The following is a 72,089-nucleotide window of genomic DNA, read 5'->3' as shown; positions in this document are numbered from 1 at the left end:
TCCATTAATCGATAATCGGTCTATTCGACTGACAGTTTAAAAAGTCGACAATTCGTTGAAATCCCTAGTGCTTTGAAATATTTACGATTGGTATATAGTACTTCCTCCTTGAGTTAATAGGTAAACTCTCAAGGATCTTATCATTATCTTATCAAAAGTCCACGTTTGATTCATCGACACCAGACGACAGGCTCGTATCTGTGATCATGAATATTGCAAATGATAGGGTTTTGAACCTAAGACCTTTTGTTGAAGAAAAAATGCCGCTAAAAAAATCCGTTATTTCCCTTAAAATTCATTATGCCAATAAAATAACTGGCGCAGTTAAAATAAGTAACAAGTTGTTGTCCTTAAGAAAAAGGACTCCAATACGTGGATCATATGCATGTGTTTCTAACAGAAATTCACCGTTCACGGTAGCTCAGTCGGTAGAGCGCTCGCTCCGTGATCGGGAGGTCGTGAGTTCGTATCTCGGCCGCGACTGACCTAGTCGTTAAAATTAGTAGCAACTGTTCCTTCGCCATGCGCTCGGCACTTTGAAGTGAAAGTTGCGGGTCCTTCGAGGCCCCGTGTCAGCGGCAGGCGTTGGCACGATAAAGATCTTTCACTGCTCAATGGCCCTGAGTGCCGAGTAAAGGTCAACATTTGAAGCCCTTCACCGGCATACGGTGACGTCTCCATATGAGTGAAAAATTTTCGAGAGGGACGTTAAAACAATATACAATACAATCTGAAATTCACTTTTAGAAAATTTTTATGTGTAATAAATATTCATGTAGGTTTGTTCTCATTTTCTACAATGATCTGCCTACTTATGACTGGTTGTAGTCTCATAGCAAAATTGTTCAAGAGCCTGGTTCACATTACGCATAAAATGGTCCTGTAAATATACCAATTTCTTGATTAACACTTGATTTTCCATTTGAAGCATTAAAATAAAACAGAGACTTTGTGCTTTAATTTTCTAAAACATAAAGGGTACTTAAGTCTAAGACTACGCTTAAGTAGGATTTAAATACATTCTTAAGCTTAAGACCGTAACTGTAAGCGTGCTAAGATTTCACAATTTAAGCAAGACTTAGGCGACTGGTAGAGGTGACTTAAGTATGTCTTATGTACCAAATACGAAAAAAAATGAATTAGATATTGTTAAATTTCGGCAATTAAAACATTAATGAGATTGTTTTTCATAAAACAAGATGAATTTGTACATGTTACAATACAGCTAGGTATATAAATTTGTTTATTAGATTAATTTTGATAAACATTATAAATCGTACAAAATAAGACTGGTACACACATAACTTTATTTGGTTGGGATTGATGCTTAATTTGTTATAAACACTACTCACATTAAGTAAAATATGGTAAAAGAATGGCGGCCTTATACGGGTATTTAAAAGATGCTCACGGTATGTCTAGAATGTCATTGTCACGGCTAATATCACAGGTATCAGCAAGTATTTCAAATCATGTAGACGAATATATATAAGATTTCCAAACTTCAAATGCAGAGAAAATAACGAGTTATCAAGGTTTCCTAATATTTTGGGTTGCATTGATGGAACTCTGATCAGAAAACCTTTAGAGGATGAACAGTTCAATGTCAACAGAAAGAACTTTCATTCCATAAATGTACAAAGTGTGTGTAACTCCGAACTCAGATTTACAAATTAAGTGGCCAAGTTAAATAACATTTGTGCTACAATTACTTTGAAAAAATTAAAAGAAAATAAGACCGAACTTGAAAAGCCAACTTCCTGTGCGTTTGTGAGTGTGGGTGTTTGTGTATGGTGGTTGTGGTGGTGGGGGGGGGGGGAGAAACATATTCCTTTATTCATATAACGTAAAATTTACTAATGATTATTGTTCTTTATCAGAGGATTACTAATTATTATTACTACGGATACCCCTTTTTCTATATAAACTTTATCAATATGAAAATCTAGAGGGCACTCCTCTTTCCACTGCATCCGTTGCTGCACAGTCTGGTCAATCATTTCCTGATTTAAAAAAGTTCTGTCTTTTTAACCTCCTTATCATAAGTGTTTCCAATTTCAAGAAAAATTTCAAGGAAATAATTTAGTATTAAATATACTGACACGCAAAAGAAACGCAACACCCTACTTTAGGGTGAAATAATTATGTAAAGTAAAAAAAAAAATAAATCTTAAAATTATGGATATCTTCAAATTGGTAAATATCGGTAATCTAACGGTTGAACGATTTTCATACCATAACCGGAAGTTAGATTGGAGTCTGCATAACAGAAATCGAAAATTGCATGTTTCACAAAACAGCTGGCAATATTATGGAGTTTTAAGGGTTCGTACTGGTCATCTTAAGTAATGGAGCAATATTTCAAAAAATAAAATTTCCTTTCTTTTCCCGTAACGACGTTAAAGCTTCTTGAAAATGGCTTAAGTGCACATTTCCATTGCTCTAGCTGGAAAATCACAAAGTAAAGGCGATGGAGAATTGATGATGCAAAAATACACTACATTACGTCTCGACAGGGTCTTACGTATTTTATTCATAAATGATAGTCTTTTGACCGGAAGGCCAAAGGTACTGCAATGCGCTAAGTTAGAGAAAAGTCGACCTATTCATCTGAAAAACAGGCATTTCAAAATGATAAAGAATAATTCCTTCGCTCAGATCTCGACATTGATTAACCTATTGTGTCCTAGAAATTAAGCTGCTAATGTTGTTTAGGACAGTCTTGCACGTTGTAATTGAGTAGCTGGGAGGGGGTGTTTTAAAAGTCATTATGTTACTTATTAAAGTTAAAAGATAAATATTTCACATTTTTATCAAATCTCTAATGTTTTGAAAAGTTAGTTTAGCCTTACTATTGAAAAACAATAGATAAAAAATTCAAACATTTGTAGATTACGTAATTAAAATGATGTCAGAATATCATTAATATTATGGATTCAGTTGAATATTACGCCAGACAAAGGGTCAAATATGAAAAAGAAGACATCGACATTTGGTCAGAATAGATTACATGTATCACAGATCTATCATGTTAAATTCGCGTATTCAAAGATTGGGACAATATGAAAACCATTCATCCTACTGTATTTAATAATCCAGAATAAAGAAAAGATATAGATTTCATGATCAGTACGTACTTTTTTCCTACTGAGAAAGCAGGTAACAACAATGTAATACACATTATATAAAATTTATTTCATTGGATTAATTCAGGTAACAACAATGTAATGTGCATAATATAAATTATATTTCATTGGATTAATTCTACATGGGTAATCCAGCTTATACGCATAAGTTCCTTTCTGGGGAAAAAATTCTTCATAATTATAGGTCAATTTTGAATATTTTCAATATTCCAAAGAACCAAAATGAATTTGAACTATCAGATAAATTAGATTCCGAAAAGTCATAAAAATCCCAACTTTATGTTCTACTAAGCTTTTTTCTTAACTCTCCACTAAGGTATTGACAGTAGTAAAGGGAAAAAAATTCGAGCAATGTGCAGCAATAGTGGTGTGATTCAAATGTTGATACTGAAAATTTCCAAAGAATTTTTAGACAGCTTGAAATCACAAGATTTTACCATAATCAACAAGCTCAAAAACGACTTTTAAACTTTATACACAACCATTCCCCAGGTTGTATTAAAGTCGTGGCTCTTTGATATTATTGACAGCTGCTTTTTCAATTAAAATTATTTTGTTAGAATACATTCTGATAGCACACTCAAGTACCAAGAAGTTGGCATCAAAAAGAAACTTGAGTTTTTGATTGACAATATCTATGTGATTTTTGGTGACCAGGTCTTCAAACAATTTATAGGAAGTCCCATGGGTACCAATTGTGTCATTTAGGAGACCAATTTTTGTATTCATATGAAGAATAATTTAAGAGGACTTAAAGATATATCTCTAAGGTGATAAGGTACATTAACACCGTTACATAGAGCATAAGAGTTGACACACAGCCTATTTTACATGAAAATTTAAACATTGTTTCTACTTTACAAGTTTTGAAATAAACAAAACGATTTGGAGATATGTTGTTTTGTATTATTTGGGCAGTATTCTTAAATATAAATGATAACTTTTATCGTGATCAAACTAACTTATGCTGTGTCAGTCTTCCCCTTAACAATCTCTTTTTGAATCATGGAAATTGCTAAGCACTCAATACTAGAGCATAGTTTTCTTATCTTCCTATTTGCTGAAAAGAGTGATATCTAAATCTACTCCTTGTATGAAACTGCTTCCGTTTGTACAGAATCGCAATGTTCTGCATAAATTAGCCTTACTGAGGTAGGGTCTTAAGGTAGGACTGAATAGTAAATATGGTATCCCAATTAAATACAAATCATACAACTGATTGAACAATGCCACTTGTAGAGATCCAGTGACTTTCACTCTAAATATGTTGTTTTCTGGAATAAAAAATTTGGGCATTCTCCAGTACCTACACAGTATATCAATGGTTTAAAGCATTTCTAGAAATAATGCAATAAGCTATCTGGTTTTCAAACCGAGGAATAAGAAATCTGAATTACTCAAAAGACAATTGTTTTCATGAATTATGAACAAAAAACCGGGTTTAATGTTTTGAGAATTAATAATCTCCTTTAAAATCAATTTTAAGAGAATGTAGCACATAAACTGACAGTGATTCCTTGAATACACAAGTTTTTGTTCTCTTTTTGAGAACGACATTCTCCATTCTTCATCTTCAGGCGAGCGGCCAAAAGGGACAACATGAAATCCTCCGCTTAATATTTCTGAAAGAGCACTATTAGACGGCCAACCTTGTAGACGACATCTCTGTATCCATGGTAATGCTGTTGTCGGCCAGCAATAGGACCAAAGGCAAAACACAATATCAAATGCACAATAATGATAATGATCTTGCAAATTGTCTTTGATATTGGATGAACATGGTCCGTGTGGAATGGTTGAAACAAAGAAGGCATTGCTGGTTTTTATGAATTTGAAATGGTATTGCAAAATAATGCACTAGAAATATAAATTATGAACTACACAAGAGAACCTGACAAATGAATCATTTGAAGGACTTATCAAACTAAGTCTAGTAAACCCAGGCAGTAGATCATCACACTCCATCTGTGTCACTGTGTGTTGAGACGTACAGAAGAGTCCGATCTGAGAGAGATCACAGATAGCCTTGTGGTCTAGAGGCCAAAACATCCAATCATTATCTGACTTTGAAAATCTGAATCCCTCACGTTAACTCCTACTAAACATCCTGTCAAGTTCTTTCATGATGTCAAAAGGCTTTCTCACCACCTCCTTAGTATCCATCAGTTCCCTCCTGATCCTCACTCCTGTAGGACTCCCTACTTCACAACAAAATTCCACATAAACCGCTTCGGATAATGCAGGTATGAGATACATTTTTTTTATTACATCAATCTAGAAAAAAAAATTGTAAACACTTGTTTGATAATATCGAGAGGAACGTTTAACAACAATGAAACATCAAATGGACATAGATTTTTAAAAAAAATGATATAATCGCATACAATCCATAAGTGTATACGCTGAAAGTGACTTTAGAAGAATTACTAATGTGATGGTTAATCTCAAAATATACTTCCGGCGTGGAAAAACTTTAATTTACAAAATAAATGAGATTTCTTCTTGGAAAACCTTTGTTTTGTAGTAAACTGCTTTTCTGATAAGCATTGCAACATAAATTTTACTTAGGTTTGTGGTAATGAAGGTTAAAGCGCACATGAAATAAAAAATGAGACGATTCTGATTTAATTGTTTACAGACAAAAAAGAAGAAGGAACATTGTATCATTTGTTTCATATTTTGATATTTTGCAAAAGAAAGACAAAAAGTGCAATCTATCAACAACACTGTCTGATAAACGTGATGACAAACGCTTGCATATGAAGTTTATATCTTTCAATTAAGTAGGGACCCAAGAGCAAGTTTTACGTTTGACAAATTTCTAAAGCAATGTAAGTCATTGACAAACAAGTCGATGAATCAATGTTAGAAGAAGTCTCGATTAAAGTCATTACTTCTATGATCTTAACAAACATCTTGTCAGGAAAAAAATGTTATCAAGGTAACTGCTTATTGATATTTTTCCAAACTATATTTTAGACCATTATTTACACACTAAATTGTTGACGGATTTTCTGATCATGATAAGGTACACCCGGTCATTTGGGTTGAAATTCTGTTTGTCATCTCTATATATTTCATTCTTGCATAGTGTAACGAAAGTTATAAACGCGCAAAACGAGGACCTCGAGTTAAAACAGGAGGATGATTATACAATTTACTTTACAATAAATGCTGGAAAAGTGCAATGTCTAAGAAATAAATTTTTCAAATCAATAATTCAATATTTTCATTATTTTCTAATTTTACATTTTTAGTATATTTTTTTTAGTTATTTCTGCTGAAATGTCATTTTTATGTTTTCCTCCTGTTAATTATTTTAGGATTTATATTTTCCTCACACGGACTTCACGTGGTATAAATTTAATTTAGGACCTTTATGTTTAAGCATGATTTCATCTACATGTATTTATATTCATTTATCTATAGATTATTAGTTACATAGTCTTTTAGTGACAGGGTATGGGATGATACCTGGTTAGTAAATTTCATACCTGGCGAGGCGGAGCCGAGTCAGGTATGAAATTTACTAACCAGGTATCATCCCATACCCTGTCACTAAAAGACTGTGTAACGAATTTACCCCGCCGATGTAACATTTACGTTTTATCTGTAGTTTATAAATGGTTTTCTCTGCTAAATCCTTCATCACGTTTATACTGTGCCTATTATGACGTCACGTTTGTGTTTGTGACGTAATACATCGACCGGGTATAGATTACAACTGACCGGGTATGGATTTACAGCTGACCGGGTATAAGAAATCCACCGCCTTCACGTGACATACTTCAACCAATCGTAAGCCAGGATTTCACGAAAAAATCATCAGAGGTGGGGTAAATTGTTTTCTACAGTCAATATTTATTCTCAATCTTGTTTTAAGATACCAATTATTTGTATGGTTAGATAGTAAATGACGTGTGACACGTTTTGAGTGTATTACTCAATCAGTACTCAAGGCAGTTACTCACATCAGCTGGGGACTCGAAACTGAAAGAATTTATATCTATCGAGACTTTCATGATTCATATCTATCCCCATATAGTGTTTATTCAAAAAAAACCCATATATAATGCAATCAAAATACAGACCGTCAAATGTTTTAAGGACATTTTGGGGAACTTTTTATTTTCTAATGGACTGTTTTTAAATATAAAAATATGAAAATATTTGCTAATCTTAATTTCAGATCATGTTTCAACACTTTCCTATACTATTTGACTGATATGCAAAGTATTTTTTCCAGGCACCAGACAAGCAGAATAGATGTATACAGTATTTCCGGGTGAAAGGTATCCAATCCATGTTTAATAAGAATACATAAGGTTTCCATTCACAAAGACTGTTGAATATTTAAATAATTTTGTTTATTCATAAATATGTACAACCTCAGTAATCTATCTTTTATTTAAGCTTTAAAGAGTGGCAGATATGTCATTTGATTTAAATTCATGCATTTTTCAATGACATAATAACTTCTTCGAAGTTTGGAAACAAACATTCTATACTTTCTTTATTTACACTCATAAAACACTTTGACATGTTTTATGCACCTGTAGATTATAAACTGTTTGATCTTTTCTTTTAAGTGTGAGTTGGTCTAGTTTAAATTTGTTACCAATAAAACCACCTTTACTTCTCTTTAGAAGGTTTATACTTTATCGGAGTTGATTATAGATTGATTGATTTTATACTGTTTAACGTCCCTCTCCAGAATATTTCACTGATATGGAGACGTCACCATTGCTGGTGAACGGCTGCAAATTTAGGCCTATGCTCGGCACTTACGGCCTTTGAGCAGGGAGGGATCTTTATCGTGCCACACCTGCTGTGACACGGGGCCTCGGTTTATACGGTCTCATCCGAAGGACCGCCGCATTTAGTCGCCTTTTACGACAAGCAAGGGGGTACTGAGGACCTATTCTAACCCGGATCCCCACGGGGCGAGTTGATTATAAAAACGTCTTTATAAAGTTAAATATTGAAGATCATAAGGTACCTACCTCTTTAAAAAGCAGCCATCTTAGTCTTCAGTTGAGTAAGCTACCACCTTGTATTATTTAGGCTGGTCAAATGTATCAATATTTCAGTAAATTGCAAGACAATGGCAAAAATATTGTATTGCAACATTTTTTTTGTAATATCAATATATCGGCAAAAAATGCTTTGAATAAGGAAAACTATCATTAAATATAAAAATAAACGTATGAAAGGCTTCTTTTTAAGACCTAAGCTGTTTCGTAGATGTGTTTAAGACTAAGATTGTTTTCCCCTTTTTGGTACTTTTCATAGTTATATGCACATCGTGTATGTAAATTTAATTTAATATAATAAGAAAATGCCTTCGTAATTTACATTGAAAATATTGCACCTCTTATCGCAATGAAAAAAAAAAATATATCGCAATACGAAATTTCTGGCCAATTCCCAGCTCTGGTATTATTCATTGCTACTAGGGCTGTTCAATAGAAATGTCCTTGGTACTCGTAAAGAAAGGAAATCGCATTTTAATCTAAAAGAAACATTCACTGATATATGTGGAATTTACAGCAACCAATGTCTGTTTTATTGACACCTAAGCAGATGAATTTCAATGTGAAGAAAAGTAAAATTGGCATCAAAAATATGTATCCTCCTTCACGACAAGGACTTGCAACAGACAATGTACTGTTTGCCAAAAATCAACAAATTATCATTAATGATGTTTAATTGACATTCAAACGCATAGCAAATTACATAGGCATTATTTTGGGGGTAGTTTTCATTGTTTAAAAGAAACATTTTACAGTTAAAAATCTTGGTACTTAATGGTCACCCTATGTTTCGAAAATTGAGTGAAAACGACACGTGTAGGAATGTCGAGACCATTATTTTTTTAAAAAATAAGCAGTTTTAGTTTTCAAATGAACAATAAGATGCACTTCACAAAAACTTTAAAGGTCTGAGAAGAGCAAAGAATTGCTAGAACACAAAGACAATTTTATATGCCATTCTAAATGCTAGTAGTCTTGTTGTTCAATTTCTAGAGGAGTCTAGAAAGCAAACTTTTTGGCAAAAAATCGAAACGTATATGAGAGGATGGACCTAGAATGAGGAACCCACTACATATATATATCTTTATGTCAGCGTCCAAACCAACACACCCTGATTAGTAAAGGGGGTAAACAGAACGTCGTTACTGTTTTGTCAGATCAACAATATTCTCAAGATCTTTTTTCCTTTGACTTGTTTAATTTTACAAACCTGAAAATACACTTTTTTGAAAGAAGAAACAAGTCGAGGAATCATAGGGTTTGCTATATTGCGGTTTACGAACCGCCATTCTCAAAAATGTGTTCTATAAATAATCCGAAATGGAAGAAAGATGTTTCAAGCATATCTTCTCATAAAAAGAGAATATTTAAGTGGAATCATCAAGACTAAATCAAAGCGTGTGTTTTGGTTTTGTTTCATTTTGAGCACCGAGGACATTCTTTATTGATCAACCCTTGTAACTAATACCTTTTTGTTGAGATAAATCTAAAAAAAAAAATGCAACTTGAAACTATCATCGTTTATTATTTAAATCATAAACAATGCTATGAAGTATTACATATAGAATATCTGTAATGAAAGTGTGAGTTAAAGTCATATAATAGGAGTTAATGATGAAATATTGAAAAAAAAATCGAAGGAAGGTATTCATGTACATTTTTTTTTCAAATAATCAATTGTAAGAAAAATCTAGGTGATAAAATAAATTTACAAGAATGCGAAAAGAAGATTACAAAATAAAATAAACAAACAATTGTCATTTTTATTTCGACAATTCAGTATCACATAGCTCCATAGGGAAGTGTACTCATTCTAATAAGAGTTGCTTCCTGGATCCCGTGAAAAGGATCCTGTTCTAATGAATATTGATACGACTGTAGAGATCCCGAATAATCTCCAGTGATTTGTTGACAGATACCGAGTATTTGCCAAGATATATCTCTTAGGTGATAAGGTATATTGATCCCGTCATCAAAGAACAGAAGAGTCTGTAGATCCTGTAGAGATTGTTGTGACCTGACTGTGTCACCCAGTCTGTGGTGATTCAGTATAAACAACATGTGTAACATCACGAGTGGTGGAATATTTAGATAAGTCATGCTATTCTCCTCAGAAAATTTGTTTTCTAACACTAGCTCCTCAATGTTATCTACCTCATAAAGTAATACAATGTCAAACACAAGCGCTTTCCTTATCCTTTTATCCAGGGACATACCTGTGGTGAAGTGTTCGTAGAGATCTTCATTAACGTCACTATCATACACCCTGAAAGGGACTGAGATTCTCTCCTGTGCTTTCTGTAAACAATCAATTGAACGTTCATTCCTACGTAGTCTGTAGAAGTACATAGCAAGATACAGAATGTCTGACACCCATGCGATTGTACATGATAGTCTTAACATTGAAACTTCTTTACTTGTTTTGTAATAAACAGTTCGATTTTTATTTGAATATTTACTATTCTGTTTCATAAGGGCAGTGTTCTTTAATAAACTTGATGTCATGCATTGTAATATAGCCATCTGATACGATGAAAGATTTTCTCTTATTAATCTCTCTATCTGAATCATGTTAACTGCAAATTCCTTAAAACTCTCGGGTATTATTGATTTTTTTAACTCTAGAAAAAAGCTGATATCTAATTCGGTGCTGGTTCTGATACTCCTCTCGTCAGTACAGACTTTCAGTGTTCTGTTTAATATAACCTTATTGAGAAAAGGTCGCAGGGTTTGACTAAATAGTAAACATGATATACCTTTACCGTACAAATCATGCAATTGACGGAACATCGATGCTTGTACAGAACCTGTGACTTTCAGTCTAAACATGTTGTTTTCTGGAATAAAAAAGTTTGGACATTCTCCAATACGTACCCAGTAAATCAATAATTGGAAGCATTTCCAGAAATATGACAATAAGTTTTCTGGTTTCCAGGCAGAGGAATTATTTTTCTGAATAACCCAAAATACAATTGTTTTCATGAAGTATGAACAAAAAACCGGATTACCGTTTTCAAAATTAATGATTTCCTTTAAGAAAACTTTCAAAAGACCATAACACAAAAACTGACAATGATTCAATGAATACACAAGTTTCTCTTCTGCTATCGAGAAAGAAATTCTCCATTCCTCTTCATTGACAGATGTACTACCGATTGGAACAACATGGAGTCCTGCGTTTAATATTTCTGATAGAACAATCTCTGATGGCCAACCTTGTTGTCGACATCTCTGTATCCATGGTAAAGCTTGTGAAGGCCAGTGGTGAGACTGAAGGCAATGCACATATTCAAATTCACAACCCTGTCCCTTGACATTGGAATAACAGGGTCCGTGTTGAATGGAAGAAGCGAAGCCGGCATCACTTTCCCTTATGAGTTGCCAATGTCTATCGCGGAATAATAAAATAGAAATATAATTTTTGTTATTCTTATTTACAACGGATGAGCTGATCGTTACATCATTTGAGGGATTTATCAGATTCAGTCTGGTAAATCCTGGTGGTACATCATCACACTCCATCAGAATCACGGTGTACTGTGGGATACGGTAGAGACACATCTGAGAGGGATCACATATCACCTTGTTGTCTGGACACCACTCCATGTAACGGAAGTGTTTAGTCTAAAACCCTCACGTTGACTTCCACTTAGTTTTCTGATGTTTTCTCTCAACATGATGTCCACAGACTTTCCAAGCATCTCCACAGTGTCCATTACTTCTCTCCTCATCCTCACTTCTATAGGACTTCCTATCTCATGACACAGTCCCACGTACACCGCTTCTGATAGTTGTGGAATATGATGCATACCAGTGTATTCTAAAATTATTGAAATCTACAAAAAATATACCCTAAATAAAAAGATAAACTTTTTCGTTTTTAGTACTATTTGTAAAAAGTATTGATGAAGCTTTTACTAGTGTATTGATAATATATAAACATATGCCATTTATTATTCTGGATAACTTATTGATATTTCTATACACCATATGAAAGAGAGTGAAGTATATTACTTTTATCAAAAATTATTACCATTGTACAAAGTAAGTAGTTTAATACCCTATATTGCTCAATAATACATGGAAGCCATTTCAGTTGATATTGAAATAATTAGTGATATTTCTTTTTGTGGAAACTGTTAAAGATGAATCCAAAAAAAGTATAAAGAAATTCCCAACGTCTAGATAGTTTTATCATGTAAGTTAAATCCATATAAAAAAAGAAATTATATAACATACATACCTCTTAATACAAAGCATCACAGAAAGAAAAAAAAAATAAAATAAACGGGAAAAGCTGAGAGATGTCAGTCCTGGAAGCATACTAATTTTAAATTCTACATCCGTCCGTTTTTATGTACATTAAAATAGCATTTAAAAAAGTTTTTTTCTTCTAAATGATTCTTTGCTGAAATATTAAATAAGTTGGACAAATCCAGGGGAGAGTGTCAATGCCATTGCCGTTCATAATAGATGATATTTTATGGCCTCATTTATGTCATGGCGCATCGTTATGATTTTTTTTACCTTTTGGAACCCTCAATTTTGTCCTTGTCAAGAATGATAATGGATATTCTCAGTAAAGGACATCAATAGCAAGGCTTAATTATTCTTGTATTCCATGTTGACGTCATATTTATAAATATTCCCGCTTTTTTATCTACTTCTTTGGTCAGGGCTTGTTGCGTTTTGGAAATACCGTATGTAGAATATGCTTTATTTTTTTAATATAAATCTACACATACATAGGATATGTGTAAATTGATGCATAAATAAGGAAATGTGATAATAATGATTAATACGTTAAATATCGTTGATATTCTTGTCTATGTTTTCAGTTTATCTTCCTCCCCTCTTTATATTCAATGTTTTTCACGGTCCACGGGATAATGCCGCCTTTCTTGTTTTATTCATCACTTCGAACATAAGAAATGACAGTTTTGTCAAGATACTTATAATTTATTGTCTTTTCAGACGTGGAAATAATTTCACTAATGGTGTTATGTTTATTTCAAAATTTTTCTAAGTAGGCGACTGTGGTGTCCAAGTATTTTAAATTCGGAAGTTTCTTAATTAATTTCTTGATATATCCAACTGTGGATAAATTGATGTTATTTTTAAAATCTCATAATTCCATTTAGGTATTACATCTACTGTATATTCTTTTCGGATCCAGTATCAAATGAATTTTACTTTTTTGGTTGATACATTCAAGCTCGAAACTTTCTTTAGTGAAATGGGAGGGGGGGGGGGGGTTATCAATTTAACAAGCTTTTCTTCGTCCTCAAAAATTAAATAAGATTTCGTCTTGGAAAACCGGTTTTGTGGGTAAACCTTTGCTCATAAACATTACTATATAAAGTATATTTAAGTTTGTGGTAACCGCGGGTATGTTAAGGAAGCATATAAGTCGGTTTTCGGGAAATTTAGACTTTTTAAAGAAAAATAAGATTGATAATTTACTAAAACCGCCAATAAACGTAAACTATTATTATCTATTGCATAAAGATAAAACAGTGTCGAACGCGACGACGTGCACCACCACCACGGCATCACGTGACTTCTATTATTAGCAAAATTTTCCACAATAAAAAAGCTGCCAGAACAACAATACCCCGGACTTTAAAAATTTCTTTGATTAAATAATGTAGTTGACAAACATCCATTTTGCCTTAAAAAGTTCTGCTAGAATCCCATTGTCCCGTCCGTAAAATAATTATTCCACACATTCGCATAAAACCTTACTCGAAGTTTCGAATTTTTTACATATGAACCGAGATTTTTCGTAAAACCATGCTTTACTCGGGATTCTAGCAGCACTTTCTAAGTATTTTTGGAGGCAATCTTCCTCTCTGTACAAACCTTAAGTTTTGAAATATACAGCTTATTATTGTTCTGTCGCATTATTTTTGTCTCAAATGACAGAAGAAAGGCCGACTGGGATACAGATATAGCTGACTGTCTTCGAAAGAGAATATAATCGATGAAAATAAGTTAGCATACCTGTTATATTAACTGAACTCCATATGAATTCCACTAAATATTCACGATGTTTGCTTTTTAACTATATTTTACGTATCCTTGTACAAGCCACACTAGCCAAATTCTCTTTACATGACATGATCAATTTCCAAGATACTTGATCTGCACATATGACGTCATCGATGGTAGATTTTAATTAAAATGACAGAATACAGCATAACAAAATAAGTATATTTTATTCTTGTTAATGTTTACACGAGTCTATTCATTTTCTAGAGTTAAATTACATCTCTAAATACTATTATTACGAAAGCTTGTGTTCTAAAATTGACGTCATCTCGCCTACTATGACGTCATAATGTAGCACTGATTTAGTCAAGGTAGAACATTTTGTATGCTTCCTTATTTCCCCTGCGATGAAGGTTAAAACGCATAAGAAACAAAATATCAGGCAACCAATGATGATATATGTACCGCCCTCTGTGAAAATGGGTCTTAATGACGTAAGCGTTGACGTTGAGAAAACGTGTTATTGTGACGTCAAATTTTCGCGTCTAAAACGCATACGTTTCTTTTTTCTCCCTTTCCACTCTCCGTTGTTCTGTTTCATTTTCAGAGTGAAAGTTTAAGTGAATACGTGTTATGATTGTCGTATCATGTGTTAAATAAGTCTCTTTGCCATTCTAAAATATTTTCTCAAGATACTCCTGAGCGATATTATGATATAACTTACATTGTATTTACTGTACTGTTTCCTGTGTAAATTTTATATCTGCATTTCATGAACAATTTGAAGGTCAATGAACACAAAATACAAATACTTTATTAAAATTTTGTCAGTTATTTTCACTAGATTTAATATCCGAATGAAATGAATATTAGTTAACTCAACGCTGAAACAAATTATGTGTCAAAATTTCTATTCATACCTAAACCCGAATTTTAAGCATGATTATGATCCACCAAAATTCACAACTGCCATCTTTATTTAAATTGCGTCACTCGAGCCCGACCTCAAAGCATAGCGATTTAAGGGATAAACACAGAAAGAAGAAAAGACGATGAATTATCTGTAAATATAATGTTTATACTTTAAACGTTTGCATACATGAAAATTGTTGTACTTTTTTTTACAAGCGTTGCTTTTAAATTTTATAAAATGTAAAAGAATAATAGTTTCATCTAATCAATATCCAAAAAAACTTTATAAACAATGAAACAATTTCCATTCGCGGAACCCCCCCCCCCCCGCAAAATTATAGAGTTAGTAACCAAATGCTTAAAAATTGATGAGGAATAATACTATTGAAGCTTAGGAAGTATAAGCAGTCCGACCCGCCCCTCTACGGAATAAGATTATCACATTTGTTTGGAGTGTACATTTTCTTTTTTTTTGGGGGGGGGGGTTGTTTGTTTGCTTTTTGTTTTGCTCGTAAACAAATTCATGGCTGGGCTTGATGTAATTTTTACTTATGCAGAATCCATATTTCAACGTTGAAAGGAGGTGGAATATAGGTTGCAACGTTTATCAACTATATTTCAACGTTGTTTCAACGTTTAGGTTTCAACGTTGAATCATCAACCTTTTTTCAACGTTGAAACAACGTTGAATGTTCGTCGATATTTCAACGTTGAAACAACTTTGAGGCTGCAACACATTTTCAACGTTGAGTGTTCGTCAATATTTCAACGTTGAAACAACGGTGAAGATTCAACATGTTTTCAACGTTGAGTATTTTCTGATTATGTAGAGTTAAAACAAGGGTTAGAAATGCAAAGTCGACTGTCTCTTGATTTCAACGTTGAAACAACGTGGAAGATGCACCATATTTTCAACTTTAGGAAAGTTAGGAAAATTTAACGTTGAAACAACGGGTAACGAGTATTTCAAGCACTTTAGTTTTAAAGTTCAAAATATAAAGGTGTATTTAACTTCAAATCCATGCGATTTTTCGCAATATACAAGCACACAGCTGTTTGCATTGTTAGAAAATATTATATATGTAATAATTTATACTTAATAAATGAAACGCATGCATTATAAATTGATTCACTCAAAAGAGTTGTGCCAATAGCTAGTGCCATTATAAAATTTTAAATTTGAGTTTATATGAAGCAAGGCATATACATTTAACACTTCATTATAATTATGTTTCAAAAAGGTTATTTTTTTAATAAATTATGAATGCTATTCTTTGACATATTTATAAAATATGTTAAATATAAGCTTTTGATAAACAATAACAACTTTATCCAACATCTCACCTAATTCAAGGTTACTATAGAATTAATAAAAATAATTATTCCGAATTAATGTTCTTTAAATTAGACTCATATGGATCCGTGCCGTATACTCTTACGCAGGGCGAATCTAAGAAGTTTTATTTTATTTTATTGTGCTTTTGTTGTGTGTATTAACTCTATAATCTTTCTTTTCACAAAATATAAAAAAATCGAATAAATTAACTCATAAGAATTTTCACACTGACAATTAACCCCGGTCAATTAAGTTGCAGTACTTAAGATCCACTCCCCAAAAATCTTCGTGATATCAGATAAGGAGTGCCTCTCGCTTAGTTGGTCAGTTTCAGTGTCAGGATAACCTTGTTATGCAATTTTTCTTGCTGGGCAGAGTATAGCTGTTATCAGCTTATCTAGGTCAAATTTGAATTCAACTGATGAACAAGAAGTGCAAGTCTCCTTGCTGTTAATTCATATTTAAGGTGTTTTCAAGCTATATACACAAGGATTTAGGCTGGAATACCAACTTCTGATCAGTAAGCATTATTTCCTTTTCATGAATTTAAGAAATTAAGTTTTTTTAGCATCTGTTCATCATTTAATTCTTGTTTTATAAGTATATTTGAAATCTGCATGAAATGAACATCCTTGGTTCTTGTATAATGTGTTTTGTTGATATTCATTTGGTTTTGAAATATAAGCTAGTATACTAATAAATTATACAATTTAATTAATTGTAGTTCGTCGTAAGGTTAAATCAACCAGTGGTGCAGGGAATTGATTGTATAGTCATCCTTGATTGCACCAGATTCTTCACCCGAGAAAATTATACAAAGGAATGCAGCATTTTGTAAGTACACTATGTATATGTATGTCTATAACATTTTTCTTTAGTAATAATTATTTATAAGCTTACTCATACGAATTTAAACATGAATTCAACTATAATTCTTTTAATCATGTTAATTAAAACCAAGTACCGGAATATATTCCTTTGTCTGATTTTTTAAATCATTCATACATACCCTTACCAAACTGATATGTTTGCTGCAGGTCTGCAGCAAGTCTGCTGCAAGCTTGCAGCAAACAAAATTGTTCGCAGGAAGAAAACTTTCTTGTTTGCAGATGATTGCCGCTAGCTGCGATCTTGCGGCAAACATTGCAGCAATTGCTGCAAGATCGAAGCAAATTCGCAGGAACCCAACATGTTTGCAGGAACATTGCAAGAAACATACACGCCAATTTAATGTTCGCAGCAAGTCTGCAGGAAACTTTTCACTATTCCAATGTTTGCAGGAAGTTCGCAAGAACAGTAAACAAGTCAAATCAGCCAATGAAACGCAGATTGTACTGGGTCAACACAAAACTGGCCATTTTGAAATGTTGGAATTGAAGTTGTGCATGTTTCAGCAGTTTGGTAGGAATATACATGGATTTGAATGATTAAAAGTGCCAAACTCTGGATGTAGGTGTTCATTCTATCAATGATATGAAATTGGTAAGAAATGATTTTGATTTATTTTGATATTTGAAAGAATATTTCTTAAAAGCACGTACGTTTGAGTAACTGGTGTAAATACTAGGTCAAATCTAAATCTGTTTCTTTTGAATTTCAGTCCTCTTTTGATATCACATATGTATAGTTCTTAAAAGTATTAATGGACCCAAATCAGTTAAATGTTATCAAATTAATTAGTAAATGTGTAATCACAAAAAAGTTCATTAAAAATTATATGTAAAGTTCCTAAAGTTCTGTTCATATAAAAAGCAATCATGCACTTTCATTTTAAAAAGGTATGAAAACTTTGTCTAGGAACGTAAAGAGGGCTTATCATAACTTCATGAAACTGCATATTTTCAGAAACATGTGGTGGATTTTCTCTAGACTTAACAGATTTAGGTCAGGATAAAGGCTTTCTGTGAACTTGCTGCTTGTACAAAGGAATGTGCCAAAACCATAAGGAAATTGTTTGCTGCAAGTTAGCAGCAATGTTTGCTGCAAGCTTGCTGCAATGTTTGCGGCAGACTTGCAGCAATGTTTGCCGCAAGCTTGCAGCAATGTTTGCGGCAGGCTTGCAGCAATGTTTGCCGCAAGCTTGCAGCAAGGTTCCCTTATTTGGAAAATCCAATGTTTGCTGCAGACTTGCAGCAAACCTCATTTGCATGGTAAAATGTTTGCAGCAAGTTTGCTGTAGACTTGCCGCTAACTTGCTGCAAACACTAAGGCTTCCTATAGACGGTCATGCTTTCTTTGGCTACATTGCCGCAAGCTTGCAGCAATGTCTGCTGCAAGTTTGCAGCAATGTTTGCTGCAGACTTGCAGCAAATATTTGCAGGAAGGCAATATTTTCGGTAAGGGTATTTATTTTTATCGTTTGAAATAACGTGCAACGTATATTCTATCAAACAAATGACTTTAACATCTTTATATTTCTTTTATCAATAGGCTTTTGCTTTAGAGGGTGGATTCTCCTGTTTATTTCTTTCATCCGTGGGACTTAACTATATGCGTGATTAAAATCAATGGATCCACCACTTTGTGGAACTAAGTAGCGTACTTTGAAGGACATGGATATGATAACTGTGACCCACTTTTCACTAGGAATATAAATTTTGTCAAGCAGTGATTTTTTAGATTCAGTGATTGAATTAGAATTTGTGTTTGTCTTAAAAATACCTGTAAAATAAATTCTCTCACAATGATAATACTGGATTACAACTTATCTAAATATTACGCAACTTGAATAAAATTTTTTATTAGAATTTGAAATGTATTTGTTTATGAAGTAAAATGTTATATGAATTCAACGTGATTTCAACCAAATATCAAAGTATGTACAACCGAAAATTTTCAACCAAATCTCAACCTAATTTCAACCAATGTTTTCTTTTGTTCAATGTTGATATTTGACGTTGAAACAACGTTGAAGCTTCAACGTTGCCTCAACTTTCATTTGCAACCAAAAATCAACCATAAATCAACGAAAAATTCAACCCATTTTCAACGTTTATTCAACGTTGAAAATTGACGATGAAACAACATTATGTCTCAACGTTGACTCAACTTTCATATGCAACCAAAATTCAACGTTGATTCAACGTTGAAATGCCTGCTGGGATGAAAAGGAGCTCACGCTTGGCAGGGGATGATCACTCCTCTGATGCTATAGAAGACAGCGTTTACTCTGCTTCTAATATGTATGTTTTGGATTGACATTTGGGATCGAACTATGTTCGTGATCTCCATATATATTACATTCATATATAGAACAAGGAAATCATAAAGGCGCATAAACAAAATTTTTCATAACATTAGTTCGATATTATTTTCTATTTTTACCTTTGTCATAGAATTTTCAGATATTTCCGTTGAATCGTCGTTTTTGAGGGTATTTTTTTTACTGTAAATTAGATTGGGTTTTATATTTTCATGTTATGGACGTCACGTAAAATAGATATAATTTTGGATTTTTCTGCCTAAGCATGATTTCATCCCTTTATATTTTTTACCTATATTGTTGTCGTCAGTCATTTCCATTCTCAATCTCATTTTAATATAACATATACATATATGTATTGGTATTTTTTAGATAGTATGTGACGTATGACAAGAAAATCCTTTATTTCTTAGTACACATCTTGGGTGTGTTACATAGTCAGTACTGAAGGAAATACTTGCATCAGCAGTTGTTTCCGAAATGACAGAATTTATATTTTTAAATACTTTTTTTAAGATTCATATCTATTGTCACATTCATAAAACTGTTTTTTAAAACTTTGTATAATGCAATTAAAATACAGATTGTCAAATATTTTAAGGACATTTTTAGGGTTGACTTTTTTCTTCTAGTGAATTTGAATAAAGCAATGCGAAAATATATGCTAATCTTTATTTTATATCATGTTTTGATATTTTCTTTAAATTTGTTACTGTTTTGCAAAGCGTTTCTTTTCGGAGACTAGACAAACAAAAGAAATGTATATCGTATTATCGAGTGAAAAATATCAAATCAATGTTTTATAAGATTTCTAAAGGCTTACAATTATAAAGACTTTAATTAAAATCATTTTTTTATTAGTAATTATTTATATCTTAGTTTTGTTTTTGCAATAAAAAAGTGGCAGAAATAGTGTCTGATTTCATGTACTTTTCAGTTATACAACAACTTCATCGAAGTTTGGAAACAACCACTTTACATGTCTACAGTTAATATCTACATTTGCAAATGTTTCCTTTATATAACACTACTGAAAGCAATGTATATCTATAACTGTATAAATACAGGTACGGGGTCAAGAGGTCATAGATGTGCGTATGGACAAACGTTTGACGTAATTTCTCAGTGACGGCAGAAAGGGTCGACACGCGTTTAGTGGATTACATACATGCCGTTAGTTTTGAAAAATAAATCATTTCACATGTTCAAAGTCACAATCTTGCAAATATAAAGTATGAATAAGTCACAAATGTAAATATAAGAAATAAGGTATCATTTTAAAACATCTATCGGGCTATAAATACGGGTGGGTACAAGATTAAATTCATCATAAAGCCCTTCGGGCTTTATGGTATTTAATCTCGTGACCCACCCGTATTTATATCCCGATAGATGTTTTAAAATGATACCTTATTTCTTAAATATTTTATGATTTTTAGAATTTTTTTTTACTAAAGCTATTAATAATTTCTTTGATTATTAACACATATACCGGTTAAATATTTTTGCCATGTGATTATACACAGGTATTTTATGAACAATTTCATTATTTTTTTGTAAGTGAAAGGCGGTTGAGTTTAAGTTGGTTACCGATAAAAAAACCACCTTTATTTTATTTCTAATACTTTATCATAGAGGATTCTAGAAATATTTCTTATAAAGAAAAATACCAGAGATCATAGGGCACGTTCCTCTTTAAGAAGCAGCCATCTTAGTCGTCAATTGAGTGTGTCACGATCTTGTATCATTCATTACTATAAATTGATATACATTTACAGCGTAGCATTTATTTTCGGAAAATTTCTGCTAAGCACACAAGATATGTCCATTTTGAAAAAGAAGTAAATTTTACCTTCCGATTTCAAATATACAATACTTTCATCAGTGTAGCTGTCAGTATTTATAGGTTCATGTTTAAGGCATTTTAATGTTTTCTTTCATCAATTTTACATTTTGAACTCAGCACTAAGGGCCTTGAGCGGTGTCATAAAAAAATACCAGTCTCCACGTCCCTCAGTGGGATTCAATCCCGCAAAGTAAGGATCGAGTCCTTACTCTGCGACTTTAGAGCAGACACCCTAACTATTGCACCACGCAGATGACAGTAAATAACGTAAAGTATGATAAATGTAAAAGTTGCTCCTTTTTTGGCAAACCAATTTCCGGAAATTATCGAAAGTATATATTAACATTTAAAATTTGTTTTGTTTTGAACATATTTTCAAAGGGATCGCACACAATTTACACTTGCTAAATTTTGTTTTTACGACATCAACTTCAAAATCACATTCTCGCGATCCCCAAATGACAAGGTTGTGTCTCTGAAGATCTAGATAATTTTATTTAGATTATTGGTATACTAAACATATTCTATGTAGTAATATAATTAAAAATGAATGAAGAAAAACAAGGTAGATGATACCCTGTTTGCCTTTCCTTAAAAAATTAAGTCATTGAAGATTATTATTTCATTTCAGATATTTTTTTTCAATTATGTTAATTGACAATATATTCTATTACAACTATAGAGAAATATTTTTTTTAAATATTTTTTAAGGACTAAGAAATGAAAGATTCTGCAAAAATGTTTGTTGTCAGATATGTGTTGAATTGTCTCGATAAAAAAGGAGGCTTGGGATGACTTGTATTTAACTATTTTAATGTCTTAATGTTTTAAAATAAATGTGCAATCAATCAAACAGATATTGACCAGCAATTACAACTAACTCATACTTTTTGTTATAGGATAAATCTAACAAGGAGAAACTTGAAACTACATTGTTTATTGTTTTAATCATAAACAATGCAATAAAGTATTACATACAGACCATAAGTAATGAAAGTATAATGTGAATAAAAGTTATATAATACGAGTAAAATATCGGTAATGGAAAAGAAAACGAAAGAAGGTTTACTTTTTTAAAAATAATCAATTGTAAGAACAATCTAGATAATAAAGTGAATTTAAAAGAAAGTGAGAAAATTCGGATGAAGATACAAAAATAAAATCAACAAACAATTGTCATTTTTATTTCCACAAATCAGTATCACATAGCTCCATAGGGAAGTGTATTCATTCTAATTAAAGTTGCTTCCTGGATCCCGTGAAAGGGAACCTGTTGTAACGAATATTGATACGACTGAAGAGATCCCCAATAATCTCCAGTAATTTGTTGACAAATTCCGAGTATTTGCCAAGATATATCTCTAAGGTGATAAGGTACATTTATCCCGTCATCATAAAGCAGCAGAGTCTGTAGATCCTGTAGAGATTGTTGTGACCTGATTGTGTCACACAGTCTGTGATAATTCAGTATAAACAACATGTGTAACATCAGTAGTGGTGGAATATTTAAAAAAGTCATGCTATTCTCCTTACAAAATTTGTTTTCTAACACTAGCTCATCAATGTTTCTTCCCTCAAAATTTAATACAATGTCAAACACAAGCGCTTTCCTGATCCTTTTATCCAAAGACATCCCTGTGGTGAAGTGTTCGTACAGATCTTTATTAACGTCACTATCATACACCCTGAAAGGGACTGAGATTCTTTCCTGTGCTATCTGTAAACAATCAATTGAACGTTCATTCTTACGTAGTCTGTAGAAGTACATAGCGAGATACAGAATGTCTGACACCCATCCGATTGTACATGCCAGTCTTAACATTGAAGCATCTTTACTTGTATTGTAATAAACAGTTCGATTTTTATTTGAATATTTACTATTCTGTTTCATTAGTCCAGTGTTTCTTAATAAACTCGATGTCATGCATTGTAAGATAGCCATCTGATGCGATGAAAGGTTTTCCCTTATTAATCTCTCTATCTGATTCATGTAAACTGCAAATTCCTTAAAACTCCTAGGTATTATTGACACTTTTAACTCTAGAAAAAAGCTGATATCTAATTCGGTGCTGGTTCTGATACTTCTCTCGTCTGTACAGACTTTTAATGTTCTGTTTAATATAACCTTATTGAGGAAAGGTCTCAGGGTTTGACTCAATAGTAAACATGATATACCTTTACCGTACAAATCAAGCAATTGACGGAACATCGATGCTTGTACAGAACCGGTGACTTTCAGTCTAAACATGTTGTTTTCTGGAATAAAAAAGTTTGGACATTCTCCAATACGTACCCAGTAAATCAATAATTGAAAACATTTCCAGAAATATGACAGTAAGTTCTCTGGTTTCCAGGTAGAAGAACTATTTTTCTGAATTATCCAGAATACAATTGTTTTCATGAAGTATGAACACAGAACCGGATTACCGTTTTCAAAATTAATGATCTCCTTTAAGAAAATTTTTAAAAGACCATAACACAAAAACTGACAATGATTCAATGAACACACAAGTATCTCTTCTGCTGTCGAGAAAGAAATTCTCCATTCTTCTTCAATGACAGATGTACTACCTATAGGAACAACATGGAATCCTGCGTTTAGTATTTCTGAAATAATAATCTCTGATGGCCAACCTTGTTGTCGACATCTCTGTATCCATGGTAAAGCTGGTGAAGGCCAGTGGTGAGACTGAAGGCAATGCACAGACTCAAATTCACAACCTCCTCCCTTGATATTAGAATAACAGGGTCCGTGTTGAATGGAAGAAGCAAAAAAGGCATCACTTTTTGTTTTTAGTTGCCAAAGTCTATTACGGAATAATATACTAGAAATATACTTTTTGTAATTCTTAATTACAACGGATGACCTGATCATTACGTCTTTTGCGGGACTCATCAGATTGAGTCTGGTAAATCCTGGTGGTACATCATCACACTCCATCAGAATCATTGTGTGCTGTGAGATACCGTAGAGTCTGATCTGAGAGGGATCACATATCACCTTATTGTCTTGACGCCACTCCATGTAATCAGTATCTGAAGTTTTCAGTCTAAAACCCTCACGTTGACTTCCACTGAGTTTACTGATGAGAGGCCCATATGTGATTGCCAAAGACTTTGTCAGCATCTCCTCAGTGTCCATCACTTCTCTCCTGATCCTCACTTCTGTAGGACTCCCTATCTCACAACACAGTCCTACGAAGACTGCTTCTGACAGTCGTGGAATATGATGCATACCAGTATATTCTAAAATAATTAAAATCTATAAAAAAATCCTAATTAAAAAGATAACCTTTTGCTTTTGTAGTACGTTTTGAAAACAGTATCAATAAAGCTTTTATTAGTGTCTTGATGATATCAAATTATATTGCTATCTATAATTCTGGATAACTAACTTGACATTTCTTTACGCCAGATAAAAGAGAGGGAAGTATTGTATTTTTCTTTAAAAATATTACCATTGTACCAAATTAGTGGTTTCTAAAACGGAACATTACTTAATAATACATGAAAGCCATTGTAGTTTATATTGAAATAGTTACTGATATTTTTTTTAATTGTTAAAAGACAATGCAAACAATATAAAGAAATCCTCAAAGTCTAATTAGTTTAACTTGTAATTCAAATTCATATACAAACTAAAATTATATAATTCACATACCTCTAAATACAACGAATCACAGAATGAAAAAAAAAAACAAAACAGGAAAAGTTGAGAGAAATCACTGACGGAAGCATACTAATTTCAAATTCCACATCTGACCGATTTTATGTACATTAAAATAGCACTAAAAAAAGTTTTTTTCTTCTCAATAATTCTTTGCTCTAATAATAAATTAGTTGGACAAATCCAGGGTAGAGTGTAAATGCCATTGCCGATGATAAAAGATGACATTTTATTGCCCGCAATTATATCATGGCGTATTGTTATTATGATTTTTTTACCTTTTGAAATCCTCATTTTTGTCATTGTCAAGAATGATAATGGATATTTTCCGTACAGGACCTCAATAACAAGACTTGGTTATTCACAGTAATTGATATTACAAGACTTGAGTAATCAGAGTAATTGATATTACAAGACTTGATTTTTCACAGTAATTGATATTGCAAGGCTTGATTAATCACAGTAATTGATAATACAAGGCTTGATTTATCACAGAAATTGATATTACAAGGTTTGATTAATCACCGTAATTGATATTACAAGGCTTGATTTATCACAGTAATTGATATTACAAGGCTTGGTTAATCACAGTTATTGATATTACAAGGTTTGGTTAATCACAGTAATTGATATTACAAGGCTTGATTAATCACAATAATTGATATTACAAGGTTTGGTTAATCAGAGTAATTGATATTACAAGGTTTGATTAATAACAGTAATTGATATTACAAAGGTCAGTTTATCACAGTAATTGATATTACAAGGTTTGATTAATCACAGTAATTGATATTACAAGGTTTGGTTAATCAGAGTAATTGATATTACAAAGCTTGATTAATCACAGTAATTGATATTACAAGGCTTGGTTAATCTCAGTAATTGATATTACAAGGCTTGGTTAATCTCAGTATTTGATATTACAAGGTTTGATTAATCACAGTAATTGATATTACAAGGCTTGATTAATCACAGTAATTGATATTACAAGACTTGGTTAGTCAGAGTAATTGATATTACAAGGCTTGGTTTATTAAAGTAATTGATATTCTTGTTTGCTGGTCTGCATTTACGTCATAGTCAATCATATTCATAAATATTCCCGCTATTTTATCAATTTCTTTGGCAATGGTTTGCTGCGTTTTGGCAATACCTTATGTAGTATATGCTTCATTTAGGAAAGAAAAATCTAGACATGCATAGGATATGTGTATATTGCTGCAAAAATATACTAAAGATAGTGATAGAAAAGTGGACAATAATGACTAATAAATAAAATTCAATTAAAATCTATATATTATTGTCTATATTTTCAGTTTATCTTCTTTGTGTCTTTATATTTAATGTCTTCCACGGTCCACAAGATTATATACCGCCTTTCTTGTTTTATTCATCACCGCGAACGTAAGAAATGACATTTTTGTCAAGTTATTTATAATTGATCGCCTTTTCAGACATGGAAATAGTATTGCTTATGGTGTTATTTTTATTAAATAATTCTCCTAAGTAAGCAATAGTGATATCCAAAGATATCAAATTCGGAAGGCTTCTTAATCAATCATTTCATATTTCCAACTGTGGATACATTGATGTTATTTTAAAAATCTAACAATTCTATTTGGGTATTACATGTACTGTTTATTCTTTTTGAATCCGGGAAAAATGAATTGTACTTTTTGGTTTACACATACCAACTCGAAACTTTCTTTAGTGAATTGGAGGGGGGGGGGGGGGGGTGATATCAATAAAGCAATCTTTGATTGGCCATTAGAATTGAAATAAGATTTCATCTTGGAAAACCTGTTTTGTGGGTAAACCTTTGCTCATAAACATTTTAATATTTAGTATATTTAGGTTTGTGGTATTGAATGTGTAAAACGCACAGGAAACAAAGTATAAAGCAAGCATTGCTGGTATATAAAAAAAATATATGGTTACTCTCTTGCAATATTAAAGAAATTTGGGTGACATTAAGAAAACGTGACAGAGGTCGAGGCTTTCTGAACTATCTATCACGTTTTCGACAGGAGCCCATATATCATTTATATTTCAAGATAATGACAATTTATTTTGTTTATCCTACAAAATATATTTACATCAGACCTCCAAAATGAACTATATCAACATGATAAAGACACACCTCTGCAGCTGAAACTAGACAACATTGCATACATTTTGGAATACACGTGACGTCAGAATGCTTTTAGGAGAATTGGATATTCTCCAATATGTACCCAGTAAACCAATAATTGAAAACATTTCCAGAATTATTACAATAAGTTCTCTGGTTTCCAGGTAGATCACTTATTTTTGTGAATTATCCAAAATACAATTTTCATGAAATATGAACATAGAACCGGATTACCGTTTTCCAAATTATTGATAACCTTTAAGAAAACTTTTAAAGACAATAGCACAAAAACTGACAATGATTCAATGAATACACAAGTATTTGTTCTGCTGTCAAGAGAAAAATGCTCCATTCCTCTTCACTGACAGATGTATTGCCGATAGGAACTACATTGAATCTTGCATTTAATATTTCTGAAAGAACAATCTTTGAGGGCCAATCTCGTTGTCGACATCTCTGTATCCGTGGTAAAGCTGGTGAAGGCCAGTGGTGAGACTAAAGGCAATGCACAGATTCAAATTCAGAACCTCGTCCCTTGATATGGGAATAACAGGGTCCGTGTTGAATGGAAGAAGTAAAATAGGGATCACTTTTCGTTTTAAGTTGACAATGTCTATCACGGAATAATATAATAGAAATATGCTTTTTGTAATTCTTAATTACAACAGATGACCTGATCATGACGTCTTTTGTAGGGACACATCAGATTCAGTCTGTTAAATCCTGGTGGTACATCATCACACTCCATCCATACGGTAGAGACTGATCTGAGAGGGCTCACATATCACCTTGTTATCTGGACGCCACTCCATGTAATCAGTATCTGAAGTTTTCAGGCTAAAACCGTCGCGTTCACTTCCACTGAGTTTACTGATGAGAGGCCCAAATATGATTTCCAAAGACTTTGTCAGCATCTCCTCAGTGTCCATCACTTCTCTTCTCATCCTTAATTCCGTAGGACTTCCTATTTAATGATACAGTCCTACATACACTGCCTCTGATAGTCGTGGAATACGATGCATACCAATATATTCTAAAATAATTGAAATCTATAAAATCCTAATTAAAAAGATAACCTTTTCCTTTTGTGGTACTTTTTGTATACAGTATCAATGAAGCTTTTATTAGTGTCTTGATAATATTAAAATATATTGCCTTTTATAATTTTGGATAAGTAGCTTGATATTTCTATATACCAGAAGAAAGATAGGAAGTTATTGTATTTTTCTTAAAAATTATTACCATTGTATCGAATAAGTAGTTTTAATAACCCTGCATTAGTCAATAATACATTAAAACCATTTCAGTTCATATTTCAATAATTACTAATATTTCTTTTTTATTGTTAAAGAAGAATGCCAAAAAGGTAAAGAATTCCTCAAAGTCTAATTGGTTTATCATGTATTTTAAATCCATATCTAAAATAAAATTATATAATTAACATTCCTCAAAATACAACGAATCACAGAATGATAAAAAAAAAAACGGGAAAAGCTAAATGAAATCACTGCTGGAATCACACTAATTTTAAATTCTACATCTGTCCGTTTTTATTTACATTAAAATAGTTTTTTTTTTCTTCTCAATGATATTTTGCTCACATATTAAATTAGTTAAACAAATCCATATATCCATAGGAGAGTGTCAATGCCATTGCCGATCATAAAAGATGACATTTTATGGCCCTCATTGATATCATGGCGCATCGTTATAATTATTTTTTTTTTCTTTTTGAAATCCTCATTTTTGTCATTGTCAAGAATAATAATGGATATTCTCCACACAGGACCTCAATTACAATTCTTGGTTAATCACAGTAATTGATATTCTTGTTTTCTGATCCGCATTTACGTCATTGTCAATCATATTTATAAATATTCCTGCAGTTTTATCAACTTCTTTGGCAATGGCTTGCTGCATTTTGGAAATATCTTTTGTAAAATATGCTTCAATTAGGAAACATAAATCTACACATACATAGGATTTGTGTATATTGCTGAATAAATAAGGAAATATAGGGATAGAAAAGTTGACAATAATGACCAATAAGTAAACATTAAAAGATAGTTGTCTATCGTTTCAATTTACCTTCTTCCCGTCTTTATGTTACATTTAAATGCCTTTTATGGTCCATGCGACTATGCCGTCTTTCTTGTTTTATTCATCACTGCGAACATAAGAAATGACATTTTTGTCAAGTTATTTATGATTTATCGCTTTTTCAGACATGGAAATAGTATCACTTATAATGTTTATTTCAAATTTTTCCTAAGTAAGCGAGAATGATATCCAAGGATTTTAAATTCGGAAGTTTCTAAATTAATCACTCGATATTTCCAACTGTGGAAATATTGATTTAAATTTTAAAATCTAATAATTCTACTTTGCTATTACATGTACTGTATATTCTTTTCGGATCCTGTATTAATTGAATTGTATGTTTGGTTGATACATTCGAACTTTTTTTGAAATGAATTAGGGTTGGGGATAATATCAATATAACAAGCTTTGCGTTGCTCTAAAAAATTAAATAAGATTTTATCTTTGAAAACCTGTTTTGTGGGTAATCCAATACTTATGAACATTTCTGTCTATAGTATATTTAGGTTTGTGGTAATGAAGGTTAAAAACGCACAGGAAACAAAAAATGACAACCATTGCTGCTATATATAACCTACATGGTTACTCTCTTGGAATATAAAGGAAAATTGGGCGAGGGTAAGAAAACGTGATAGAAGTCGAGGTTTGCTCAACCCTCCATTACGTTTTCGAGCCGAGCCCAAATATCGTTAATATTTCAAGACAATGACCATTTATTTTGTTCATCCTACAAATTACATTTACATCAGAACTCAAAAAAGAACTAATTAAACCCGATTTAAACACATCGCTGCAGCTGAAACTAAGACACCAGTGCGTATATATTGCAATATCCGTGACGTCATAACACGTTTAGAACGACAGATTACATGCCCGATGCTAGCCTTTATTGAAACATTGGCCTAATAAAGCTTTAGTTTATTTGATTACCTTATTAGGTCAATGCACGGAGTAGTTGCAGGATAAAATGCTTTATTGACACTAAAATCGAACGTAGATAAGACACGTTTGTTTCATATTTCGAAAAATTACAAAAATAGACAAAAATGATAATATAACAATAATGCTCTCTGATAAATGTGATGACAAAAACCTGGTGAAGGAATTAATATCTCTCAATTAATTAGATACTGAAAAGTATGTTCTACGTATGAAGAATTTCTATGGCCGTGATATAAGTTATTGAGAAATCGATAAAACAGATTAGTGTCAATTAAAGTCATCATTTCGTTACTTCTTTTGTCTATCTAAAAACCTTGTCAGAAAGTACAATTTATCATGAAGTTAACTGCTGATTGACTTATTTTTGACCATTACTTGCAAAAGGATATTTTAGTATTGTTTTTTCTATCATAATAGGGAGCTCATGGTTGACAGGAGATGATCACTCCTCTGATGTTTTAGAGATCAGCGTTTACTTTACTTCTAATATGTATGTTTTTGTTTGACATTTGAGCTTGAACCATGTTCGTTTTTTCCATATATTTCATTCAAATATAGTACAAGGAAAATTATAGAGGCGCATAAACGGAATTTTTCATAATATTATTTCGATATTTTTGCAATTTTCTTTTTATACCTTTCTCATAGATTTTTCAGTTATTTCCGTTAAATTGTCATTGTCTGCTTTATTTCCCTGTTAATCATTTTAGAATTGATATTTTGATCAAACGGACGTCACGTAATTTATATATATATATATTCGGATAGGATTTTTCTGTTTAAGCATGATTTCTTCCTTTACATTCAGAATCTATTTTGTTTTTGTCAGACATTTTCCATTCTCAATCTCGTTTTAAGATACCTTATCCTTGTCTGATTAGATAGTACAAATGTATATGACGTGTGAGAGGAAAACCCTTCATTTATATCAACACATTTTGAGAGTGTTACTTAATCAGTACTTAATGCAGTAATCACATCAGCTGAGCACTCAAAAGTGACAGAATTTTTATCTATCTAGACTTTTACGTTTCATATCTATCGCCATATACATGCAGTGTTCATAATTCAATTGAATTTAATATTCAATAATAATTCAATATTCAAAACCATACATAATGCTCAAAATACAGATCGTTAAATGTTTAAAGGAGGTTTTGGGGAAGTTTTTTTTCCAATGATTTGCTCTAAATATAAAGATGTGAACATATTTTCTAATATTCATATCATATCATGTTTTAACATTTTTATAGCATATCTGTGACTGTTATGCAAAGCATTTTTCCCAGGCACCAGACAAGCAGAATAAATATCTATAGTATTTTCGAGTGACAGTTATCTAATCCATGTTTAATAAGAATACACAAGGTTTACATTGACACAGACAATTGAATATTTAAATTTTGTTTATTCATAATTATTTATAACCTCAGTAATCTTTTATTTTAGATGTAAAAAGTTGCAGATATGTCATTTAATCTAAATTCATGCACGTTTCAATGACATAATAACTTCTTAAAAGTTTGCACATTTTTTATACTTTCTTCATTTACACTCATAAAACATTTTGTCATATTTTTATGCACCGGTAGATTATAAACAGTTGGATATTTTCTTGTAAGTGCGAGTTGGTCTAGTTTTAATTGGTTACCAATCAAAACCACCTTTATGCATTATCGGAGTAGATTATAGAAACCTTCTTCATAAAGTTAAATTTTGGAGATTATAAGGTACCTATCTCTTTAAAAAGCAGTCATCTTAGTCTTCAGTTGAGTATGCTACCATCTTTTATTACTATCACTACGAGAGCTGTTCAATAAAAATGTGCTTGGTGCTCAAAAATAAAGAAAATTGCATTTCAATCCAAAGGAAATATTCACTGAAATATGTAAAATTTACAGCAACCAAGAATTGCTAGAACACAAAGACATATTTATATGCCATTCTCATAAATATTGTTAGTCTAGAAAGCAAAATTTTTGGTAAACAATCAAAAGATATATGAGAGGAAGGACCTAGATTCAGGAATCCACTACATGTACATCTCTTTATGATAGCGTCCAAACCGACACGCCCTATTCAGGGGGTAAAGGGGGTAAACAGAACCTCGTCACTGTTCAGTCAGACAAAAAATATTCTCCAGATCTTTCATCCTTTGACTTGTTTCATTTTCCAAACCTGAAAAAAAAAACACTTTCAAGAAAGAAGAAACAAGTCTAGGAATCATAGGGTTTGCTATATTCGAGTATACGAAGTGCCATACTCAAAAATGTATTCTAAAAACAATCCAAAATGGAATAAAAATGTTTCAAGCATATCTTCTACTAAAAACAGAATATTTATATGAAATCATCAAGATTTAACAATTCAAAGCGTTTTTGTTTCTGTTCGAGCACAGATGACATTCTTTATTGAACAACCCTCGTATTTAATACATTTTTGTCAAGATTGTAACGTGCAAGGGAGGTCACTGCCTTTAAAGCCATGCAGTCTCGTACTCGTGATAAAAACGGATAGCCTGGAGATGCTGCAAATATATACAATCTGCAGTCTTAATCAATTGGTACTGCGTATATAAGGTCTTGCTGGTAGCGAATAAGTGACACTGGTAGGAAAGTCTACAAACCAGTGCACTTTCACAAGAGACAAACAGGGATAACCGCACACATTGACATGAGAAAGCGGTTCTAGACTAGAGAGACTGGCAGGGATGTCCGCACACCAATGCTTTACCACAAGATGCAAGCAGGGATATCCACACACCTGATCTTGCGCAGCAACAAGCAGAGAGGTCAGCACTTTTGTTACTTTTAGATTCAAATTACAGAGCAGGGATGACCATACAGTTTGTCTAGCAATAAGCAGGGTTTACCGTACATTTACTACTTAAAACAGTACAATATAAGCAGGGAGGTCTGCATACTTACATGCACTCACCAGGATTTACGAGTTTGACCTCTAGAACCTCTCTTGTGTTATTGCCAGTAAAAACCCTATATATCTTAACATATATAATACATACTGATTATTTATTTGCAAACTGATTAAAACACTAATCAAGTCTCCAATCAACAAATCTTTACTCACCCAACTAAAGTAATATACAATGATTATTATTGATAAGTTTAATTGGAACTCAACACTAATTAAGTATTTATTTTTAATAAATATGATAAGTTATAAAAAAATACCAAGGGCGATAACTTTCGCTATAATGAAAGCATAGACAAACAGCTTTCTGTTTCAAGATAAATCTAACAAAGAGCAACTTGAAACTATCATCGTTTATTGTTTAAATCATGAACAAATCAATGAAGAATTACATATAGAGAATTTTTAATGAAAGTATTATATAAAGACTATCTGTAATAAAAGTATTACATATAGATAATCTATAATAAAAGTATTACATAAGGACTATTTGTAATGAAAGTATTACATAATGACCATTTGTAATGAAAGTTAAGTGTGAGTACAAGTCATATAATACGAGCAAATAATCAATTGTAAGATAAAATTAGGTGATAAAATAAATTTACAAGAATACAGAAAGAGTCTTTTTAAGATTACAAAATAAAATCAACAAACAATTGTCATTTTTATTTCAACAAATCAGTATCACATAGCTCCATGAGGAAGTGTAATCATTCTAATAAGAGGTGCTTCCTGGATCCCGTGAAAGGAATCCTGTTGTAATGAATATTGGTACGACTGTAGAGATCCCGAGAGTCTCCCATGATTTGTTGACAGATACCGAGTATTTGCCAAGATATATCTCTAAGGTGATAAGGTACATTCATCCCGTCATCATAGAGCAGCAGAGTCCGTAGATCCTGTAGAGATTGTTGTGACCTGGCTGTGTCACCCAGTCTGTGGTGATTCAGTATAAACAACATGTGTAACACCACTAGAGGTGGAATAAATAAAAATAGTATACCATGCTTCTTACTGATGTCCTGCTCTAACACTAGTTCATCAATGTAAGTGAATTTACTGTAAAACAAAATGTGAAACATGACAGCTCTTCTGAATTTTTTTATCGAACGACATCCCTGTCGTGCAGTGTTCGTACATATTTTAATTTACATTAATATCATACAAAATATAAGGGACTGACATATTTTCTTGTGCATTCCGTAAAATATTAAGCGTTTTTTTTCAATATCTTCGTGTTCTGTCGAAGTATAAAGCAGGACACAGTTTGTCTGTCACACATCATTTAGTACATGATAGTTTCAACAAAGCCACTACTTCACTAGATTTATAAAAAAACAGTACGGTTTTTATCATGAGAAAGGCTGTTTTGAATCTTATGAGCACGATACCTAAGAATACGTGATGTCTTACATTGTAAGGTAACTGTTTGATACGGTGTTAGTCTTTCTTTTTTCAATTTCACTATTTGATTTATGTGAACTGCAAATTCTTCTAAAGTACTGTTAGTTTCTATTAATTCTATTCCTTGAAAGAAGCCGATTTCTAACTTTGTTTTAGATATGATGCTCCTCTCATCTGTACAGACTGTCAGTGTTTTGATTAATAGTGTCTTACAGATGTAAGGTCTCAGGGTTGGACTCAATAGAAAACATGGTATCCCCGTACAATACAAATCATACAACCGACGAAACAATGATGTTTGCACAGATCCAGCAACTTTCAATCTAAACATGTTGTTTTGAGGGATAAAGAAGTTTGGGCATTCTCCAATTCGTACCCAGTATATCAATAATTTAAAGCATTTCCAGAAATAAAACAATAAATTGTCTGGTTTCCGGGTCGATGGATTATTCCTCTGAATTACCCAGAATACAATTGTTTTCATGAAATATGAACAGAGAACTGGGTCATTTGAGTCAGAATTGATTACTTCCTTTAAGAATATTTTTAGAAGACCATAACGCAAGAATTGACAGTGATTCATTGAATACACTAGTTTTTGCTCTGCTGTCGAGAAAGAAATTCTCCATTCCTCTTCATTATCAGGTGTACTACCAATAGGAACAACATGGAATCCTGCGTTTAATATTTATGTAAGAACAATTTCGGACGGCCAACCTTCAAGACGTCCATGGATATCATACTAAAAACTGATGACAGATCATCTAAATGAGCATACTACCAATTCAATCATTGCTATATTTTTTTAACAAAAAATCGTATGTGCCGATAATTCGAATGCGTTCATATATTGTTATATGGTAATATGCCAATTTTAGAGGTATTGATCTTTTAAAAATAAACTTAGAAATTAATTCCTAGACAAAGTAGATGGTGAATGTTTTTGAAATTTCACTATTTTGTGACTTTTTACAATAATTGTCATGTACTTGAATAAAAAAGAAATCTCTTTGTGCATTTTCTCCAAAGTAGAGTGAAGATAAAGGGGCGACAACCTATCTTTTCCTTCTTCCTGGTATCAATAGGTTATTTTTTTTTAAATCCCTTGAAGATTAATATACACCATAAAATTCAGTAGATTCCATTCAAATCTCATTTTCTTTATGATATAAAAATAATGATTGCAAAAGTTGTTTTTCTTTTTCATAAAGAATATGGAAAATTATGTACTAAAATACTTCCGGCTTTTGGGGAAAATGGTAAGAACAGGAAAGTTTATATTACTTTTAGAATGGCCGTTAAGTCGAATATTTTGCTGCTTCGTGACCAAATAATATGTCCTGATAAATCAACCAAAATTTGATATCAATCCACAACATTTTGATATGAAATATTGAAAACCTTTTCATTAAAGATTCTTTTATATTATGTTTGACATTTTGTCCGATTATGTCGTCAAGTATTTTTTCTGTGCATCATATATCATAACTTTAAAACGTTCTAAATTCCAATTTGGTTTGTTTTCTTGACACATTTCATTTAAATACTTATAAATCCGACAAAAATTGAACTTGTGTCCAAAACCAAAAGACATTCAAATGTGTAAACCTACATTTTAGACGTAGGCTATAAAAATAGTTGCTGATTAGCATTAGCCAACCTAGACAAAACCTGAATTAAATTTAAAGAGGTGTTTAAAACCAAAACCAGGACTTTTTTTACTAGTAGAAAATCAACTAGAAAATTACAAATTCCATATACTGCAATTTTCTCTGTCATAATGTCAACTGGAGGATTTTAAATCACGATAACTTAACTTAGCGGAACTCTTTCGCAATGGAGGTAGGAAACGTCAGTTGGATGTGGGCAAACGTGTTATTGAATACAATGCAAGGTCAATCATTGCAGAATTTATAATGACAGATAAGTAAAAATTTCTGGTGGAATACCTTGTTAAACAATCTCTGAACCAGCCTAATTATTTTTTGAGTGGAGCTTATCCTAAAATGTTGTTTTTTTACGACATTTTTATCTAAGCAAACTTTTATTATTATTTTGTATGGAAAATCGTCACATTTCACAATGTGATCGAACGTGTCCCAAAAGTCGTAAACAGTTAAGTTTTTTTTTTTTTTTTTTTTTTTGCTGTTATTCGAGGATTGTCCAAAATTCCGTAGAGAAACGTTGTTTTGTATGAATCCGATGCCATTTATTAATGAAACTTCGAACATAGATTAAATCAACACTTTCTAATAGATGTATGGACAAATACAGAATATCAATATAAATTAACCCTATTTAAATGATACATTTCATTTTCTTGTGTAAGAAGGCAGCGCAGTACCCAAAAGTTTCAATTAAAATTTTGTATATATTACATTTAAAATCGTACGAAAAGTAATTACTATTCTGTATTTTTTTTAATGTAACTTAAAATTCTTAATAATATATTAAAAAATATATTTCCTCAAATTTTGATGTTTATGCTTCCTCAAAGTTGAATTTGATAACGTTTTATGTATACCGGGTTGAAATCCGATTTTTTGAAAAATGGCGGCGTCGTTGACACATGCAGCGCACTGGACTATGATCAAGTGTTTTGATTCTGAATTCACTCTTACAGAAATGGACAAGTCATAAATGCTTGGTAGGCAAGAAAATGTTTCCTGGTCCTTAGTAATTTAAACGACTCAAATGGTTTCTCTATGAAAGTGGATAACGGAAACTAAAGAAAAAACAGGCCGAAGAGTTCGGCAAGAGTGCAACTAGCTGTGCAACTCCATTTGAGACAGACAAAGGCCGCCTGAAGAAATATAGGTTTTTTGCATTATTATTATCTCATACCTGTACATGCACATTCTTTGTTTACATATCTTAAAGTTTAATCATATCATAGTAATCAAGATTTTTGACATTATATCTGTAATCGTTCTGATTAATTTAAAAAAAAATGATTCTGGTAATTGGAATATTTTCTTCAAAAATTAAACCTTTGACATTTGTCATTTTTGACGTTGCAGATTGCTCCAGGTGTTAGAGAACAATATAACTTAAAATCTTATTGCTCAAATTGTTTTCATTCAAGTAAACATAATAAAACTTCGTAATTTATCTAACAAGAACACGCTTTATCCAGACAGAAAATTTTATAAATTTTTTGTGAAATATATGTGCTTATTCTACGAAATTTTGGGACAACCCTGGTATTTCTTTTCTTTTCAGAGTAAAATGCAACATTTTATGACTTATTTTAATTGAGTACTCCCTGTCTCTTTTTTCTCCTTTTTTTGCAGATTCAAATTTCAGTTGAAATTTAGCCGAAAGGTGACCTTGAAAGACGGGCGTCATTCATAGCCCAGAACGTTTCCTGCTGCCTTCATAAAAAAAAACAGCACTTTACTAATAACATGCAGTAACCGTTTTCGGTATGAAGGAAAAAACGTCATTGAATCTCATAAGATTTAAAAACAACCACTCTAGTAGAATTTAGTGTGTAATGTCACTTATGTACTTGTTTTTTTTCTGGTGTATATAAACCATATCCATAATAATCAATTACATCTCCGTGCACCGGTTTCATCAAACTCGATTCCAGTATCACTTTGAAAATCATGACACCAATCTTTTGTTGCTAGTGCTATTTGTTTGAAAATTTGACATCTGAATAAGATTTTGATTCTAGTTTTACTGATTTAAATTTTTGTTGAATGTTTTACATAGTACCAAAGAAATAAAGGCAAATGTAATAAAGATATGTGTAAATTATTTGGATTTTGCTCGAGCGACAAGAGACCGTATCAGCCTTTATATTAATTGTCCCAGTATTATTAATTTGAAAGATATACGATCTATTTAAAAATTCACAACTTTGATGAACATTGAATGTATCATGTCTGTGCAAAATTTGGTTAGCACAGGTCTCAGGAAAGCAACGTTATAGACATTGTCTACGACTCTTTTGGACAGCCCTCGTACATGTGTATCTATGTAATACGGTTCTATAAAATATTATATCATAGCTCTTATTTATAGAAATGTTATTCAATCGCCAGGATGACAACAACATTGTGGAGTCTCTCATTTTTTCTTCATAAGTCGCCATATTGGTGAACATTTTCAATATACTTGAAGAAGATAGAAACTTTTACCATTTTACATAATCACGCATTTTCTTTTTCTGAAGTCGCAAACATTTAAAGAAAAAGAGTTTATATTTAGCAATGGAAAAACTCTTTTTCATTCAGCTTTTTGTAGCAATAACAATCACACGTGACAACAAAATTTCTGTGCACACAGCACAGGTAGACTAGATAATAAAATAATTGTCCAAGGTAATTGTTGACTTCAGAAAATTGATTACGAAGTCAGCAGTAAATTAGACGGGCAATTGATCATTCCTTTTCTAATTAAATTTTCACTCATATTGTATAAGTAATGAATAAGGCAAGGGGTCTATGCCATTCAAACCCTTGTATGACCTGCACTAATGGAACAGTCCAGGAGCCTGTTCACCCCTATTTGAATGGAATAGCCCTTGGCTATATAAACGACTACAGAGGCAGTGTTGACCTTTTCAGAAACCCGTAAAAGATGCGAGAAGCTGAAAAGGATATTAAAGGTAGTAATAAAAATAAGAAGTATTTAAAGGGTAAAAGAAGGAAAGTAAGGCTAGGGTATAGAGCACCAGTCTGTATTTAGCCAAGGAATCGAACTAAAGCACAAGGTGTAGTAATCCTGAGTAAGGGTGAGTGCTCAGTTCAATAGGAACATGGTTACGGAACCAGGTGCAAGGAGTCCAGTCATAGTACCCGGTTACAAAGAATTGACCTCTAATTGTATGCCGCCGTTTTAATAAAAAAAAACCAGGGACAAGCATCCCCTATGAATAACGAATGATCATTTTTGTATATAATATTGATTCCCTGTATTAATTATAGGCTCAGATAGAGCCAGAGGAAAAGTTTATATATATGTATATTTGACCTTATATCTCTTGAAAACCGACCCTTAATTAGGTTACACGTTACGAAATCGTCCTCAAATTAGAGTTTCGTTGAATATATACGTATTACATGTATGTACGTACGAGAATATTAATCTTGTATGCATTCATCTATATTATTAAAGTTTAAAAAGAAAAACCTATTTTTTTTATTTCCTAAAAAATCCTCAAATATAAAGAATATTTAGGTTAAAATCCTTAAACAAATTTAAGAGGGCATTTAGCATTTCAATAATACATTTTTTTTCTTTATAGCTTTAAAATAGATTAATATTTCTTATATGTGAGAAGTTAAAAGATTGAGGAGTAGATGCTTCTCAAATATAATATTTGAGCATTAAAATCAGTCTTCTATTTTTACAATTCTAGATTGAACATCGGGATTGAACCTCTCCTTTTTACTGTACATGTATCTCCTACGTATAACAATTCAAAACATCTGATTAAGGGAATAGGATGAGTGTTGTGGAGCAGATGTACTCTTGTAACAACTACATTCAAAAGAAAAAGGGGACCGAAACACTCATAGATCCAAATATTGAAAACACTTACCTTTTAAAAGTTGCCTGCTGTGTGAACATTTGCATTAGCGACTACATTCTTTGACAGTGCGCCAGTTGAATAATAGAAGTCAGAAAGAGGCCTGTATATACAAATAAAGAGTTTCAAAATACACACATATCTTTGATTCCTTGTTGTGGCCCAACCCTACCCCTGCGGTCATGGTATGACCCCCCCCCCCAAATTTTCACTATGTAATGAAGCTGTCACCTAAGTGTTATCATTTGTGGCCCAAATGTTGTTTGAGAGGATGAATTTTGAATGATGCATTTTTTTTTCTAATGATATAATTATTGAAAAAATTACTTTCAGGGAAATCACAGTCAGACAGAAATACGTGCAGTATCACAATCAAACTGGATCAAATGTAGAAGTCGGGCCTTGTTGTGTCTTAGAAGAAACCTTATAATGGTACAATAACATTTATGGAGAACATTATGCAAGCTCAAAAATCCATGAAATAATACTGATCAGGGGCAGAGAAAACACAGACCTCTAACACAAGTGTGATCAGATACCATGGAGTAAATGTCAGTTTGACAGATCTTGTTTGGGTTTCAAAATGTAATTTGAGAGCACTGTTTGCATGAAATGAATAAAACTCTGTATATGAACACGGATTTTATCTTGCAATTAATATAGAAAATTTTGATTTTTTTCCCCGATGATTTTTAAAAGATATATCCACCTATATGAAAAGGATACACTAGGCCCCACGAAGCAAGTCGGGTATTTGCACTCTTTATTATATTAATGTTTTTAAAGGGGTAATTGTTCTTTTGCAGATTATGAAGGGTTCAAATATTTGTTTTGTCTCTGAAAAATATATTGAGCATCTGTTTGAAAAATTCTGAATAAATCTGGATAAGGAATTATTTTTATCGCTACTAATACATAATTTTTGTTCAAAAAAGAAGTCAAACATGAAAAAAAGCTTACTAACGTCATGTATACAGACAAGAAACTGCTCAAGAGAGTTTGGGATCGCCCTTCCTTATTTTGGCCTAAAAAGGGTATTGAAGTTGACATTTTTGCTGGCTTTTGACCGACGATGTTGCTATCTATTAAACAGATTCCATACATGAAAGCTTATCTGGATAGGTAGTGATTTTGGATCTCATGACATCAGATTCGCCATAGAAAACATGTCCACACTTTAGTCTGTGTCTCATTCTTTGGTAATACCCGGTATAATGTTATTGATTAAATTCTGAATGCCTTTAATTTCTATATTTTCAGTAAAAAAAATAGTTCCTTGCAGTATTACGAGCACTCTATCTCATGATTTATTCTGTTGGTTTGCTTACTTTGCTAATTACATGCTCTTGTCCATGCAATTATAACTCCATGGTGTAGCCTTTTTTGAATCCAATATGTATGATCGCTAATAACTTATGAGGACATTTATTACAACTATAAAGAAATGAATCTTCAAACCTAATGCATCCATCTTTTTTAAAATTGAGATCCGGATGACGTTTAAGAGAATTATTCAATCCAATATGTATGATCGCTAGACGTTGGTTTACCTTTTTTTTTATTTTGCATTTGCACTTCACCTGCTATCTAATTATAAATACAATGCTCCTCCAAATGAGATATTAATGATAACAGATAACTTAAAATTTTGTTACAGCGTTGGGGAAATAAATATTAAATTCCTAACAGCAAAAATGAATTGCCATTCGGATATCGTATTCAAAAACGTCATGAAAATCATAACACAGATACATAGGGATCCATTAAATAGTCTTGTTCCAAGCGTCTTTCTAAGTCATTAGTTATCATCAAGATAGGATTTGAAGAGTGGAAAAAATGAAATAAAACCATACTTGAATTGAAGCATAACACAATTGAAAAAATAATGTTAAACTCAGTGAGTGAAGTTTGAATAATTTTCCTTAACGTAGAAGCGACTTAAATTGTGCCGTTTAAAGGAACGCATACATTAGGGGCCGGATTAATAAAACTTGTTAATATATTTTTAATAATGTTAAATGTCATCAGGAGGTGTCTTATGTAGATGAAAAATATTAATTTTGAGTATTTTTATCTATATAAATACACGAAAACACTGTAATTTTTTTCTATTTGTAATTAAATACTTCGGGAAAAGTAGAAACTTTATTCATTTTTTTTAGAATTGAAACTCGTGTATTTTAACTTGAAATATGTTAGGATTCACATTTTTGGTATTAGGAATATAACTCATATTAACTGCATCATATTAAATATATACACGAAGCAGTCAGCATTTAGCAATGTGTTACATATTATGCAAAATATAAATAATACAATTTTATCATTTACCTCTGCATTAAATACAACATTAAATTTATTCCCAAATAGATTTAAAACTTAGATCCATCTTAAAAATCATATGAAACATGATCTATGTATTATTTTTTCTTTTATATTTCAGTATCATATAAAATTTTCCATAATGAATTTCCAGTGATTTTCGCTAATGATCATTTAAAATCGATCTATCAGGATAGTTAGCTATAAATTACCCAATCATACATCCGTAATAGCCTTAAATGGCAATACATGTATTTATATCTGGCGCTTTGCAGATTATCTTGCATTTAATTTACAAGAATCGTGCAGCTGATGTAACACACAGAAAACAATATGAGCAAGCTTATGGTTGTAATTTTAATTGTTGGCTACTTCATTGTTCCTCAAACTGCCATGATTTCTCGCAGATACATCAGAAACATGGACTTTGATGATAAAAAATCAGATGGCGACCTTTTAGGAGAGGATTCTTTATCCTTCAAAGACTGTGCAGAGAAGTGTCGGGGAGATTGTGGGGTCTTTGGTTATAATGATAGATTGAAGAAATGCCGGCTCCACAGGAAACTCCACATGTCGTCAGCATCAGAAGAGGAGGGCTGGAGGTATTTCTTCCGTGAATGTAGGTATTTTTTAATGAAATACTGTGGTATCACCAACATTTTCCAAAAAATCTTTTAAGATTTCAACCCATGAAAATATTTGATTTTACTAGTGTATAGGGAACTCGTTTATGTTAATTACCGCTATGGATTGATTGATTTTAAATTGTTTAACGTCCCTCTCGAGAATTTGTAATTTTTTTTTGGTCAGAGAACTAATAAACACTGAAAGTTTCAGTATCTAACAGACAGAACGTCAGTTTAGGACTGCTCAATAAAACACGTGAAATAATACGCAGATTTTTTTTCAAGGGAGAACACGTTAGAAGATTGATTGATTGTATACTGTTTAAAGTCCCTCATCAGAATATTTCAATGATATGGAGACGTCACCATTGCCGGTGAAGGGCTGTAAATTTAGGCCTTGCTCGGCACTCAGGGCCTTTTAGCAGGGAGGGATCTTTATCGTGCCAAACAAGCTGTGACACCGGGCCTCGGTTTATACGGTCTCATCCGAAGGACCGCCCCATTTAGTCGCCTTTTACGACAAGCAAGGGGGTACTGATGACCTATTCTAACCCGGATCCAGGCCACGTTAGAAGAAAAATAACTTACTGTAAAAAATTCTTTAAATGACTAAAGAACACCATAATTTGATCAAGTCAATAGGATAAAGATAAAATAAAAATAAATAAATAATTTGATGTTATGTGTGAATAATTTTCACTTTTGTAGTAAAATGCTTTTGATATGCTTTCTAGAACTGAGCAATTTTACAGCAGAGCATTTCAAAAATCAAAAAAAAAAAAAAAGAAAAAAAATATGCAAAGTGTGCAATAATGTTCTCACTATAACCATGTCTAAATTTTACACCGTTAAATAATAACTAATAATAACGAGTTCAAAACAACATATGACCTTATATATGTACATCACGTAACTTCTCATTGAAATTGATGATGCCGTGTAAAGAGAATTTAGCTAATACGGCGTGCACAAAGATATGCGAAATGGAATTTAGAAGCAAATATCGTGAATATTTTGTTGAATCCATACGGAAATCAAGACAATTCAACAGGAAGGCATTTTTGATCAACTAAAATCTCTTTCAAAGACAGTCGGCTCTATAAGTATCCATTTCGTCCTTTCCTCTGTCAGTCGTGACAAAAATAGTGCAACAGAGCGAATTTTAGCTGGATAATCACAAACACAAGATTTGTACACATCAAAACGTTGCCTTCTAATATACTTAGAAAGAGCTGCTAGAATCCCGAGTAAGGCATGATTTTACGAAAAGATCTTCGGTCATATGTGTCAAACTGTAAACTTAGGGTAAGTTTTGGTGCAAAGATAGGAAATAATCATGTTAATGACCGGAGAGTGTGATTCTAGCAGGCAAAGTATATGTTTTTCCAACAATATTATTACGTCAAAGAATCTATTAAAATCGGGGGTACTGTTGTTTTGTTAACTTTTTCTTAACATTTTGCTATAAGTAGAAATCACGTGATGCTGCACTGATGGTGCACGTCTCTCCAGTAGACAATCGTTTATCTTGCGTTGCAACGGTTCAAAAATAGATAAATAATCCGCCTTAAATTATGTACTTTTTTCAGCAATAGCTGAAACATTTATTTCCGTAATAACAACCAAGGGTTTTATTTTCAATTCTACTACGAGTACTGCCGAGATCAGAAAAATTCTGCAGACATTGTTCTCCAATAAATCACGGATGTCATCAAAGAAATATCAGATCATAAACCTATGTTAAACCCGTGCAATGTACATTTGACTTGAGAATGAAATACTTATTTAGATCACATTGATGTGTCGTCTTCTGCAATTAAAACACTGTATATCGCAGAAAGTAACTGATGAATGCAGGTTTCTTAAGTCATGCGCGAGTGCTCAACAAACCCCCCTACACCATATTTAAGCTCCTTGATTTTAGTGGTAATGTGGTAAAAAGAATAAACTGATTTTGTTATTGTAAATTCAAAAAGATTAATTTATATTCGCTACAATCAGATTTATAATAAATATAACGCTAATTTTAATCCATGAAAGCGCAAATCGTCTGCATTCTATTCCCAAGTAGACAAACAGATACATTTTGGTGTATATTACTTATGCAGCAATATACCTTCAATACCTGCATACGGAGTATATATGATACATAGCATGTTGATGATACAGGAATATCAGCAGTCTCTTTTAAAGTCATCATTTCGTAAGTTCTATGGTCTGTACAATGACGTTGACAGAAAATACTATTTATCATTAAGTCAAATGCTGACTGACGTTTTTCATACCGATTGTTAGTCTAATGTTTATGCACTAAATTGGCGACATATTTCTTCCGGTATTTCCTAATCATGTCAAGGAGCACACGACGGATGTGACTGGTCGGCAGTGGATGCTCATTCCTCTCTGGCACCTGATCCTACCTTTGATGTTGCGGGGGTCCGTGTTTGCTCTGCTCTTATTTTGTATAGTTTTATGAACTTTGAGACTAAATACTGTTCGTTATCTCCATATCTTTCATGGAACAGCTTTATCGCAGCATGTATATCTTATTAGTTTCTCTTTTATTGTTACTGACGTAAAGTCCCATTGCTAGTTTACTATTTTCTGGAAAAACATACCAAAAAGGAAACAGATATGTCAGACTCAAAAGTACGTAATATTTTGAATTCATTTGGATAGATTGAGTCGAAATATTTTAAAGGCAATTATAGTTTTTTTTTGTTTAATTGTATTTGAGGATTTGAAGGTCAGAGCGAATTTATAACAATAACCTAGGGAAGAGCGAAACATTGGCAAAAGTGGGTTTTTTTTAGACTTTTGGAGAAAATAACTACACATAAAGTTGTGCACATTCAGGCAATTTAATTCATTTGCAATATAGGGTAACTGCCTAAATTCTGTGGGGGAAAAATTACAATTGACTATGCGTGAACACAGACACTGATGTTTTCTAAAATTTGGAACATTTCTGAAAATAATTCGGTTTCTTATTATTGCTTCTCTATAATAATAAGCATAAATACTTTATCATTCATTGTGTAATTAACTGTAAATGCATTTTTTCTATATCTACTTTTGAGGGCAGATCTCTCTAACGGCATAAAGGTATCCTAAAATTTTAACTTTTTAGTGTTTAGTGTTTAGTGCGAAGAGAGTCCTTCAAAATGAACGTTGTACTAAGGTTTATCATATAGCATGATGTTTTTAAGAAGGATCATGCTAGAAATATTTAAGTGATGTTCGAAAGCAGAAATTATAAGAAAAAAAAAAGAAATAAAGATCCCCAACCCTAATGGTAAAACAACAATTTGAAAAATGGAATTCGAGCGATATTCTTTTCGTTCTGATATGTACTTATGGAATATACTATGTGCATAATTTTTCAGATGTAAAAAAAAAACATTTCTTATCAGTAGATGCCATTCAATAATATCTTGATAATCAAATCAATTACATCTGTCTTACAAGGTATACGATAAATAATAATGACAAAGGAAAGATAGGGTAAGACGCAATTATGTCCCCTATTTTGCGTCATCTTTTGGAATAATACAACAGTTTATTTGCAAAAACTCTGTTGTCATCTTTGTTACAGCATTTTTTTTTAATTACTTTAGTTAGGTGATACCCAGAGAGCACAGAAAAATCTGAAAACGTGTAATTTTCCCACTTATCGCATTTTTATGCAAATGCCCCCATATCTTACGCACATTTTGTTTAAGGAAACATAAAGAACAAGCTTGCCTATCTCAAATTTTACTGAATTCAGGATTGCAAAAAATTGGGAATAACATCCTCCTCTTGTGCCAAGGACTCTTAAAATCAAAATTAATGCTTGCTTTAAACTAAACATCATTTAAAGTTCTTAAGTACAAAATATATTTTTTTTTTCACTTTTTGATTTAACATCATAGAAACAGCCCTTTCAATACCGTGTTCCTTAAAGAACTTAAGAACATATTTTATAAATCAGCAACTCAATGCAATATCAAAGTCTTTGTGATGACAAAAAAGGAGAACAAAATAAAAGCATAAAGGTCTATGTAAGGTATGCTTAATAAATTACTTATTAAACTTCTAAGGACGAAAAGGAAAATAATCAATGTAAACAACGAAGTTGTTAATCGCAAGATTTTGTCCTTAATTAGAGTAGACATTTTCAAACGTAGTATGATATTAAAAAAAAAGAATATAATCCTAGAGAACTGGATCTCATTTGTATGAAGATTAAATTGAATGTTTAAAGACTTGCTGGAAAAATATTTCCCAATTCTGTACCCTATTAAATGCATTTGAAATATAAATGAGAAACCTACTTAAAATACTTGATAGGAAGGAAACGGATATAAAATATAATAGCTTCATTTCCTTTGATTCCAGAGAAATTCATGTTTCTATGAACGCCTGCTTCCCTCAGAAATCGATAAAAGCCAAATACTTTGTAAGTCAGATTGAAAACTAAATCATCAATTACTAAAAATCAACAAATATTTTTACGAGTTACTGTTTTCTGAATGTTTTATTTCATATTCATACTTAATAATATTTATACCTGGTATTATCAGGATATAGACAATAAGATGGTTAACAGGATCATTCTCATAACATCTACATTAAACAAAAAAATAATGAAATTGAAAAAAAGTCAATGTTTTAATAAAAATATTTTCATACCTATGAAACATGTAATTGCTTTTACATAAATAAGACTGTTTCATTTTATAACATTTTATAAAAAAAACAATTGATTCCACTCATTCCAGCTGGCGTTGTATACCTCTTCGTTACCACTTTTTATGTTTCATATTTTTATGAGTTTCATAAAAACGTTTCATATGTAAAGTCACAAATCTGGCATCTATTTTCTGTAAACATCTCATTGTATAAATATAATATTTTATTTATAAGGCCAGCAAGTTATGAATACTTCTGTTTTACTAGAAATCCCAAAATAAAAGTGTGCTTTGTGAATGAAACTAGCAAACCTATGCTTTGCTTACATTATATTTCAAAATTGTTGAGGAAGGTCTGTACATTATTACACTGCCATTAGTAGGAATTATCAATAAAGTTACCTGTAAAACAACGACTTAGAAAAATACAGGTACTGATTTCCTTGAGAAAATGTACATTTGTTTGAGATATTTTACATGTCGGTTAACCGATTTGAATTGTGTGTTTGAGATTTATGGTTGTCCCTTTTCGTTATATTGTGTTTTATCATCTTATTATTTTTTACTGCATATGATCATCAAAAATAAACAATTTGATGAAATGAAAGGGAAAGGTATTTTTTCAACAAAATAAATGATGACTTTTCATTTTTTTTATTTTAAATCACCTGGTGTGAAATGGGTTTCCTAATATACAGGAAACAACGTTAGGGATGATAAAAATGTTTACCATTTGGCGTAGGATTCATTAGTAATTACTATGTAATTTTTAAATCAATGATTAAAATTGATACGTTTTAAGCCGTAAATATCCATGTACGAGGAAACTAATTACATATCATTTTGTCTAAAGAGAACCTATTTATATATGAAAAAGCATGATTTATTAGAAACACTTTGTCTGTTAAAGATCAAAGAAAGGAAACGAAAATGTTACATATTATCTTCCTCATACAATGTATAATTGATTTCAATCAGCTTCTGAAAAAAGAAATAATTTATCGTCAAAAAAAATAATTATTGTATTTAATACTTTTTTTTTATATGTGAAATTTTTATTATTAATTTACTTTATAAAGATATGCGAAATAATTTGATTATCGATTTACAGCTAAATAATTTTTTATAAAAATGTATTTTGTAAAAGTTTTTGCGATTAAAACTGCTATTCCATCTTTCTGTTTAGTTTCAAAATAATAGGATTTTACATCTTAACAATCAGTTAGGCAAAACAATTGTTTTAGATAACCGTTACATTTGTAACGAACAAATCCAAGTAAAAACAAGGAATATGAACTCATTTTTAAGAAATACCTCCCCTCATACCGCATTAATATTTTCTCTATTTGTATCACTTTGAAATTATCCTGTATATATTGCACAAATAATGTAGAAATTTCTATAACTAATTGTTTATGAATAAAATATCTTAAATTTAGTTTGTCCATTTTACAAACAGAGACGTCTATGAATGTCATTAGATATGCATGAGGTCGTCCAAACAGCTCACACCACATGGGTAAAATTTATATTTAAAAAAATCCAACTTATCTATGTGTTGTCACTTAGATATATTAATTGAACGATGTCCCGAAACAATCACTCACCACAGTTACAATGCCTCATACACTCGTAATGTAGCAAAAAATTGTAGAATGAGAATAGTTCCGAAACGATATTAAAGAAAATAATAGGATTGTGCATTGGAAAAAATACCAAAGCACCCCCTTTTGAGGTTGTTTGTGTCTTACACTTTTAAAAAATCCACATAAAGACGAAAATTCAACGGATTTTTCAACGTCTTCTCTTCGCTTCGTATATTAGATTAATGTGAAATGATTAATGAGAAAATGCATTAATGAGATTAATGGTTGTCCCTTCGGGTTATTTTGTTTTTTATCATCTTATTATTTTTTTTTACTGCATATGATCATCAAAAATAAACAATTTGCGGAAATGAAAGGGAAAATATTTTTTTCAACAAAATATTTGATGATTTATCATTTTTTTAATTTTAATTCACACGATGTGAAATGGGTTTCCTTATCTACAGGAAACAGGGTTAGAGATGATTAAATGTTTATACTTTGGTGTAGAATTCATTGGTCCATAAAATATTTGCAACGATTCCATGTTAAGATTAAATCAATCATTAACATTTATGCGTTTCAGCACATAAAATAGTTTATACAAGGATACAAATGATATCATTCTGTGTAAACAGAACCTATATTTATTTATATATAAAGAGCATGGTTTATTAAAACTGTTTGGCTTTTAAAGATCAAAGAAATGAAAACGAAAATTTTATATTTATCTTCCTCATACATTGTATAATTGATTTCAATCGACTTCTGAAAGGATAACTTATTTTTAAAAATGTTTTCAAATCAATGATTGTGTTTGAATGCTTTTTTAAAATTATTATTTTACTTTATAAAGATATGAGAAAAAAATTGAATGTCGATTTCAAGTTGAATAATATTTGATAAATTGATATATTTTTGTAAAAAAAAAATTCGCGACTAATATTGCTATTCCATCTTTCTGTTAAGTCTCATAAATGTAGGTAGAATATTTCCATCTTAACAATTAGTTAGGCCAATTGCTTTAGATAACGACGTAATTTCCAAGTAAAAACAAGCATTTTTAGAGCATTGCATAAGAAGTACATGTTTTTTCTCTATTATGCTATCATTATTGAACACATCCTTATTACAACCCCACAAAAATGTAGAAATTTCTATAACTAATTGTTTATGAATGAAATATCTTGAATATAGTTTGTCCATTTTACAAACAGAGACGTCTATGAATGTCATTAGACATGCATGCATGACTTCGTCAAAACACCTCATTTCACATGGTTAAAACTTTAATTTAATAAAAACTTAATCTTTATCTTTTAGTTCTTAAAAATTAATTAACGGTGTCCGAACAATGTCTCACCACAGTGACAATGTCTCATACACTCGTGATGTAGCAAAAAATTGTAGCATGAGAATAGTTCCAAAACGATTTTAAAGAATATAATACGATTTTGCGTTGAAATTATATACTAATACAAACCCTTTTGAGGTTGTGTAAACCTGAAACCTTAAAATAATCCACTTAAAGATGAAAATTCAACTCATTTGTTGCATTGAAAATAAATACAAAGACAAAACACTTTTGAGGTTGTGTATGTCTTAAACCTTTAAAAAATCCACATAAAGACGAAAATACAATTTATTTTTAACGTATTCTCTTTGCTTCATATATACCATGTTGACATCTGGAAAAAGTGTGTACTAAGTGTTAAAGGTATCTCCTTTTTTTTCTTTGATATATTGTCAATACACGTAATCCATTTTGTCCTTAATCCGCGTCATTGTATTTATGTATTCCTTTGAAAACTTTGATGGGTAATCGTGGCCCAACCCTACCCCTGGGGTCATGATATGAACAAAACCAAATCTACACCATCTGAGGTTAATTCCACATAAGTTTCATCTTCCCCGGCCCAGTGGTTTTTAACTAATTCATAATTATCTCCTTTTGAATGAGAGAGTGGCCCTTTATTTGAACAAACGTGAATCCCCGTCACGCAAGGATACTTTGTTGCAAGTTTGGCTCAGTGGTTCTTGAGAAGAAGATGCAAATGTGTAAAGTTTACGACAACAACAACGACAACAACAGACAACAGAAAATTTTGATCAGAAAAAAATCACTTGAGCCTTCGTCTCTGGTGAGCTAAAAATACAATACAACAACATAAGGGGTGTAACTTACTGAACAAACACAACATTTTTCATTGTGATATCTTAAATTGCAACTTTGAAATTATCATTTATGACAGTCCATCTTTAATTCACTAAAATCGATACTTAAATAGCATTTAAATATAGAGCACGTATCAGTTAGCCAATCACTTTTCAGGCATTAATTAAGGTTCTGATAGTTATATCTGGCAGATATAAAACCACTTGGCAAGTTATCACAGATTCACTTGAACGCAGCAATTACTTTTCTTCTTTAAAAAGTAAAAAAATGAGCAATCAGTGGGTTATCTCTTTAATTGTCGCATCCATAGCTTTATCTGAATCTACCATTTTTTGTCAAAAATATACTGTGAAACTTGAGTTTAATGATAAGACATCGAATAACGAACTTTTAGGAGAACAGAGTTCTCACTCTTTGACCGAGTGTACCGCCATGTGTCAAGGCGAGTGTAGTTTCTATGGATTCAATCTCCAGATGAAAAAATGTCGTACCCACAAGAAGATTTTTACGTCTGAAGTATCTAATGAGGATGGTTGGAGATACTACTCACATGACTGTATGTATAACGATTATTTTGATTTTTTTAAAAATATTTTAAGCCCCTATGCCAATATCCGGCTTCAAATTCTGTCCTATATACGGTAACTATTGAGTAATGGGGGATTGTTTTCGTACCAGCATCTCCAGAGACAGGAGGCTTTGGCAAATACGGTTTCATCTGTAGGTCCTGTCTCCATGTCCTACAGTGTAGTGTAACATGAGAATAAGTTTCTTATACCTTAGTCACATTTTCCGAAAGGTGGCCGTAGACCGGTGGCAATCGATGGTTTGAGCGAAATCCCAGCATCGGTCCTCATCTGCAAAGTAGTCAAGGCCCAGTTATGCATTGCTTGTCTTAGACCGAAGATGAAGCGGTAATTGGCTAATGTATTTTACATTGCCCGTACAATGATGAACGTAGTTCATACGTCGTTCGTGCGTCTGTCGACTATGAACCAATGTTTGGTCAAAAATCGTCAAATTATCTGCCGTTCGGTTGTTTGTTGCCCACCGCTTACCGGCCGATGACCTTAGATTCAACGTACATTGGACGATGCTCTCCCATGCGTTGGCCGATTCTTAAAAGATGTGTTTATGATTTGTTGACGATGAGGAGCAATGCTGGCATCAAAGGAGATATCGCTGATTTTTACTACATCTTATTTTCTACTGATGACTCCCATTGATTAGCTAAATTGTATCAATCACCCTCCAATAACTATAGGTGTATTTTTAATCACAAAACGCATAGGTTTTCCAAAATACCTTTCCCGAAATCTGAGAGGGTAAACTCTTTGTCATGAAGTTGTTAACATCTTCTGTCGACCGGTCAGATCATATCTCCACCCTCTCATGATCTGAAAAACGAAAAAATTCATGGACATTTTATGTGAAAAATAAATGCATTACAACCCGTGTTAAATCGTTAGTCTACATTCAATACAATGACAGACTGACAGACTGTATTTGAAAAGGAAGCTCATTGTTCCCACCGGCGAATCGAGGAAATTTTAACATTAACAAACTGCCTCAGTCAATTTCTGTTCCACTAACAAAGTGAACCATCATTTTATTTAGAAATGTATTCCTTTGTAATACAAATACAAAGACAAAGACTGTTTGAATTGCCAAAAAAATATTAGGGCTATTTGTACCAATAGTTAGTTTTCTTAAGTATTCGTCGAAGAAATCAAAGATTAAAGATTTGAACCAAATATAAAGCCAAAATAATTTCAGATTATGGGAAAAATCATAATATAATCTACATTGTACCCACATCTTAACTCACAATTTGTCTTCAATAGTTAACCATAATGTATCTCGCAGGTACCCTCTCCATACACGTATTTATGTATACAGTGTAATACGATTCCTTGTTTTTCCTTTTTTTTCAGCAATTCCCGCAGATTGTACGGATCTTTATACAGAGGTTGGCTCTATATCCGGTGTGTACGACATTTTCCCGTATCGCACCATTACCATGCCTGTCACCGTATATTGTGATATGACGACAATGGGCGGGGGAGTGACGGTGAGTACAGATGTCAAACGTTACAATGCATAGTTCATATTGTTATATCTTATAAATCTTATATGATTCATTTAAGTGTTTGAATCTTCACAACAACAATACAATACAATGTACCGATATTTTACCTCATATCATAACATGCGGATTATACAAATATTCAGAACAGTGAATTGTATTGCTAAAATTTTTAATTGTTAAAGGCAATTCAAAAGCGAGTAGATGGATCTCTAAGTTTCAACAGGACCTGGACAGATTACAAAAATGGTTTTGGTGTCCCAGAACAGGATTATTGGATTGGTAAGACAAGTGCACATCTAAAAAGGGACATCAAAAGTTAACAAAATTATTTATTGTAGCAAATGATGGCATCCAAAGCGTAACAAAGATATAATTTTAAGACTGGGTAATATGTTTTTTTCAAAATCTTCAATGATCATGTCTAATTGAAATCTTGCATAAAAAGAGTTCAATAGGATTAAATTATTCAGCATGGGTGTCTCTAAAAGACACCATTTTTGCATCAATGTATACAGCTTAGAAAAAATAGTTTGATTTTTCGAGGAGGTTTATTCATATTCAAAGTATAATTATTGTATTGCAATGGATTTTGCAGTTGATTTCAAATACAGTATATCTTAATACAGGAAATGATGTTATCCATCTGTTAACAAAGGGGAAAAACTCTTCCCTTTATGTTTCCATCACTCTCCAAAATGGTACAACTTTGTTTGAAATGTACGACCAATTCTCTATCTCCAACGAAACAGGAAAATATCAGCTCTTTCTTACAGGACCTGCCACGGGAACCTTAGGTAAGTGTAATCATGTTAATTTCTGAAAACTGGACACAAATCACGTATATCATCATTATTTCGTAAAAAAAAGTGTTTGTATATATAGTCAAATATTTCCCCAATATTCTGTAAACGTTCCCCTCTCTATGTTAACCAAAGTTTTTTTTTCTTAATAAAATATAATCAATTTTATCAATTCAATATATTGAAAGTTACCATAGACATTGAATAAGTCATAGCCAAGTGGCTAAAATTCTGATTATTTATTTTAAAAACAAAAAAAAAACATTTTGTAATTCTCGGAATTCATTTTGCATGATGTGGCCCTCAAGGAAGTCTATGTCAACAAAGCCATTTTTTAATTTTTGATTTTTTTCCTTAAGTTTTTTAAGGAACTTTCTCGAGTTCTTGTTTTTTAAGCTTGTTTAAACGAGTTCATTATTTGCTTTTTTTTATTTTGTGAAATCAAATATACATATTAAACTTTTGATTAACACTCATCAATTTTCGCAAACAAAAAATCGTCAAATTTTCAGCTGGATAAAATAACCCCCTTTACAGTATTAGTGTGATAAATATATTTCTTGACTTCTACAGGAGACGGTATGATAAACACAGGGAATTCTCGCTACAATCTGCCTGGGAGTTTATTCACTACCCTGGACAGGGACAATGACAGATACAGTGGCCGTAACTGTGCTGGTTACTGGGGAGGGGGCTGGTGGTTTAACGAGTGTTACCGGGCCTTTCTTAACGGTCCCTGGACCCCGGCAGACAGCTTCTTACTTTGGTGGCCTACTGTGTTTAGTGGATCATCTATGAGAGGGACCACAATGATGATCAGGCATCATTAGGTAAACGACAATCTTAATTACATGTGTTAATTACTCTTAGGTATTTTCGTGAACATTTTGAATGCTTAGTAGAAAATTAATACGAGGTAAAAACAACATACACTTTTATATTTCTAAAGCATTACTTATTACTTGTAATTCTTTTATTTTCAGCAGATGTATCCAAAATGTAGAGACCTAAAATTGACGATGACCACCTATCAGTAGATGAAACATTCATGATGAAAGAGACAATTATAAATTTGTCAAGGGGATGTACTGACATTGTGTTTTTGAAATAATGTTTTATAAGTGAAAAAGGGTAAAGAATTTTTTTTTTAGTGTATCTTGTGGTTAAACTATTTCATGAAGCAGTAATTTTTTGTTAATTCCCTTTACCGAATGTACCCAATAAAAGTACTTTGAATGTGTTGTAATAAATTGTAAATCAGGCATACTTTGTTCTTATTACAAACAATGCCACATGTCTGGATAATAGGGATGAGGGTTGCTCTATTATTTAAAAGGTGGAAATTGTTTAATCCGTCACCTGCATAATCCGTTAATTACGACACTACATGAAGGATATGCATTTCATTTTCATTTCTATTAATGTTCATGTTCTCTACACTGAGTAATCTACCACTGCTTGTATTCCAGAAAAAAAAATGTGTTCTCCCAATGCATATCTGATTAGACAGGTTACACTGTATTAAATTTTTTTATATAATATTGTTAGGAATTTGCTTTTTAGTGCAATATATCCAAGATAATATAATGCTTCTATATAGCGATATCTCCCATATTTTACTAGATAACCCCTTTCTTTTTCATATCTGCGATATTTTGAATGGATGGTTAAATATAATGTATTAAGGAGGCTTTAAGCACTAACAAAATTATTTCAAGAGAAGTGTTTTATTTTAGTTTGCATATTGAGGCTTTTTAGTTCATTTTCAGCATAGGGTACCCGTCTTATTTCTGCTGTAAAATGCTCAGAGAGAATTGACTATATGTGGAAAAAAATCCCTGTTCTTTGTTAAAATTTGGTAAATTAATGGAGATAACGAATTGACTAAATCATCCTTGGTAAATGATAATGTTAACAAAATTTTTAAGGCAACATAAATTGTATAATTAGCTGTAAGCAAACTTTTTTTTATCTTACTTGTAATGAAAGATCACTAATGCGAAGGTAAAGCTTTCTCAAATGGAGATCAAGTATGTTGGTACCAGAAGTAAGGCCTCTTCACAAGAAACGCGAAATACAAAATGCTAGCTACACCTGTTCCAGGGTTATGACCAAGATTAAAATTTTATAAGATAAGACAAACTCCGGGTCAACGTCAAAGAGTCAAGGTTGTTGTTTCTGAAGAAAGGCATTCTCACAAAGATTATCTATGGGAAGTCTGAAGGCGCTGGCGTTTACCGTTCAAAGGTTATGGCCAAGGTTAAAGTTTGTAAAAAATAGGTCAAACTCTAAGATCAAGGTCAAAGGGTCAAGATTCTTTAATTGATATCCAATAAAAGGTCTTGTCACAAGGATTACACATGTGAATTATGAAAGCTCTAGCCACTACTGTTTAAAAGTTATGGTCAAGGTTAAAGTTTGTAAAAAGTAGGTCAAACTCCAAGGTCAAGGTCGAAAGGTCAATGTTCTTAATATCAAATGAAAGTTCTTGAAAGCTCTTGCCCCTACTGTCCAAAAGTTATGGTCAATGTTAAAATTTGTAAAAAGTAGGTCAAACTCCAAGGCCAAGGTCAAAGGGCCAATGTTCTTGATATCAAATAAAATTTCTTGTCACAAGGATTAAGTCTTTGAAGTATGATAGCCCTAGTCCTAACCCTTCAAAAATTATGGTCAAGGTTGTATTTTTAAAGTAGGTCAAACTCCAAGGTCAAGGTCATAGGGTCAAGGTTCTTGGTATCTTATGAAACATCTTTTCACGTGAATTACATATGTGAAGAATGAAAGCCCTAGTACTTATTGTTCAAAAGTTATAGCCAAGGTTAAAGTTTTTTATAGGTACGGAAATCTCCAAGGTAAAGGTCAAAAGGCTAAAGTTGTTGGTATACAATTAAAGGTCAAAAACAATACATATCTTAAGTATAAATGTCCTGGTATCTATTGTTCAAAAGATATGGCCAAAGTAAAAGATCAAAATTTTTGTGTTCAAGTGGGTCAAACTCCAAGGTCAAGGTCAAAGGGTCAAATTAGGTGGTACCCAAAGAAAGGTCTTGTCAAAAGGAATACATATGTTAAATATGAATGTCATAGCTCCACTAAATCAAAAGATATAGGCAAGGTTAAAGTTTTTGCGGACAAACAGACAGACAGACGAGCGGACACGACAAACACTATATACCCCCCGAAACTTCGTTTACGGGGGCATAAAAACAACCCTACGAATAGAACATTTTAGTATGCAGTATATAGACCTTCTTTAATCTACCAAACAATACCTGCTTTTGCTGTTGCTCTTGTTCTATTTTAATTTTGATTTGGTAAACAGGATGCGTTTGTAAAACAAAAATTCCCCGGTATTGCAGCTTATAGAAAGGGTTGATTTCTCTCAGATTCATGTCAACCACCAAAGGTCAAGGTTAAAAATCAAAAGTGTTAGTACTCAAAAGAAGTACTTGTTACAAAGATAACATCTGTGAACTATGAAAGCCCCAGTTTTAACTGTTAAAAAGTTATGACCAAGGTTAAAGTTTTTTTTTTTTTAAAGTGAGTCAAAGTCTCTAGTAAAGCTTAAAAATATACCAGCTGAAAGAGCTGTCAAAAAAATAAACAAATGAGGTGCACTTAAACATAGATTTCTTATGCATTTTGCCTTGAGTAAAAAACATACTTTTTTGTTTATGAGGATGAAAGCATTTGATGATATAGAATTTCCAGTAGTTCTTTACTTTGGTAAATACGCTATATCAAGTTAAGGAAAAGGGTTTTAATAGATGCAATAAATAGCTTTCGATAGGCACAATTTTAAACAAAAATTATTTCTCGCTGGTTGCCATATTGGATCTACAATAGCTTGGATTTCTTCATTCCTCAATCACAAATATAAAATTGTCATAAAGAAGAATTGGGGAATATAACAATTCTTGTGAATTGATGCTAATACAAGCTTAAAATTCCTTTAATTTTTAATTTTAATATTTATTAAAGATTTTCGCCCATGTACTTCTGCCATTAAAATTTTAATTGGTTACTCAAAGAGAAAAAGAAATCGCTACACTGTACTCGGACCTCCAATGTGACAATCAGGGGGCATTAATTCTTGCTATATATTTTGTAACAGAAATGATTAATTCAAATATTCATATATAGAATACTGTAAAACGAGAAAAGTTGGCGCATACGTAAAGCTTTGAACACACACACAAAAAATAATATTTGAGCGTTCAGAGGTTCTTGCACCAAAGGCTCGAAAATTAGTAGCGCGGAAAATATTCTCGTTTTACAGTATTTAAGTTTTAAACGATTACACAAGTTAAAAATAGCATTTAGCATTTTACTTATATACGAGATGTTATCAAAATATTCGTGGACTGAAGCTATAAATTAGTACTATGTAGTCTGTGCTTTCAAAATTTATAAGGGACATAAAACAACAAAATGAAGAAATGTTGATTTTTTTTAGAATAATACGTTCATTATTTGCTAATTGTTTTAAAATCAAAACGATATTATATGATCAGCTTGCGCCGCCACCGTTTAGTTTCATGACATCCAAAAAAGTCATTGATTTACAATGTCCGCTTCCTCTACCTCACACACTTAATTTGATGAGATTCCCTGGAGCTGAGTAAGGACTTAAAAACCCGTATTGCTTACATGTTTTTAAAATGTCATAAACAGCGGCTTTCAATGCATATAATATTCCTAATGGATTTATGTATTTGGAAAGATCTTCGCTTGTTAGTACCCTTGATTGTACCAGCGTATTATGCTTTTGGGAGTTTAATATCTACAACATACGATCAACGTTTTTTTTCCTCGTGATTGGGGGGTGGGGGGTAGCAATGAAGCTGTCACCTAAATTGTTATCATTTTTGTATTGGGTCTTGTTTGAAAAGATGATTTTTGAAAGATTTTTGAAAGATAGATTTTTAAAAAAAGATGCCTGGATTGGTATATCTTTTCTGGCCTAATTTAAGTGCAAATGATGCAAATAATAAATTTATAGAATATAAAGAAATTGTAAACCTGAAGTGGTGTTCAAAGTCTACCCTGCTGAAACCATCCTTATTAATCTTTGCAAATATTTTTCACTTCAAATTCCATTTTTGTGAAAATTTGAATTTTGTTTACTTAAACATGACCCAAGTTGTTATTTTCAAATTTTTTGACAAAAGTTTTTTCGTATCATTTGTCCTTAATATAACATACAATTATCTTCCCTTGAAAGAGGGGCATGGCCTTCCATTTGAACAAATTTGAGTCCCTTTAATCCAAGTATCCATTTGTGGAAAATTAGTTGCGTTCTCTTTTTTTTTTTTTAGGTTTTTTAGGATTTAAGAACGTTTATGCCTATTTTTACGACACAGGTGTTAATTTTAATTCCAAAATCTTCAGTTTTCTTACGTAATATATTAAAAAAAATATTGCATGATAGAGAGGGAAATATTAAGCTTATTCAGCCAAGAATAATCATATTCTCCGACGGCTTCGGAAACCTTTGAAAGAAACATGAACTTTCAAATTCGACACCCCTCTCAATTTCACTTTCATTTTTAACGTAAAAGTTCCTGAAACCTTTTTTTTCACATTTCTCATTAACAATTTTGTGACGTAAACCAGTCTATTGTGACGTTGACTACTCTCGGGAGTTATCTTTATTCGAACGATAACTACATTGCGGGAAAATGCACTAGGTTCTGAAGAGGTGGAATATGATGAAAAGCATGCCGACGACCGGGAAATATGAAGTTTTATGGCCCGAACACGTGATAATCTAGAACCAATCAGATAACGCCTGGTGTAGAATAATTATAATGAGGTATAATAATACGTTATATAAAATCATAAGTCTTTGTTTTCCTTAAACTCTTCAATTTCGATGAAAAGTAGTCGTTCATTCCAATTTCTTTATATGTCTTCTATAGAATGTCCCCTTCAATGCACTACGCATGGTCGTTTCTTTCTCGCAATTTGGGTATTATTCGAAAATGGGGTAAATTTGGAAGTTTTTATTTTGTTTAATTTTTTTTCTGATTTGGGATTCATCTTTTTGAAAAAAGTAATGTTCTTATGCCACATTAAAGCTGACAGAATTTCTGTGTGTATTTTTTTTACATGTATTTTGTATATAAAACGATCGCAAAAAGCGACAAATGCATAATAAAAAGAACCAGATATAACGATTTTTACTCTGTTATCTGTAATAGTTGAAGTATAGGGTTTTTTGTCATAAGCCCAAGAAAGTTATTTAAACTGGTTCACTAAAGCAAGGACCTTTTCCATGAAATCAATAACATATGACAAAAAAATACAATAGAAAGTTCTTTAGTAGATTATAAAACACATTTATACATAAAAAGGGGAATTTTGAACGATTTATAGGTACGAGTGTTAAATAAAAGCATTCCTACGGAAATCAGAATCTTTCATTAGCTCACTTGAATAATAATCTTGCCTTTGCATTGCGTAAAAAGGGATAAACCATTTCTACGACAAGAAAGATAATTCTATATAATTTGTTCAAATGTCAAGCTTTGCAAAGTGAAATCTAAACTGTTTACCAATAAGGGAAATATGACTTATAGGCAGACTTATGGCGTGATCTTTCATCGTATAATTAGCAATGCAGTCCTTTCCACGACTCTAAAATTTAAGATAATTTACATAAAATTATCAGCCATTTTTTTTTTTTAAAGAAATGATACATGTAGAACATAAACATTAAAAAAAAACAACATCTTTATACTCTACTCATAATTATGACATGAAATCAAAATATGCAAAAAATGTTGCATTTCTTATAGACAATGTTGATGTATATACTTGGGTACTTATTTTTTCCACCAATATGTTTGCTATTCAATATGTGTTACATCTTCAATATTCAAATAGAAGTCAATTTTTCTAATTTATGATAAATAATTGATTCAGGTTTTTTTGTATGGGAAGGAAATTATTGCCGCTGCCTTGATTTCAACATAAGACAATTTTCTTAAATTTTGTTTGTTTATTCATTATTATCTTGCTTTACACTTGCTTTAAAAACCATTTACTTAATAGTATTATGATATCTTGCAATTGCTTAAGAAGACAAACCATAATCAATTCGTTAAATACAGAGAGAGAGAGAGAGAGAGAGAGAGAGGGTGGATAATTTACTAGTACCAATAACCTTATTATCGTGCTGATGAACAAATTCAATTTTATTTTTCGCGATAAACATTTTCTCCTTTGCTTATATAAGTATTATTTTAGTAGAGTTATATATTTTGGGGGGAAAGAGTAAGATACTTATTTTGTGATTGTTTATTTGATATTAAATACTGTTAGGACAATTACGACAAGTGCCCATGATTTCTAGCAATTTTTATTTGACACATTTATATTTTGTCTTGTTGAGCACTAACCGATCTATTTCATGTAGTAAGTCAATAAATCAATACGATCTATCCACTAGAAGCCGTTCATCATATACGTATGAAACAGTATTAAATTTCTACATCAATTGTCTGCAAGAAAGTATATTTATTGTTTAGAATCCAAACGATAAGGCAGCATTAAATGCAAACAAATAAAAAATAAATGTAATAAAATTTAAAAAAAAATGTGTAAGAAAGTCAATTAATAATATAGCGCCTTCCTCATGGGAGTTTGAAATTGATTTTAAATAAGTATTTTAAATGCACAGTAAAATCAAAACACACTTTGAAATAAGGGATGGTAATTTAACTAGTTTCATACATAGGTTTATTGTCTTGTTGAAGGAAACACGGGTCTCACTTATAATACATACTTACAGCGACGATATAAACCGATCTATATCAATAGATTCATATCACACGTGCAGGTATTTCAAGGAATTGAATAGAGGAAAACAGAAATAAAAAAAAACTTCAACAGAATTCTCTTCAGTAAAGTAAAATACAATCATTTACATACATTCAAATCTGTTTGGAAACGTTTTATTTATTAAATAAAACACATAATTTGACATTAATTTGTAGGTTTTTAAAGAAATTAAATCGATACAATTGATTTTTTCGTCAACACATTAGATGAATTTATTTTAATAATGACCTTCTTTGCATGTATTCATTCTTGGAATTGACTCTTGATATATTATCACAAGGAGACAGTAACATCAAAGAGTCATTATATATATATTTGTTTACTCCTACCCATGAATCCTTAACTCATTTTACTAAACGTCAACACCTGTCAGTTACTTACTTCATTATGTACATTTTAATAAATAGTCATGCATTACTTCTTCAGTCTGGATTTAACAAAGGGCATTCTAATCCACATCCGACTCGTCAGGACTGTGAGTCCGGAGACCACCTCCACCAATCCGACTCGTAAGGACTTTGAGTCCGGAGACCACCTCCACCAATCCGACTCGTTAGGCCTCTGAGTCCGGGGCCCTCCTCAACCAATCCGACTCGTCAGGACCCTGAGTCCGGAGGCCACCTCGACCAATCCGACTCGTCAGGACTCTGAGTCCGGAGGCCACCTCGACCAATCTGACTCATCAGGACTCTGAGTGCGGGGCCCTCCTCGACCAATCCGACTCGTCAGAACTCTGAGTGCGGGGCACTCCTCGACCAATCCGACTCGTCAGGATTCTGAGTCCGGAGGCCACCTCGACAAACCTGACTGCATCACATTAACATGTATGTGTGTGGATTCAAGTAAACTGTTGCCAACCTTGGATTTCATCTAATTAATACAAAAATCTTCATCATTTGTTTCATCTGGTCTTGAATTGCATTTTGTGTAACTTCAGGAAAATGGAACATATACTTCGTTTTTAACTTAACATGAAGTTAAATTTAATAGGCCTTAAAACATTTATCAAAAGTACTATAACCTTTCTGTCAATAAGCCACGTCCTCTTGTTAACATTACATTACAATGAGTGAAAAGACATGATACGGAAATAAAATGAATTGTTAACTCGACCGATTGTTTGCGAGTACGGCTTAAGGACAGATGATACAAACAAATTTTTTCTTTGAAAAAGATTAAATATCATGTCACAAGTTTAGAAAAGTGGATGGTTCTTAGAATTTTTTCTCCGAAGAACTGGAATATGAAAAAGACTTGGAAAATATTAGTAATATTTCATTGAAAAAACAAATATAGACAAATCACATTCAGTAAAGGTTTACAGGTGAAAATAAATTTCAGAATATGTTATCCTGGCGCAAAAAGTGTAATATAAACCTTAGAAACATATACCAAGCCAGGTGAATTTTAAGAGGAAGATCGAAATGATAAAAAATTGGCAATATCACATAGGCTGATTTTTACAATTTAGCTTTTCCTAATAAAATTCACCTGGCTTCGTATATTTTTCTTAAGTTAAAATAACTTTTCATGGTTTTATGGACTTTTGATTTTGAACGCTACTCGTGCTTTTCATATAATTCGTCATAATCAAGAATCTATTAAAGTAACATTGCAGTTAATTCACTAGAATAGGATTGAATGATTATTTAACGTCAGTCTATTTTTTTTTATTCATATGGAGACGTCACTGTATGCCGGTGAAGGGTATTTAATTTAGACCTACATGTATACTCGGCACTCAGGGCGATGATCAGTGAGGGTTCTTTATCGACCCGACGACTTCCATGACACGGGACCTACGTTTTTAAGGTCATATCCGACAGAACGCGTGACTTTCACTTCTAGGGCATCCCGTGGGGATCCAGGTTTGATTAGGTCCTCAGTATCCACTTGCTTGTCGTAAAGGCGACTAAATGGGGCGGTCCTTCGGATGAGACCGTAACAACCGAGGCCCCGTGTCACAGCAGGTGTGGCACGATAAACATCCCTCCCTGCTCAATGGCCCTGAGTGCCGAGCATAGGCCCAAATTTGCAGCCCTTCACCGGCAATGGTGACGTCACCATATCAGTGAAATATTCTAGAGAGGGAAGTTAAAAAGTATACAATCAATCAATCACTTCTAGGGCCGAGAGCTTGACTTTGGATCAGTCACTAGCTATGTTTAGGTCTTAGGTATGACACAGCGCCAAAAACGAAAATATAACCTGGGCCTCCAAATCACGACGCAAACGCTCTAGCAATAGTCTTCCATGGCCGGTACGAGAATAGGAAGAGTGACAAAATTAAAGAAAAAAAAGGTAATGTTAATGTTTTGCTATGACAAACCACTCAATATAAAAGAAAGTATAGCATTGCATTTTTTTTGCTATTGCAAACCCCTCAATATTAAAAAAAGACAGTGTTAATGTTTTGCTTTTGCAAATCCCTCAATAATAAAGAAAGAAAATCAAAGTCAATGTTTTGCTATGACGAATCCCTTAATGTTAAATAAAGAAAGGCAGTGTCAATGCTTTGCAAACCCCTCATTATTAAGGAAAAATTGCATTAATTGTGTTTTAATACTATGAAAACTGTGTATTTGATTTGAATACCATTTTTGTATATACGCACGCGTAGAAATATACACGAATAAATGTGCGCGAACGTGACGTCACAGTGAGTCTACATAGATGTTTGTAAAAATGTAAAAATCAAGGACAACAAGAAATTCAGATATTGAGTATATTTCGAATGGTATTAGACATTTGAAATGTAAATATAGGGAATGTCGTGAAGTTTTTTTTTTTTTTTTTTTTTTTTTAAATTATTTGTGTTTAAATGACACAAGAATTGCACGTAGACATATTCTTGATGGAGCGCGAGTTTGACAAGTATGTGTGATTAACATACATTTACATACCAACAATTCACAGAAAAACTTTAAAAGCATTCCTTTTAAGAAAGGAATGCGTTCAGAAAGACAGAGAGATAACTATAAACCAAACCAGTTTTCAAGCAGGATATAATCGGTGGTATAATGGTAGGAACATGTATAAACTGATCTGAATAAAAGTATCCTATTAAGAACTATGAACAGTTCTGGTCTTTTTGGAGTAAAACCTTGTTTGAAATTTGTTTTTAAAGGATTTTTTTTTTATCAAACTTAAACTTTGTCTTATTAGCACTAGAAGGCTTTAAAAAATGAGAACCCCTTTTAACTAATAAAAACAAATGCATAAGTATTGTTATGAATCTTTACTTTTTAACTGCTTATGCTGATAAACAAAAAAATTCTCGCTTGATATAAGTAATAAATAAATCAGGAATTTTCTCACAAGTTAATAGATATCAATAAGCCTTGCAACAAAATAAGGGGAAAGTGATTGCCATATAAACTTAGTAAACACCAGTAAAAGGATACGTATCTGTCAAACTAGAACTCTGATAAAAATGGAGCGATTTCCTGTCAACCCAGAACCCTAATGAATAGTGAGTGGTTGTCTGTTAACCTAAGCCCAAATTAAGAATATAAATTTGTCTGTTAACCTAAGCCCAAATAAAGAATTAGAGTTTGACTGTTAACCTAAGCCCAAATAAAGAATTAGTGTTTGTTTGTTAACCTGAGCCCAAACAAAGAATTAGTGTATGTCTGTTAACCCACGCCCAAATAAAGAATTAGTAGTTGTGTTTAAACTTAAGCTCAAATAAAGAATTAGTGTTTGTCTGTTAACTTAAGCCCAAATAAAGAATAAGTATCTGTCCGTTAACTTCTGTTAACATAAGCCCAAATAAAGAATTAGTGTTTGTCTGATAACATAAGCCAAAATAAAGAATTAGTGTTTGCCTGATAACATAAGCCCAAATAAAGAATTAGTGTTTGTCTGATAACATAAGCCCAAATAAAGAGTGAAAGTTAGTCTGTAAATCTAGAACCCGGATGAAGATGTAGCGAATTGTCTATTAACCTAGAACCCCGATGAAGAGTTTGCGGTTGTTTGTTTACCTACAACCCCAATGAAGAATTAGCGGTTTTTTGTTTACCTAGAACCATAATGAAGAGTATGTTGTTGTCTATTAACGAAGAACCCTGTTGAAGAGCGAATGTTTCGTCTGTAAACCTAGAATTTTGATGCAGAGGGAGAGGAATTGTCTGTTAACCTAAAACCCTGATAAAGAGCGATTGTTTGTCTGTAAACTAAGAAACCTTGTAAAGTGTGAATGTTTGTCTGTAAACCTAGAACCCTGATACAAAGTGAGTGGTTGGTTCTAAACCTAAAATCCTAATGGAGAGTGAGTAGTTTGTAATTAATCTAGAAACCACCTCTCATTTTTAGGTTGCCGATAAGTCAATAAACCTAATGAAAAATGCTTTTGAATAAAATTAGAAACCTTCTGATGGGTGGTTCCCTGCTAATAATCCTGAATTTTGTCCAAAATGTGATTAATTAATTGAAAAAAATCCAACAGTCAATTTAGTTTTTACATTTAAAATTATTCAAACAAATGATCGCTAATCAATCTAGAAACCATTGGTTGTTAATAAAACAAAAAAAAAATCCGTCCGACAAGTGATTGCAGGTCAATGTAGAAGCAACCAGACAAATTAGGTGTTGTTAATTATCGTTAAAACCTTCTGACAAATAATTCCTGTTAAATTTAGAAGCCATTACTCAAGTAAGTTGTTAATGAAAACTTACAACCCTTCTGATAGATCTAGAGGCCAACTGACAAGTTAGTTGTTGCTTATGAAGGTTATACCCTTCTGACGAATGATTACGGTAAATCTAAAAGCTATCAGACAAGCTCGTGGCTAAAAAAACATTTAAACGTAAAAAGAGGAATTGTAGAATACATAGAGAATAATGCATGCTTTTTTAGCATTTTTTGCCGGGTAAGACTGATACTAAATGTTTTAAGTCTTTCAAGAAAAGTATTCAAAGTTGAAATTAAAATTAGAACATTATCGAACACCAGATATATACTAGTAAGCTTAATTATGTTCTCTATGGGCCGTTTAACGTGGTTGCCCTGCGCTAGAAAATTCCTCAGGTCCACAGTTAAAAAATCTGCACCATAGTTAAAATAGCATAGCAAAAGTTCCGGCAATGAAGATATATTAGCACCATAGTAAGATAGTCGTTGACGATTAATCATATCAAAACATCTCTCAACCTCAAAGTTATTCTTCAGTTTTGACACTTCACGATAATTACAAAGAAAATTATTAGTAATTTCAGTTAAGTGTGAAGTTTCCATTACGTCATGGTCGTTTACGACAGATGCATCCAGGCTAAGAGAAGGATATGGAAATAACGAACAGTATTCAATCTCAACGTCCATTAAACAATATACAAAATAAGAGCAGAGCAAACACGGACCTCCAAAACATCAAAGGTGGGATCAGTTGCCATGGAGGAGTGAGCATCCCCTGCCGACCGGTCACACCCGCCGTGTGTTCGTTGTCATAATCAGGAAAAAACGGAAAAAATCCGTCGTCAATTCAGTGAATGAAAAACGTCAGTCAGTATTTCATTCAATGATAAATTGTATTTATATAAATTGTATTGTATGCATCCAGGCTAAACAATTCAGCCGCTCATCTGTAATTGGTCAACTCATATCATAAACATTGAGAAGGACATAGTCTGTTATGTAAGCAACCAATCAGAGATTAAATGAAACTTCCAATCGTAAAGCTTGCGGTTAGGAGGTGTGTACTATCGTTACCTCGAGTGCATTTGTCATCATAAGTTGGGACTTAATGCAAATCTTCACCTTTAACTGAAATTACTTTTAAATACTAATTTGTTTATGCTTAAATAATTATAAAATTAACCATGTCTCTTACTTTGCACTCACTTTATTTAACTATAGTATGTGTCTAAAGAGACCATATAGAATTTCAGTTCCTCTGTCCTTAATGAACAATACATTGGTATATATTTATATTTTGTAAACATTTCTTTTTTATTAAATTAGAGTTAAATACTTAAAACCGGTATTACTGATACTTTTTTCAGATTCTCGAAGCAAATAGCTATTTATTTAGTACGTGTGTGTGTTGAGGAGGGGGTATAAGATCCTTTCAAAGTATACCGTAAATCTGGAAATTTTTACGTCGATTTATTTTTGCGAATTCGGGTCAAAAAGCTGTTGATTAATTTTTACGCTTCAAATTTTTGCGAATTGTCAATGGTGCTAAAAATAAAAATCACTGAAGATTTTCATATCAGGTTATGTTTCAAATAATATGCCCAGTTAGAATACCACCAATATACTCGCAACGTGGCAAGAAATTGCAAAATCGCTCCGAAACAATTTTGATAAAAATCCAAAAGGATTTGCACTGAAAATAATTTCTAAATCAACTATAACAAACATTTTAGAGGTTATGTATGCCTTTTAACCGAAAGTATAATCCAAATGAAGAAAAAATATAACAAATTTTCTCAACAGTTGGTTTTTCTCACCTAAAATTTACACGCCGCGTTTACATTTGGAACTTTCTAGTAAATGCACTGAGTTTGAGTTATCGCTCGTATTGATACACGGTTAGATAAAATGACAGTTCTCTCTTTATTGGCAAATTAATTGATGAAAATCATTAATAAAAAGGGGCATACCGCCTCAGTGCTGGTCAAATCATCGGACGATATTGCATATAATGAGGGCAATTTACACGCACGGGTAATTGACTTGTAGTTATATAGCAGACTAGTGTAAACAGGTTTCTTATAAAAATGACCAGTGCTTACCGATACCTTTTCACGGAGTTAAAAAAAGACATGAGTTCTGAGGAAAAAATTCTTCACATGTTGATTTATTTTTAAGAAAAATATTTTTGCGAATGCAATGCACGCGCAAATTTGCTAAAAATTTATCTACAGTAAAAATTTCCAGATTTACGGTACATATTTTGGAAATCATATTAATTTTTGTTACAGAATTCATACAGGATACTATGTAAAGGGTATTAAAATAATGGATGTTTATCACCACAACGTATGAGGAAGTGTAGAGCAGTTAACCTTTTCCACGCTAAGAATGTCTATTTATTATGCTTATCCTTAAACAATAGTGGATATTATTCATTTACATTAAATAATCAAAAATGGGATTGTGGTAATTTTCTGATTTTTTTGTAATATGTATACATGCTCTAATTACTCAGGTAAAAAGCCAATCAAATGAGTGAAGATTTTTTAAGAAATAGAGGAATGAAACTAGGTGATAATCTGAATCCAGCGCAATTCGATATTTTTATGGGTGATTGTGTATAATATTTCAATAAAATATCCTTTTGGTTTACAGATGTGTAGATATTAAAAGTTGATATTATCAAGAATGACAATTATGTTTGAAAATGGCAGACACATGTGTAATTCTTTTTCTCATAGTACAAATAATTAAAATAAATGATTTTGACAACAATTCTAACCTATAGATATGTTATATATAAGTAGAAATTGTCAAAACTCATTTTGAACAATACTATTGATAATTTCCTATGAATGTAAAGAATGTCCGTGAATAGAAAAATTGAACTGATTTTTAAAATATAAATAGAATAGTGGGATTTGTATATATAGAACAACAGTGTTGATACTTTTTATGAATGGCCAAAATTTATTTAATTATATGTTACTTCAAGATATAAATTAGAGGAGCATTCTAAAAAAAACTATGAACAATTAAAGAACATTTCTAAATCGGCGTTTAAAAAAATTTAGTTTCCGTAGTAATACATTGTGTTATACATTTAAATGTATAACACTACACTACACTACACTACACTACACTGCACTACACTACACTACACTACACTACACTACAATACACTACAGAACCACGTACAATTATCTTAAGTATTTCTTTTTTGAAAAACTTTTTAAACTTTTTATTGAAAAAAAATGTACATTACTGTTCTAGTTACGATCAGTGAAGATTACAGTATTGCAATATATTAAATGCTTAATGGACATTTGATCACGAATACTGTTCGATATCTACACACATGTTTCATGAAGAAAACCCCTAATGTTGACAACAAAACCCACCAAGTATTAATATTTCATATTTACCTTTCTGAAAAAAGTACTTTGTTAGAAGAAAAAAAAACCTTTGACATAACTGATAAGCTTACTTGAAAAATGATTTTTGTAGGTTGTTGTTTGTTGAATCCATTAGTATGTGCCGATGTACAATGGTGGTGTCCAATAAATAGATTAAAAGAATAAGGAACATTTGATTACTAGCATATAAAGAAATGTTTTTGAATGTGCTTCAGCCCGGGACGTACGAGAGTTGTCCGTTTAACTGTAGACAAGTTTTCAAGAATAAAAATAATCATCACTTTGTTCTTAAATTTTCACTTAACATATATACAGTTTCAATAATTACAAAACACAAACTATAAGATGGTGTTTGATGTTTTGTGTCGCTTTATTGTGCACGGATGACAACGACAAGTGACAAAAGCAGCGTCATACTTCATTTCTGCTAAAACAAAGTTTAGTGAGTCTCACATTAAATTACGTATTTCACTGATGTACATACTTGCGGTTTTTTTTCCTCGGGCAACTAATATAGGACCTTTCGAAGATTTACTAATAGTTATAGAGAGAATTCTCATTTCAATCTTGTCTTATTACTTTAGTTTTTTTCTAATCTCAATACTGTGTGCATGACTTTTTCATATTCGATAATTAGAGTTGAGGTATTTTTAGAATGTTTAACAAGCCAAAACTCTTTCTATTGAATTATGTTGTTGTGCTTTTAGTTTGTGTATTTCTAGCTGTTTTATATGTTTTTTTGCATAATTCTTTTTATTGAATTATTCAATAAATGACTATTCCAATTCCTCAACTATAAGCTGTGTGTTCTTGTATCAAACTGAGCACCACCCAGGCAGATATCCATAAGTAATCTTATATTTACGTAAATATAGTTACAATGGGGACATAAGATCAATAAATGTAAGAGGTCCTAAAGACAGGAAACCCCATTCCTTCAAGTGGCATCGGAATTTTATAAATATTTTTATCTATATTGAAATCCTAAACTTCATTAAAATCATTCTTTTTCAATATTTTTCCAAAATTCAGAAATGTGAAAACTCGACATTTATGATTTACGCTAAATCTTATAAAAACATAAGATTATCTTTTCGCCAATAAAAACAGTCTTATTTACTGCGTAATGGTAACTTAATTGTAGCTTGATCGTAAATGTGGTTGTATGGTAGCTTAATTGACATTTAGCACCCGTAATTTTATCTAAATGGTGACCCAATGGCGACTTAAGGTAAAAACATATGTCAGAAAATTCTTTGTCAAAATATGTTCAAATTTTTCAATCAAATAAAAGCGCATGGCTTGTTTTCTTCTAATTAAATGAAATGCGGCATCTTAAAAGGTTGAATTTGATTTTTACAACCGTGTTTAGAGTCAGCATTTCTTTCGTTTCTAAAATGCATTTTTATACCCCTAGCTTCAAAAGTGAGAGAGCATGCTGTAATCGGAATGTCCGTCTGTCTGTCCATCCACCCGTCCGTCTGTCTGTTACGCTTTGGGGTACCCATCTCTTATCCACAACTCCTCTTTTACCACTGAGTGAAATTTAATGATATTTTCACAGAATCTTTATTCCATATTGCCATTGTGCACCTGCTGTTTTACTTTTTGATCCGAGACATATTTTGGGTTTCCTGGCCACAGCAAAACATGGAATTTATAACCATATGGGAGGCTGGGGTATCATTCAGTGAGCTCATTGCTCACAGTTTCTCTAGTTTCTGTAGAGAA

This window comes from Saccostrea cucullata, unplaced genomic scaffold (assembly GCF_032062105.1).
Source record: "Saccostrea cucullata isolate Sc308-1 unplaced genomic scaffold, CSIRO_AGI_Scuc_v1 ctg882, whole genome shotgun sequence".
Lineage (NCBI taxonomy): Eukaryota > Metazoa > Mollusca > Bivalvia > Ostreida > Ostreidae > Saccostrea > Saccostrea cuccullata.
Note: the sequence above shows the minus strand (reverse complement) of the source record.